The following is a 67405-nucleotide window of genomic DNA, read 5'->3' as shown; positions in this document are numbered from 1 at the left end:
AACACACCGCAAAAAGAGTTACATCGAATAGAACTCCAAGAAGATCGAGGAGAACTTTGTATTGAGATCCAAAGAGAGAGAAGAAGCCATCTAGCTAATAACTATGGACCCGAAGGTCTGTGGTAAACTACTCACACATCATCGGAGAGGCTATGGTGTTGATGTAGAAGCCCTTCATGATCGATTCCCCCTCCGGCGGAGCGCCGGAAAAGGCCCCAAGATGGGATCTCACGGGTACAGAAGGTTGCGGCGGTGGAAATAGGGTTTCATGGTGCTCTCGGATGGTTACGGGGTACGTAGGTATATATAGGAGGAAGAAGTAGGTCGGTGGAGCCACGAGGGGCCCACGAGGGTGGGGGCGCGCCCAGGGGGCAGGCGCGCCTCCCTGCCTCTTGGCCTCCTCGTTGATTGCTTGACGTCCACTCCAAGTCCTCTAGATCACGTTTGTTCCAAAAATCACGCTCCCGAAGGTTTTTTCCGTTTGCACTCCGTTTGATATTCCTTTTCTGCGAAACACTGAAATAGGCAAAAAAAACAACAATTTGCACTGGGCCTTGGGTATCTATAATTTTTGATTGCTCCATGCTATTATATATTCTATTTTGGATGTTTAATGGGCTTATTTATACACTTTTATATTATTTTTGGGACTAACCTATTAACCCAAGGCCCAGTGCAAATTGCTATTTATTTTTTGCCTATTTCATTGTTTCGCAGAAAAGGAATATCAAACGGAGTCCAAACGGAATGAAACCTTCGGGAGAGTTATTTTTGGAATAAATGTGATCCAAAGGACTTGGAGTGGACATCAAGAAATCAACGAGGAGGCCAAGAGGCAGGGAGGCGCGCCTGCCCCCTGGGCGCGCCCCCACCCTCGTGGGCCCCTCGTGGCTCCACCGACCTACTTCTTCCTCCTATATATACCTACGTACCCCGTAACCATCCGAGAGCACCATGAAACCCTATTTCCACCGCCGCAACCTTCTGTACCCGTGAGATCCCATCTTGGGGCCTTTTCCGGCGCTCCGCCGGAGGGGGAATCGATCATGAAGGGCTTCTACATCAACACCATAGCCTCTCCGATGATGTGTGAGTAGTTTACCACAGACCTTCGGGTCCATAGTTATTATCTAGATGGCTTCTTCTCTCTCTTTGGATCTCAATACAAAGTTCTCCTTGATCTTCTTGGAGATCTATTCGATGTAACTCTTTTTGCGGTGTGTTTGTCGAGATCCGATGAATTGTGGGTTTATGATCAAGATTATCTATGAACAATATTTGAATCTTCTCTGAATTCTTTTATGTATGATTGGTTATCTTTGCAAGTCTCTTCGAATTATCATTTTGGTTTGGCCTACTAGATTGATCTTTCTTGCAATGGGAGAAGTGCTTAGCTTTGGGTTCAATCATGCGGTGCTCGATCCCAGTGACAGTAGGGGAAACGACACGTATTGTATTATTGCCATCGAGGATAAAAAGATGGGGTTTATATCATATTGCTTGAGTTTATCCCTCTACATCATGTCATCTTACCTATATGTTACTTTGTTCTTATGAACTTAATACTCTAGATGCATGCTGGATAGTGGTCGATGTGTGGAGTAATAGTAGTAGATGCAGGCTGGAGTCGGTCTACTTGTCACGGACATGATGCCTATATACAGGATCATGCCTAGATATTCTCATAATTATGCACTTTTCTATCAATTGCTCGACAGTAATTTGTTCACCCACCGTAATACTTATGCTATCTTGAGAGAAGCCACTAGTGAAACCTATGGCCCCCGGGTCTATTTTCCATCATATTAATCCCCCGGTTCTTATTTGTTTGTGTAGGTACGAGGGACTTGCGTGTGGCCTCCTACTGGATTGATACCTTGATTCTCAAAAACTGAGGAAAATACTTACGCTACTTTGTTGCATCACCCTTTCCTCTTCAAGGGAAAACTAACGCATGCTCAAGAGGTAGCACGTCATATCCTCAAAATTGTTTTGGTACTATCATTACACTTAACAATCCCAAGATCCGGAAAACATGGTCACATACAACATTTGAGCTAGTCCTAGAGGTGAGACTAGGAATCAGGTTTTACCGTCTATCATTCTACATGTGCATATGAATTTTTCACCAAATCATATATTCTAGGAGCATAACAGTTATAGCATAGAATATAAAGTCTTAATTGTAAACATGAAAATAAAAAAATACAATATTATTATCACTAGGGAATATTTCCAACAGAGGATAAGAGGAGCGGAGGGCAGGCGGTGCTAGGGTTTGTCCCTCTCCCTCGGTTGCTCACGGGAGGGAGAATGGGGTAAGGCGGTGACCCACATTACACACTTGTAGATTACCCATATGTCATGGGTGTCGGTAGTTAAGACGGAGAACTTCACCGACATGCCATAATTTGGGCATCCAATGAAAGGCACTGCAATTGCCCGACGGCGGAGACCTGCCCAGACCAAGCTATTCGTTGATGTGGTGAGAACGGGCGCGGAGGTGGGCAATGGTGAGGATCAACGCATCGGTGGCCAACATACCACGATTTAGAGATTTGGGGGAAAAGAGGATCGAAGCGGTGGTGGTCGATGTGGTTTGGGTCTTAGTTCGACCGCACTAGCTAGGGTTTTGTTCATCGCACGTTTACATAAAGGCCCAATAACTTCTAGTGTATGTTCCAGCGACACCGCGCGCATATGGTCTCTGCAATGTTGTCCACCCAAGTGTCGCCCACCATACTTCGCAAAATACCATAGGCAAACGAGCAGAGTGACCGTAGTTAACAACTTAAACCCCCTACTGTGAACTTATTTACTTTCTAGAGATTCCATCAAGTGACTACATAGGAGCAAAATGAGTGAATCTACATTCTAAAATATGTCCACATACATTCGTATGTTGTATTCCATTTGAAATGTCTAAAGAGACTTATATTTAGGAACGGAGGGAGTAGTTACCTAAGTGAGACACAAATTCAAGTCCAATTGATGTAGATGATTTTTTCTCATGGGAGATAGGAAAAAAGAAAAAGCGACTCAAATGAGCAAGTCCGGCCTCGAAATCGATTCAAACACAAATAGCAGACACGGCCGCCGTGTCCACTTGTCACACCTACAGGCCCACGCCCGTCCTCCCCCAGCCCCGAAATCGGGAAGCCGACTCGGCACACTAAACCCTAGCCAGCCGCCTCCGCCCCCGGCCTCGCCCCGCCCCTGCCCCCGCCTGCCGGAGGCATGCCCCGCCGCAGGAAGCCGCGTGGTGCAGCCTCTCCACCCCATCCCGACCAGCATCTCCACCCCCCTCCCGACCAGCATCTCCACCCCCCTCCCGACGGCGGCGTCATGAATCCCGTGGCCGCGCCACTGGCAGCGGCGGTGGCAGACGAGTGGGACAAGACGGACACTATGAAGGTGCTCACTAATCGTGTCAAATCCCTGAAGAAGAAGCTGAACCTGATCTCTAGCAAGCCTATTAGTTCTGACCGTCAGGCAAAAGAAGCAACGATCCATTCCGTATTCGAACAGCTCGAGCCTCTGGTCGCTCGGCTCAAGGAGGCGTTTCAGAAGGACGTCGACTTTGCACTTCATAAGGTTTACTACATTCAACACTCATTTCCTTGAAATCTGGGTTATAGAATTGTTTGCCTCTTGTACTCTTGTTACACGAGCACGCTGAAAATCCCAAAGTGTGAAGGATTTCGTTATGGGTGTCTCATGTTTTAAATGTGAGGTATTGCTAGTGTGAGCTATATTCTGATTGGTCAAATATAATATAATAGTGTTGCCATGGGTGCTTCATGGAATTGCTGAACACTCCATTTTCCTATTTCTGAATAGATGATTATACTTAGAATGTGTCGGCTAAATATGTAAATCAGTGCGTAGCTTTATTTGTTTTTGGCAAAATATATATTCATACATTATGTTGTTTATTTACTGTTTTCAGAAAAAGCAGCGACATCAGAGCCACGCGTCTGGAGAAAACAAGGGTTTTGCTACAGAAACAAGTTGAAGATGAATTGCAGTTACCCAGCACTAGCAGTTCGTCTGGGACACCTCTCAGATCATGGCTTGGTGTTTCGTCTTCCATTAATGATGATGAGCTATGCACAAACTTTCTGCGTTTTTTTGGCCGGTACGAATGTTTTATCCACCCTCCACTCACAGCCTCTCTCTCTCGCTCGCTCTCTCTCTCTCTCTGTTATAACCCAATGAATTTTCATCAGATTCATAAATGAAGATGACATGGAGGAGTTCTACATTGAGGAATCAATTTCACTGGCCAACCGCCAGTCTAAGTTGTTATATGTACACTACCATCACATGGAGAGTTACAACCGGGATATGGCCATGAACATCTGTGCCAATCAGAAACGGTGCGCCACTATACTTTATAATTATAGTAGCCCCTTCTTTACATCTGGAAAAAGTATATATTGTCTAACCAAATCTGTCCTGCAGGTTGAAGGCAAGGTTGGAAGCTATAGCCCGTAAATTTGTGATGACGACTTTGAAAGGAATGCTGCCTAGGGAGGGTTATATCGCTATTGTTAATATCATGCAGAATCTGCGGTTCAAGTTCGTGCCGAATAGGTATGTATGTGTGAAGGAAGATGCCCACCCTGTATTATTGTTTTGTAGTTCCGATTCTACTTTGTGCAAAGACTAAACTTAAGTAGATAACTGATATGTGGAACTTGCTAAAGCATCCCCTGCCCCCCTTGAATCGCACCTTCCATTCTCCATCCCACACCATCCGTCTTTAAATATGTCATTATTTATGTTTGACTGCATCCATCAGTAGACTCTTTTCTTTTAGTTTGTTTTACTTTTTGTTCCCATGTGATGCTTAAATAATGGAATAGGGAATATTTGTTGGTATGAACTCTAAACATGCAATTATCTTTTGATAACTTCCATGATGAAATTTTAGCTACTCAGTTGGCTGATTAGCTTGCCCCGAGAACCTGAATACACCCAAATATAGGATTTCTAGGAAGAGATTAGTTCTCTTGGATTATTTTGAAGGAAAAGCTCCCTCTTAGATGGTTTCATTAGCACGATGAGTACTTGATATGATTTTAAATTCCTGTAAGATCCAACTATTTGTGAGTCTTAATTTCAGTTTACCTTCACAGGCATGAAAAGCTGGCTAATTTTCTTACCCGGACAATGGTGGGCTGGTATGCATATGAAGAACTGAGGTTCCTTAGCCCAAATGTTGATGGATTTTCGATGGTTCACGGCATTTTGGCGGACATCATACATAATCACAAGCAAGGGCGTTCATGGAATGGCCACTTCGCAAGTACTGACATTGAAGTTTACAATGGCAAGTTTTTCAAGATCACTAAAACTGCCATGTACCCCTTTACGCCATCCCCTAACATCTCAATAGAGGTTGCTGGTTGGTTGCGAAATGACTTTCGTGCCTGTGAGTTCTTACTTGACAAGTTCAACCAGAATGGCCACCTACCTGTATATTTTGTCTAGTTTAGAAGAGCTCTGATGAACACAACAGATGACACATTCCTTCAAGCCTTTGCCTCAGATCTGTATGATAAGTTTCTACATCATGCAGCAATTAAGCACCCTCTAGTGTGTGCCATATTTATATGCGGTGTTCAGCAAGCGTGCAGGGCGCACGACATCTATGACCCTGACGCAGGGTACAAGCAGGTCCTCAAAAGGTTAGCAATCCCTGGTTTCAACCTGGTAGATGCGATAGCCACCTCTGGGATAGATATTCTCCAAGAGGTTCTTGATTACCAGAAGCGGCAGGCATCCAGAAATGCTGATAAAGATGGAGCGCGTCAGGTCAGAATACTTCGCCCAGATGGCACGTTTTGGATTTGGGAGAACAAAGCTGCCTTCAGGCGCTACCTGCTGACGGATAATGTGAATGTTACTGCAAATAACTGTCTATCCTATATTGACACCGAGAGGCATCTTATTGTCCACGGCCCAGACTATTCAAAGGAGGATAAGGACTACAAAGAGGCGGCAGATAATGATGGGGTTCAATATTGGAAGGTGGAGGGTAACCAGTGGGACAGCAATAGGCCGAGAAAACAGAAGCTGGACACATTCGAGGTCATGGAGCTTATGGTTGCGTCTGTTTCAGAGGAGATCATGCCTCTGATGATCTCTGAGCTGCTTGATCAATCTGCTATGACTGGAAAGTAGGTACCGGTGTACTTCTGTTTGTACCTTATTGAAATCAATTTATGCTCTGTTGTACTAACTACGTTTGATGGTTGATGCTTTACAGGCTGAAGGCTGTCTGGGAATTGTACAAGAACAGTGGGTTTGAGCTCTCGAATATGGACGTGCAAAATATGCTGGCGCTGGTTGGCCTCAGTAGGGAAGCAGAGGAAGAAGACGACCATTGATAGGTTGCTGCTGCATGAACTTCCAAGTTGGTTCCACAATTGGATGATCGACATTCTGAATGAACCCGTCTTTCACAGCAGTCCACGAAATGACATTTTGAGGTCCAGTGAAAGCATTGGATCATGTAGCCACCTTAGTGCCTGTAGGAATTTATGTTAATTAACTGGTGAAACAAGCTGTTGTCTCTTGCCTGGGCTGATGCTGCTGTCTCTATAGAGGTTTTGGCTGTTCTTTTGTTGGGCTGACAGTGGCCACCTTATACTCTTACTGTAGGCAGTAATGATTGTGATAATATTGCTATCTGTTTGAACTGTTCTTGATGTGAACCTTTGGGGTCGTTTTTTAACTATTCTTGTGTTGCTAGTTGTATGCCCTAGTCGTTTGCATCCTGTATTCTAATCTAGCAGGGCTTCAAGTACACATGCATGACACCATGTCTTTGTTATCCTTAGTGAGATGTTCTTAACTGAGCGTGCATCTGATCCTGAAACAATGCAACTGTTGTTTTTATTAATCTAATACATTTTTGTTGAACTTCAGGTACTACATATGATGATCACTCTTGAGTTGTGATTTATTCTCCTTCCAACAGTTCATATTGTTTATTTTGTCTCACAGTGTAATAGTATTTTGTTGATCTTAATTTAACTTGTCATTTACCAACGAAATACATTTCCATTGCATTTATTGGAGTGATTGACCTTGGTGGTTAACTTAGAACTGTTTGTACTCCCTCCGTTTCTAAATAACGTTTTTTTAGAGATTTCAACATGGGCTATATATGGATGTATAGACACATTTTTTAGCGTAGATTCATTCATTTTGCTTTGTATGTAGTCCCTATTGGAATCTCTAAACGGACTTGTATTTAGGAATTGAGGGAGTATGCCTTTCTGCTTTGTGTGACCATTTATTGGCTGTGAATTTTCTTAGTTGGTATTTGTGGCTTAAAGGAAAGAGCGTGTGTTTGATAAGGGCAATGTGCATCCGCAGGAAAAGAATTAAGACATGAATTCGGAAAGAGGATCATCTCTGTTCAAAATTCAGATATCAGTTTCAGAGTTTTTGAAGCCGCCCATATTGTAACTTCTATATGTGTTCATTACTCTCCACACTAAGTACAGCATCATGATAGCACTCAGCTAAAAAAATACACAATACACCGTCTGGGGCAAAAAACGTTGCTCCAACAGACGGTTCATATGCAAAAAAAATTGAACCGCGGCCTCCTCGTGATGTAAAATACAACACCTCACGGTGCAAATTTACATCACGAGGTGCATCTGGTCCAAAACCAGCCGCCGCCCGCGAACGCCCAACCGCCACTTCATTTCCTTTCTCGCCCGCGCCCGTCCGCCCGCCCGAAGACCAGCCGACCGGAATCCGCCGCCGCGGCCGCCCAAAACCTCGTCGTCGGCGCCGCCACCACCCCACATCCCCGCCGTCGCCCCCGTCGCCTCCCTCGCCGCTAGCCGGCTCGCAGCCCCCCGGACGCCGCCGAATCGGGAGGCAGCCGGCGCGGGATTCGGCGCCTCCGGCGGTCCGGCTGCCGCGGTAGGCCTCCGCCGGGTCTTAAGCTGCCGCCAACCTTCTCCCCATCGTCCGTGAGCCTGTCCACGGCCGTTGCGCCGGCCGCACGACCGCCGCACCAAGCCCTTCGCCCGGCTGCCGAATTATTCTTCGCCGCCCGCCAAGCTCCTCTTGGCCGGCCTCCAAGCTCATTTCTTATCACCGCCGTCGCCGGAGCTGACCGCAGCAGCCAATCCAACCGGCGGCCATCGTCTTCCACCGCGCGCACAAGGTGTTCGACGGAATTCCCCAAGGCATCTCCAACGGGTTTTGGACCATCTATTGGAGTTGCTCTTTTGGATCATGAATTTGGACCATCTGTTGGAGTTGGCCTTTTTTCGGAGCTCCAAAACGCATTTTTTGGCGGTCCAAATTTTACATCTCCGGTTTTGGACTGTCAAAATTTGGACCATCTATTGGAAATGCTCTTAAGAGCCATCTATATGCCCAAATCTGATATTAGAAACTGTATTGATCAGTTTTAGATCTTACATATAAACCTAGATGTGCATCGCCGGAAATCCTGAAATAAATCCAGAAATAAAAGCGAGCACCAGGATTTGAACCCTGGTGGGCTGGGGATATCACAGTCCCTCTATCCATCCAATCACAGGTTGATTCGCTATTTTATCATGAATCTAATGCTACTAATTTGATGGCAGAAATGTTGGTGTACTATTATACAAATACGGTCAAACATAAAAGACTTTGACTTTCCAACAAAGTAGTACTAGTATAGAATCAAGATTAATTAAACTTAAACATAATTAATTTAATTTCCTAACAATCACCAAATTATTTCCACGGTGGAACAGTATGGTCCAAAACCGATCATTTTCGCAAAAAAAAATGCAACAAATCTTGTAACCTTCCAAAACCGGTTTGCTTGGTCTCGAAGCCAAGGATGCTATTGATGATCTCTATATCCCAACAAACACGCCCGGAAGCACGCACAAAGTTAGGGATTACAACTAATTAATTAATCATGATTCGGTGCTATATTAAATCAGACCCCACAGCTATAGTAGATCCATTGCTACGCACGAACAAAATTATAGTACGTTTCATCGGAGACGAAGGCGAATCCAAGAGCTTAGGATGATTAATCCCATGGAGACGAGGTGCGCCGTCTGTCATGGCGACATGGGCCGCGGCCACGCCACCTTCACGGCCGAGTGCTCCCACAGCTTCCACCTCCGCTGCGTCCACCACCAGATCGCCTGCCCGCTCTGCTTCACGCCGTGGCGCGACGTGCCGGGCGTGGCGCCCGCCCGGGACCTGCTCTTCCGCGACGACGAGCCGCTCGAGCCGCAGCCCGCAGCTGCCGCCACGGAGACGACGACTGCCGGCGGCGGAGTGATGTCCATCACGACGCACTGCGAATACCCTGCCATCGCCAAGGACGCCAGCCGCGACGGCTTCGCGGTGCTCGTGCACGCCAAGGCTCCCGCGCTAGCTCCGGCCGCGGCGAAGGCGGCGCGCGCGCCCCTTGATCTCGTGATGGTGCTCGACGTCAGCGGGAGCATGGGCGGCCGCAAGCTGGCGCTGCTTAAGCAGGCCGTGGGCTTCGTCGTCGACAAGCTCGGCCCCCACGACCGCCTCAGCCTCGTGTCCTTCTCGTGCGACGCCCGCCGCCTCACCCGCCTCACGCGCATGTCCGACGCCGGGCGGGCCTCGACCGAGCGCACCGTGGAGTCCCTGGCCGCGGGTGGCGGGACCAACATCAAGGAGGGCCTTCGCGAGGCGGCCAAGGTGATCGACGGCCGCCGCTACAGGAACGCCGTCACCGGCGTCATCCTGCTCTCCGACGGCCAAGACAACTACACGCTGTCTTCAAGGTTTTACAATCAAGACGTGGCCACCGACTACAGCGTGCTCGTGCCACCTTCCCTGATCCGCACGGGCGACGGGTCCTCGCCGCCGATCCACACGTTCGGCTTTGGGACCGACCACGACTCGGCGGCCATGCACACCATCGCGGAGGCCACCGGCGGCACGTTCGCCTTCATCGAGAACGAGGCCGTCATCCAGGACTCGTTCGCGCAGTGCATCGGCGGGCTTCTCTCGGTCGCGGCGCAGGAGGCGCGCGTCGCCGTCGAGTGCGTCTGCCCCGGCGTTCGCCTTCGGTCCATCAAGTCGGGGCGCTACAAGAGCCGCGTCGATGCCGACGGGGGCGCCGCCGCGGTGGAAGTCGGCGAGCTATACGCCGACGAGGAAAGGCGCTTCCTGCTGCTAGTGGACGTGCCGACGGCCGGCGCCACGGACGACGTGACATCGCTGATGAAGGTGAGCTGCACATACCGCGACGTGGCGACGGGGCAGTCGGTGGACGTGGCAGGCGAGGACGTGGCGGTGAAGAGGCCGGTCGAGGCGCCGGAGGCAGAGCCGGACGTGGAGGTCGAGCGGGAGCGCCTCCGCGTGCAGGCCGCCGAGGACATCGCGGCGGCGCGGGCGGCGGCCGAGCGCGGCGAGCACGCGGAGGCGTCGGAGATGCTCAGCCGCCGGCGCATGGCGCTGAGGCGGTCGCCGCTGGGCGCGAGCGGCGACGCCGGGTGCGCGGAGCTGGCGGCGGAGCTGGGCAAGCTGAGCGAGCGCGTGGGGGACCGGAGGGAGTACGACCTGTCGGGGCGCGCGTCGTTGCTGTGCGGCATGAGCGCGCACTCGCAGCAGCGCACGTCGGTCAAAGTTGGGAGGGCGAGGTACGCGACTCCCGCCATGCGTAAGATGGTGGCCCTGTCGGTGAAGACTCGTGAGCAACAGCAGCAGCAGCAACAGGCACAGGCACAGCCATCGCCGCCCTCGAGGACGACGATGCCGCCGCCACCACCACCTTCGACGGCGACGCCGGCTCTCGCTAAGAACCTGGTGAGAAGGTACCACCGATTTCTACGTCTCAAGTGAGCACGGGGCGATCAACTGAACTGCTACGAAAATGCTCGCGCGCGAGCACAGGAAATAATTAAGACCTGAACTTGCACGGTCTTTTTAGATTTTTTGTTTTGTTTCCTCTCTCTTTGCATTCACCAATCTTGTACGAGTAGGTTTCACAGTTTACACCCGCAAAAAAAAAGGTTTCACAGTTTGGTTCAAAAAGTTCCTAGCCGATAATAGGCTGGTTTGGCGAGAGTGGATTTTCTCCCGTGCACACCCGAGGTTGTGCATAGATTAGTGCAACTTTGGAATGGCCCTTGCATGCATCCTTTTGCAGCTCCACCCATCCCATCTCCCATCAATATATTTTGAACCACAAGTCCAATTTAATTTTTGTTTTCAGACTCATGTTGCTTGTGATGAAGGCTTTCAAATAAGATCAATTTTGAATATGTTTTTTTTAATTCACTAAGTTTCTCTCAAATTCAGCAACTGAAACTTAAAACTTGGTGTGCCCTTGTGCGGAATCCAACAACTTTACGAATCGTGAGCTAAATTGGGTAGTCGAGCAAGTTTCAACTACTAATTTAATAAAACAATCATAAATTTAGCAAGTTTCAAAACTAAAACTAAAACCCTGAACCCTAAAACCCTAAGCCCGGAAACCTAAAACCCTAAAAGCACATGAAATTTAGTAAAACTTGGTAAAACAATGTTATTATTATCGAGTTTTAGTATTTGAAACATATATTTTTTTAAAAGTTGTCAAAAATTATTTAAAATAGGTCTTGTTCGAAAGTTCTCTTCGCGACGAACGTAAATATGTAAACAAAACTTGATTTAGATTTTTGGTTCAAAAGTTACAGTAAAATTAAATTAGAAGATGAAATGAAAAAGTCATAGGGGGTGAGATGGATGGCGCATGTAACTCTATGACAAAAGCGTGCATGCATTATGCATGGGGCCCTCCATAGTTAATTACTCCTATGTCTTTTTTGTAGACAAAAAAAATAGGCATGAATGCAGATCTCCAACCAAATGAACGACTGAGACATGCACGGGATAATATCTTTTCTCCTAGTTTGGCTCACTATTTTCTCTTTTACATTCGTATGAATTACTGTATTTATGGATGCCAATAGTTGGGAAACGTCAGCCGGAGACGTCGTGTGAGTGAACACTTGGTTCGCTCGAAAAACACAGCCCGGGAAAACTATGATGTTCGCTGGGATTAATCCTCGTGAAACTGGGGGGGGGGGGGGGGGGGGGGGGGGGGGGGATTAGTTAGTTTGAAAAGATCCCGTCAACGTGTAAACACCTGTAAACCTTCATGTGTTTAGCATTATTGTTAATCTTCCCGAACGAAACCAACTCAGCGAGAGCCTCTCCAGGTCTTTTTGATGTTACAACATGGGCAAGGAAGAAAAGGCCAAAAAAAGACCCAGCTTTAGCACCACAAAACACATGCCTTTAAAACTAAAGTATATTTTTGTCATGTGTATAAATGAAAATTTGCCAAATACCAAGCAAACTTTTTGCGTAGCTGTAAAAATTTAATTTGCCAAATAACATATAAACTTCAATGTACAACGCAAAAATTCTATATTAAAAAGGAACATTTTCCATCAAACAAAAAAAGAAAGAAAAAGATTTTCCATCATATATAGGATGAATTTTCCAATTGCATGTAAGAACACATACTAAAAAATCCTTTAATTGCCATCATACTAATGTAATTGCCAAGGTCTACATAATAAAGGTGCAATGCTAGCTACAATAAAACTACTATTGTCTAAATAAACCAAAGCTAAGGTACCTATAGTATAACTGCACATGGTGAGTTACCAAACAATGTTCTCTAGAAAATTCAAAATTTCAATTATTGAAATTTTTCAAAATAAATTTGTTATTTTTGAAAAAAAGGATGGTAAAGTTAGAGATATATTTAAAAAAGTTACCATGATCGAGATAATAAAATTTCCATGATAATAAAAATAAAATAAAAAAGCCATGATCTTAAAAATAAAAATGGCATGATCTATTTTTTTCATAACATAAGATCACAAATAGAAAGTTGTCATGATCCAAATGATAAAATTACCATGCATTTAAAAATAAAATTGCCATGGTATAGATAAAAACATGTCATGCTCTATATACGAGAAGGTGCCAAGTAAAAGAAGCTTCGTAAAAATTCAAAAGACTTCTTTTAAGTTGACATAATTTTGTTTGCCATGTGAGTTCTTAATTGTTGTGTGATCATCTCAAAATATATATTTAATGCCATGTATTGTAGGTGTAAATAAAATAGCTATGGTATTTCCCCCCATGGTAGCCATAAGTAAAATGTCATTGTCAACACAATTGTCATGGTGTTTTAAATACATTTGCAGGTAGCCATAAATAAAAATGCCATGACCAATCCAATAAAAATGCCATGAGAACAGTTATTTAAAATGTAGTATAAACTTACAAAAGTTGTCCATTGCAAAAACATCCGAAAAAAGTTTGCCATGGATAATTTATAGTTTAAAAAGCAAAATAAATTTCCTTGAAATGAACATAGATTGAATACAAAATAAGATTGCCATGACACGTCTGTATATGTATTACGAAATTTAAGGTGGTTTGGAAAGAGGATCTTAAATTGTTGCCATGGTAACTATATAAAATCATGAAAATCGTTTGGGAGGGGTTAGGTTCAAGGGAGAGGTGGAAGCGAATGAACGAAATGCCCTACGTACTTAGAGATCCACATCTCTTAGCCTTATCTCTACCAAACAGATATCCCCTAAGTATGTGGTGATCGATTTGTTGCTAAGAAATCATCTCTTAATTAAGAAAGGGCAAATCTTTTTTTAGCTTTCTCTTTCCTCCACCTCAGCATGTTTCCTAGATGGCACTTCTAAGATAGCGTCATTGTGGATGCCCTAATTAGTTTTCTTATTAGTATGACCCAGTAGCAACCCTACCTCATACATCTACTGCTGAAAATACGGGATCTTTTTGACAAATTTAACACACATTTGTCTTTTGTGTGCCCATTTTTGTTTCTTTCAGTGTTATGGTAGCTAATTAAAAAAAGTTGTGTCACATCTTTTTATTGCATGGGTTTCTTTTCTCCAGAACCAGCCCAGTCGCTGCCTCGCTGGCGCGGGTTCATTTCTGGGCCTCGATTGCATGGGCCGAGCGGGCTAGCGCTACCACACACTAGCGGAGCTCCTCTTCACTCCCGTGGATGCTCTGCTCGAAGCCCCCACCACATCGGAGATCGGAGACACGTCGCCGGCCGGCCGGGATCCTCCGTCGCTAGTTGTCGTCGTCCTAGTTCCTCCCTCGAAGCCACCTATCCATCCCCGATCGGCCGCCGTCGGGCTACCGCGGTCGACGCTCGACAGACTAGTCTGCCTTTCTTGGATGGCGCCGGAGACGAGAGCCGGCGACCGGATAGGAGGAGGAGGGGGAGGGGCGCGCTTTGGGGACGGCGGTCTTCGGCATTCCGGAGCCGAAGAGAGGAAGTGGGGGGAGGCGCCGGCCGGTGGCCACTCCGTTAAGTGCGTGCGCGGCTGTGCTGGGTACCACCGCAACCTGTTTTTTAGTCCATAAAGGATTCTCGAAAAGAAAAGGAAAATTGCCATAAAGGGGATTTAAAGAGAAGGGGGGGGGGGGCAAAACTACTTTAAAGAAAATAAAAATTAGAAATTAACAGTCTCTTAAAAAATGAAAATAAATAGAAATAAAATCCTCTCCAATTTTTTTTGTTCGCGCAATAACAGCATCAAACTGGGATTAGTAACGATTCCACTGCACAGTGCATCATCCACAAACTAACCCTAAAGCAAATGTATGCCACTTATGCCTCCTTTTTTTTGGTCAGATGGTGTATTTGAAATGTCAGAAATTGGTGTGCAAGCTGTTCTGAATCTTACTGAGATGTTCTTAACTGAGCATGCCTCTGATTTCGAAATACTGGGCTGGGCTTGCTGTAGCCGTTGTTTCTTATGAATCCAAGACCTTTGCTAGTAAAGTTCAGGTACTACATATGATGATCATTCTCGAGTTGTGATTTATTTTCCTTCCAACACTTCATACTGTCTTTGTCTCATAGTGTAATAGTATCATGTTGAGCTTGATTTAACTTGTCATTTACCAATAAAATCCATCTTTGGTTGCATTTATCGGAGAGATTGACCTTGGCGATGAACTTAGAACTGTAAGTTTGTATGATTTTCTGCTTTGTGTGACCATGTATTGGCTGCGGATATTCTTAGTTGGTATTTGCGGATTAAAGGAAAGAGCTTGTGTTTGATAAGGGTAATATGCATTTAGAGGAAAAGAATAAAAACATGAATTTGGAAACAGGATAATCTCGGTTCAAAATTCAGATAAAAAATCAGCTTCAGAGTTAGTCAGTCCATTGCTAGTTTGTGAAGCTGCCCATATTGTAATTTCTGTATATGTTCATTACTCTCCACACAAAGTACAACATCACAATAGCACTCAGCTTAAAATATATACTGATATACACAATACACCCATCTTCTCTCTGTTAGCTCTGCTGTTAACAAGGGTATATATAACTCACTATGTACAGTACATCTAACCCAAAACTGAACAACAATAGCTGGTGTCTATCTTTGCTAACAGAAATGCTAACAGATGAAGGTGGCGCACACCTCTGACTCTGTGTGGGGCAAGGTATCTAGTACTGTGGCATCTCAGCAGGGACAGTTGGGCTAAGAAAGGATTCCCAAGGTATGTTGCACTTCCAGTCATCTGAAGAGTCTGCTCCTAAATCGAATGGGAAGTTGAGTCTCCCCGGAGCGTCCAACTCATTGTTCATACTGAAAGTATTGCCATGCTTCATTGTGGATGAATCTTGGTTCCTGCTGCTCATGCCGACATTTACATCTGCAGAAGAATCAGCCAGAAATCCAGTGATCTGCTGCTCAGGCTGCCCAAACTGCATGTTGAAGAGCGGCGGTGCAGTGTGCTCGGGCTTCTGTGATGGCTGTGTTTGGAATGGCAAGATGGTGGGACCTTCCAGTTCCAGAGATGGATTGCAGTTAAAGCTTATGACCTTGCATGAAGAGCCATCCTGTGTGTTGCTGGGTTTCTGAAGCTGCTGCTGTCCCTGGAACCCATGTTTGCTGTTGAACTGACTTGCTGGTGCCTCTGCAACTTGCGATGAGCAGAAGGAGCTCTGTGAAGCAAAATTTGAAGCTTGCATCGGTTGCATTGCGGAGGAGAGATCTTGCTCAGTTGTCTCAGGTAGTGGAGGCCCCCAAGTGTGGGACAGCGCCATTTGTTGTGCCATCGAACTGGTCTTCTTGAAGATCTTACATATGGTCCAAGAGTCCTGTTTTTGGCAACAGAAAAGTGACCTTAAGAATTTGACATAACATTTGAATTTAGCTCTGTAACTACATAATATGAAATGAAGTGCTTACGTTGAGCGGGATGTTCTTGTCGATCGGTCTCTTGGGAAGTGATGGATCGGTTAGTGAAGGAAGCCTGAACTCATGCATCATCCAGTCGGTTTTGATCCCTCTTGCTGCTCTGCCTCTGTAGAAGACAAGGGACTTCTTCAGGCCTATGCACCTGGTGCCCTCGGAGGAGTAGATCGGCCTGTCTGTCCCTGTGGCTTTCCAGAACCCAGCTGCTGTGACTCCGTTTGGCCTCGCGCTGTTGCGATATTTCCGGTCCCTTGGGCAGTAGAAGTACCAGTCCGTCTCACCGGTGCTCGCAAGCTCTGTCGTTGAGAAGGGACATGGAAGTTAGACTTTGCAGTAGTAAGGTGAGTAACCCATCTATGTACTGTAGGTTAGCTTGTGATGAGAAGATGGTCAATACTACTACTGATTTTGTTCAACTGAACCTCCAGTGAATGGATGAGCCCAAGACTTACTTAACTAAAGATTAAGGGTGAAACCAACTTATGTTGAATCAGCATCCTAATTCCTAGCCTCTCCTTGGAAGATACTAGTACAATCTTTGGAATTCTCAAAAGTCAATTGTGTTCCAATCTGTTAAAGAGAGAAAAAAAGATGTATAACAAGGAGATGTAAGAAGATGCAATCTTACTTGGGAGGTCCCACGGGTCAAACTTGTAGATGTCCAGCTGCCTGATGAGCTCAATAGAGATAGACTTTTGCTGGATCTTCTTCTTGAGGTAGAAACTAACGAGCTCTTCATCGGTAGGATGGAACCGGAACCCCGACATGATGATCTCATCTGATTTGTCCATGTTGACATCATTTATGCCCTCCATTGTAATCCTACAAAGGCTAGCTTGTGCAGTAGTGAATGGCTTCTTGGGATGAAGCTGCTGAGCTGAGGTGAAGACAATCACCGGCCGAGAGATGTACTTATATGCTACCTGGAGCGGCTGGATGAGGCCCACAGGTCTGAAGGGTCTTGTTCTTCCTTTAATAATCACTTTTAGTTCATTCTCTGTTTGAAAGCTGCCGCGATTAGTTTAATGCTGGATTAGTATCTCAACTAAGACAGGCCGAGCAGCATGAAGAGATGGATGCCAGTCACTTTCAGTTCACACTTAGAATATTCACACACGGCAGTAAAAACATTCTTAAACTGTAGTACAGCAACACTTGCCTTGTAGATTTAGTTTTGATTTTCTGTTTCATCTTTTTGATAAACGAAAAAGGCATGCAATTCTAGTACACGGCAATAACCGACCGAAACTATAAATGCAACTCTTTATTGAGCACCTTTAGCTTTATTAACATCAATGAATATATATGTTTTTGTTGTCAGTGAATATTTATGTTCTTTTGACACCTGAAACGAAAATTTTCCGATTCATGTGATAATTATACGCAGTTTCCTGATTAGTCTAGGTTTTGGGCATTGCATAATGAATGACAATAGTAATCTGTACTTAATTAGCATAACCTTCAATGTCCATGCGTGTGTGTGAGGGAGAGAGAGAGAGGGATAAGAGTCCTACTGACTGATTACCCAGAGACAGTGATAGCCTTACCAGTGTAATTTCCTAGCACTTTTTTTAATGAAGTAGCGTGAGTGACTCTGCTGATGAGTGTTGGAACAGAAGGTTCTTCTTATTCTAAGGGCAGTTTTGTAGACTAAATAAATTTTAGTAATCGCTTGAGTTGCCACGGTGGAAAGCCGGTCCAATTTGCTCCAACAGCGAGTCAGCTTTTTTTGCTGGTCACTCCACACGACACAGTTGTTTCTTGCCCCGTTGCACACTCCAGAAAGTAATGATGATCTGTCTATTCTGTTCTCAGCATCCACATGACGAACTGGATAAGGGCCATCTTTGACGACGTCAGATCCGCGGGGGTGTGGGCGCGATGGTCGGTAGGCGACGATTGTTCCGGTGCCGCCTAGCTAGCTCTTGCAAACCCGGGTCATCCTTGTTGGTGTGGAACAGAGTTTTTTGCTTCTTCTTCTATCGATGTATTGAGATCGCAAGACCTTCTCGTTTCCTCGAAAAAGAAAGAAGAGAAAACACCTTATCTGCTGTCAGAGCACCATGTTTTCTACATGCACATGAAACAGCGGATACCATCAGCAAACTCAAACAAACTTGACGCCAAGTTTTTGCAGCTGACAAACTGGAAGGATTATGATCAAGGTCCGTTTGTTATTGTTCTTGATAGATTGTTCAATTTTTGTCGAAAACTCATACATTGTCTTGTTTTTCGAAGATGAGAAGCACTGCGCACAAGCAAGTGGCCGTGAGCATGATTAGTCAATCGTCTCACTCTGCAACTACTAAGCAAACACTTGGATCTTCAGAGGTAACCCTGGCTTCCCAAATGAACTACTCACTGAAAACTAGCGTGATAATTCAGCAAATCAAAGTGCACCGGCTGAACAGAGGTAGTCGATTTTCCCACATTCGCAGCACATTCATCAGCAACCTGGTACCAAGTACCCAGGGTTCAAAAAGGCGGTCACAAATTCCCTTAAATTTAACCAACAAGAACTGTGCATGCAGCATTCATCCCAGACACTAAAGACTAATGGAAAGTTAACGAGAGACAGCATAACTAACTAGTATCAGTTCCAACAGCATTAAGAAGTCTCAGACACTTTAAACAGATTCTGGCCCACATGACAGATATCCACACAAGTTACTACGAAAACAAGCAAAACAGCAGCTAGTTTAGTGCTGAACTGAAAGCAATAAATTGCCTTGAGATAGCAGCACCACCAAAGCTCCCTGCCACTGCGGCCATCAACAGCCTGTATCAAGGAAAATTTGACAAATGTCAGCCTCCATTGCAGCATATTTACAACCTCCTACATGCCCAAGCCCAAAAGAATCAAAAAAATTGCCCTCACCATTTAATCCGCACGGAGGAACGCGACGGAGCATCCGAAATCCGAAGACCCCTAGCATTTCTTGCTGCCACCTATTGTCCATACAGAAGAAGATTAGATTTGTATACAGTGGCATCATCACTAGGCAAAAATCCAGACGTGCTATAGTGAGATGAACTCTCTGAGTTTGTCAGGGAGGGACAGACCTAGTGATGCAGCGTTCAGCAATGCCTCGTCTTGAGGGAACAGCTGCAGATTCTTCGACTTCAGCAGGTACTTAACAGCATCATCCTAGAAGTCCACCAGGCTGCCGACCTTCACGAGTTCAGCAAGCGAAGGGATGCGGTCCGGCGTCTCGAAGAGCAGTCCTCGGGCTACCTCGTCAGCAAAGTTTTTCGCAAACTCGATCTTCTCTTTGTAACCAGCTGCAGCACCAGCACCATTGCTTTGCTGAACATACAGCTTTGAGCTCTCCCTCTCCCACCTAATCATCTGGCTGGCCTCCACGTCCACAGCCTCTCCAGAGGACAGCTTCACGCGGTACCCCACCGTGATCGGCTTCGTTGTCTCCAGGACGCTCACATTCAGCAGGCGAGAGACCATGGTGTGCCGCTCTTTGGAAGCAATGTCAAGAGCCGGATCAGCAAGGAAAGCAAGGACTATCTGGACCAGACCGGCACTGATCACCTCACGCTGGCCAGCAGCCGTTTTGCAACTGCCATCCTGGCCCAAGGCGACAAAAGAATCGCTCTTCTCGGCGGCTTTGGATACTGCCTGAACACCGATGCTGCCATACACGTTGTTGAGCCTTGCTCGAGAGATGGAAGGAGGGTACCAGATAAAAATGGATTGTCAAGGAAGCTTGTCGAACAGATCCTTAAGCAGAAGATCATCAGGAATGAACACGTCCTCCTTCTGCGATAAGATGATCTTCCCATCAGTGCAAACCGGGACCTTCATGCAGCCAGAGAGAAGCTTCTCCGTGTTCTTGCTCCAGTTCCTTGCGGTGAATTGCCAGAAAGCAGAGCAATTGGTTACGGATATCTCACCGCCAGAGCTCTCCCATGCGCTCCAGAGCTTGCAGTGGTCTTCGGCATCGGGGCCATGCCTCACGCGGAGAACAGATGAGAAGAAGTCCAACAACTTCCTGTCATCATAGTATCTGCCCAACACATGCATCTGCTGGCTGAAGAGGTTGTTCTGATCATGAAGAACACAGCTTACCGGGCTCACCCATTCTCCACCTCCTTTTTCATTTGGTATCCAGATCCAGTCACTACCCTCTTTGTTCTTCCCAGGCCCCCAGCTGCACTCCTTGAGGTACAAGTAGATTCTGGAGATGTAGCAGTTTCTTTGTGGCTCCTCAAATGCTGAGCAACAAGGCCATGCCCACATCGAACATCCACAGTTACTCCGATTGCCGCCAGTGCATCCTTGAATGAGGCGATCTCTGAACCATAGAAAGATTCATCGATGAAAGGGCCATCTGTTATGCAGATGGAAGACTGCTTTGGGTCAAAGAGTATGCTTTCATCAGGAGATTGGTATCCAAGTGTTGTCTTCAACCACTTGCAGCTAGTGATTTCCTTCATAAATTCCTTGGGAAATGTTGCTGTACAGGCCAGCCAGCTCTTGACAGATCCAAGCAGTGACAACACGGTAGCAGCAGATATGGCTGCAGGGTCTGCGGGAATGTTGAGACCACTGATGACAAACCTAGCTGCAGAAATGTCTACAGGGTTATCACAAATGTTGAGACCAGTGACGGTACGCCTGGCAACATGAGCCTTCACTTCTGTTGTGACACCTAAATCTTTCAGCTCAGCTTTGTAACCATGTATCTCTTTGCCTAAACCACCATTAGAGTCACCATCATTGATGAAAGGCAAGCTTGCTATTGGCGACAGAGACTGCCAACCTTCATCAAATAAGATTGCCTCCGACGGTGACCTGAATCCCAGTGATGTGCACAACCATTTCTCACTCCGCATGCAGTTGAAAAGATCAACAGGAATTGGGTCGCGTGTTCTTAGCTTCCGATAACAAGCTAGAAGAGCCAGGACACTTGCCTTTGTAAGCGATGACTTCAGGACCATCTGCTTGATGTTTGCTACAGTCTTCGATGCCTGGTCAAATCCTGTGATCAACCCTGTCTTCTTCAACTCTTCTTTGTACGGGCTGATCTTACTCCCATAAAACCAAGAATCAACTACAGGAACTACGTCGAACACCTTTAGAAGGCACTCCCACTCCTGATCCAGAAGAAAAGATTCACCAGGAGCACGGAATCCTACATTGGTCTTCAGCCATTTCAAATCTCTGAGCTTCCTCAAGAAATCATCACATGGGCTAGCATACCGGATACACTTGAGGATTAGTGCAGTAGCATCTGAAGTAATGGATGAAGAACTGAACTTGAAATTATCAATTACAAGCTTGTAAATCTTTTCACTGTTTTCAAACCCAACTTGAACACCAAGCAACTTCAGCTCTTGTTTGTAGTCAAGGATGGACTCACCATAGAATCCAACATCAAGGAATGGCTGGGTACTGATACAAGATGCAGCTGCCCAGTCTGAATCATATATTATACAGCAAGAAGGAGACCTGTAGCCCAGAGTACTCTTCATCCATCGACCATCTTTCACGCTGTTGACTAGTTTACTTGGTGACAGAACCTTCTGTTGAAGAAACCGAATCAGCCGAAGCAGCTCATATACATGTTGTCTGGTCAGCATATTGCTTGCAGCCATCGACATGAGCCGTCTGCCGATGTAAGCGGATGCCTCCCCAAATTCAAATCTTACCCCGATCACCTGAAGTTCCTCCTTGTACGCATGCATTTTGTTTTGATAGAACTGTTGACCGATCATTGGTATATCAACACAGGAAGACCCATTTTGCAAGAGATTACCCCACTCAGAACTGGACATAAATGATTCAGCCGGGGGCAGGTATCCGACTGATGTCTTCAGCCAACTTCCTTCTTTCATAGAAGCCAAGAAACTAGCTGGTAGTTGTACACCTTTTGACTTCAAATTGCGTATCCATTGCAGTAGCAAGATTGCATTGTCCACAGTCAGATGTGACGATGCTGTAGGGAAACTTGCATTTGGGGGGTGTATGAACGGCACATCTGAGGCCTGCACCTTTGTCTTGAGAAAATCCAAGATCTGATCTTCAGGTGTGTAGTTCCCGGCGAAATGACCTGCTGACTTGTAATCTGCTGACAGTTCGATGTATTTCTCATTCCTCCATGGGTTTATGCCCATCAGTCCAACCCATTTGCTACCATTTGCAGGAACTAGAATGCTTTGTCGTTCCGTGACGGCATTGCCATAGTTGTCAATTACCGGCATGATACAACACATGTCTGCTAACTGGTAGCTCTCCATGTAATTCTTATTGGATGAATGGTACAGAAAGTGAGAAAAAGCAATGGCAGGCCTTCTATCACAGTTCAAGGATTTAACCACAATATTCCCGAAACTGTATACAGATACAACCTCCACTTTTGCATGGCTCTGAAGCCAGTATGTCACTTTTTCCTTCTACGCGAAACCTTGCAGAGCTGTTTGTGTACGGGGAGACACAAAAAGGCGGCTAGAAGATGGAAACTCCTGGTTCCAGCTGATAAGCCATGACATCCACTTCCCATCAGATGCAATGCACAGTCTATCACTCCACTGACTAGCTCTAGATATGCTCCAGACAGATACATTTTTTTCCTGTCAACATACTTCAGCAGAGGAATTTGCATCATCTTTGTACTGGAAATTTTTTGCCAACTGTCTGCGACAAAAGATAGAAGTTCAAGATAAAGCTGTTCATCTACATTGCTGACAAGGTTAGACCCCTTGATGCATTTTGCATACCATTCATGGCTCACACTTTTGACATCCAGAAATGTAAGAACACTATTGTATGCACTCTTGTCAAAATGGGAACTCAGAATGTAGGTTCCATGGGTTGACGGGTTCTTAAGGTCCACTCCAGATTCTCTCGCCTTGACAAGGATATCCCAAAATGTTGGTTTGAGCCGCGCAACCTCGCAAGGCTTGCAAAACATCTTCTGTGGAGTGTGAGACTCACATGGAACTATATCCTCGACGAGAACCTTCTCTTTGATGCCAGACCTAACAGGCTCAAGTAAAGGGATCAGCGAAGGACTGACTGGCAGGTAATGGAACATCGACGGAATCGACATTGCTGGCGCATCTGCTCTGGACTTGACAAGTACTACAAAAGCATTCATGAAAGCACTTGGGATGCACTCCAGAATTTCCTTGTTCCATGGACTATCGAACAGTATTGCCTCTCTTGATGATGCAAGGAGGAAGTCAGCCTGAATGATGAAGGGGAAGTTCGTTACCATCTCCGTGGGAAGGAAAGCATATACGCCAGGGGATAGCTGCTTCCCACGGGATAGTCGCTCCTTAAGAGGGAAGGCTAGGGTGATGACCCACTCATCGATTTCAGTACGCTTGTCCACCCTGTTCTCTGCCTTGACAGGGAACCTCTGCCTCCACATATGGTACCCGCACTCTGCTTCACTCTCATTCTCCTGAGCAGATAAAAAGACCGTGTAAGACTCCGCGTGCATGTTCTTCCTCACATCAAAGTTCTTCTCACTCGATATTGCAATCTCACTAACAGTGCTGCCTTTAGCGTTGTCGTTATCTTCACGGACAGAAAGCCGCCTGATCTTTGACAGAAACAGTAGCATTTCTGGATGCAGGCTTGACAGCTGCTGCTTCACCGCAGTGACCTTCTCATCCTTCAAAGGCAGGACGATACAGGTTGTTGGAAGGACTCTGGTAGACCCATATATCTGTTTGATATCTGAAAGGCTAGGCCTGGATTCAACCCACTCTGGGACAATGTATCCAATATTGCATTCTGGACACGGCTTCTCATTAAACTTGATTTGATACCCATTACTGAATATATGGGGTTGGCTTGATATAAGGAACACACTTTTGAATCCAATACCTATATAAAAAGAGACATTGATATTACAAATTTTGAGTTTCAATATAAGGGGAACATATACGTTAAGCATGTACATAACCACAGACTAACTCTTGAAGGGAAAAATTGTGAGTTTCAATATTACAAGCTATTGATGAAGAGTAATGTTTCTCAATCAGAAACATACTACAGGAGGGGGAAAATTGGTAATAAAGTTGATGTGCCATGTGCATGAATTTGCCATGCAAAGGCAGATTTTTAGGAGCCTGTCAAAAACTAAACTTTACCTAGAAAGGCTAAGAAAGAAATAGATCCACACACTTTCGAGACAATAGTGAAATACAGAAGTGACAACTTAACATCAAGAAGATTTGATGTAGTAATATATATGATAAATAACAAGTCTTACTTCTAGATACAATGGACCTTAAAAGGCCAATGGTAATATGTTGTACTCAGTGCTATTTTCTTACACTAATATTTCAAAACATGCACACATCTCTGTTTCTGAGTGTCAGGAAATGAACGCATGATATCTTGCACCACAAATCATCTCAAGCAATACTGTGCATGCTGCACCCAATTTGTTTTGCAAAATACATATACATTATGAGAATATTTGCTCCACCACCATTCTAACTAAGCACTAGATTAAGTGCTAAATAGAATTCTGCCCATCTTATATGTCATTTGATATATATCGGCTATCATAACGTTTGACAGGGAAAATTCCAACCGGTGACGCGCTAACAAAATTGAAGTTCTAACATTAAAAGGTAAAATGCTTCAAATTGGCCGAGTGAACACAAAAGGATTCATGAGCTGCAAAGATTCACCTTTCTCTCCAATGTAACCCATGTCCCTGTTTCCTTTTTTCGTTGATTTGCCCACGCCACAAATAGACTGAATATTCGATGGAGAGAAGCCCTTCTCATTGTTGAAAATGAGTAAAGTTGACGATGCACCAGATCCAGTGATGTCAGTTGATGTTACTAGAAACTCCAATGAAGGTGCTACTACATCAGGGTACTCATTGTCTTCAGCGTTCTAGTTATTCAGGAATAAAATGTTAACATGAATGTGATATTGAGCAAATACAGCTGAATCAAGTGCATTAATCTGAAATTCTATATATATACCGAAACATTAATGAGATTTGAGAAAAACAAGCCCATGTAGCAACACACAAGTTTGTCAGAGTCACAGTTATTTCAACAGTCTTGACGGCAAAATTGTATCAAGTTTTCAAATCAAATAGGTCGCAAAATAGCGTGGAGGCAACAGGCAAACTGAAAATGTTCTCAAGGCTAAAGCTACAATGGTTACATCGGATCTGCAATAGTTTCTTAATGTGGAAAAGAAATAAAGGAGATCTCTGTTTTCCGTAAAACAGAAAATGGTTACACTGGATCTGAATTTGGTCTTTTATTTTTTCTTTTCTTTACCGTAGTAGTGTTCCTAAAACAGTTACTTCATAAATACAAATAAGAGATCATTTAGCCCTCCATTTTTTGGAGAACATGGCCACCAGCCACCATAAATCCAAATACGAGTCCCCCCGCCAAAAAAGAAGAAGCCAAATGCTTGTTGAATAAATGTACTGTGGTGTGAAAACTGAAAATGCAAAGTAAACACAGAAAATGCGAGTTTATATGTTCAGAGTTAATGTGACTTTTGTGCTGCCACAGTGCCTAATCCCAAGGAAAACATCTTTATCAATTGATCCTAGCTATACTATGCAACTGAAGGGTAGGCCCTACTTGACATCAAATGAGCTCACAGGAAACTGCGGTGAGCAGAAAAACCAACAGTCACTTTACTAAACAGTGCTTAGAAAAGTAAAGGAAATTACCCTGCATTAATAAAATATTGCTGCCTTTCGAACTGAAAAAAAAGAATTTGTTGCTTCGTATTTTTTTGCAGGAAAAAATAACCGGGTTTCTGCGCAAATAATAAAACATAAAGTTATAAATGAAAAAAGGCCAGAAAGTTCAGTTTGGGGGTGGGGGTGGGGGGGTATGTATAATAACGAATTAATCAGAACTGTAGATTTTATGCAACGAGCACAAGATGAACCAAATGCACATAAAAATAATTTATGAAAGCATTTTTAGGAAAAAACAAATAGATCCGTAGGCTTTCTTGAAAATGCATAGAAACAAAATCCACACTCATCTGAGCGCACATAATAGAATCCACACTCTGAGAATTTTTTGTACTAGGTAGTATAGTAAGCCAATTTGTACAGTAGTACAAAAACAGAGTGCCGAAGGAAGAAGAAAGCAAGAAAGCAGGGTCACCTGGACGAGCTCCATGAGGAAGTGGACGTCCTTGGAGTAGAGCTCCTGGCTCAAGTAGTTCACCGCCTGGTGCATGTCCTCCACCAGCGGGTTCTGCTCGCCGCGCCCGATGTAGTACCGCTCCCGCCGGAGCCTCTCCATGTGCGCCCGTGCAGCCGCCATCGTCGCCGGAGACGACGACGACCAGCTTTTGCGCCGTTACCGGAGCTCGTCGACCGGGCTCCGAAGGGGAGGAAGATGGTTGGGTGGTTTCGGAGGTGGGAAGTGGGAAGTGGAGGAGTGGGCGGCTGTTCCTGGGCTTCCTCGCCGGCTTTAAGGAGTTGGGTGTGCGTCTATTGGGTACCCCTTGCGGTCGCAGAGGACGCTTTATTTTCCCAATGGATCTTTTTTTGATGCTCTTTTCCTTTCTCTTTCTTTCTTTTTTGGCATTTGAGAGGAGTGTTAGATGATGGTTTTCTGGTTGAAGTGGTTTAGTAATTTCTAAGGCCATTTGCATGAATTTGACAAGATTCATGTAGTATATACTAATTTTCTTATAATTTTTACAAGTAATAGTTTTTGGGTAAAAAGAATGGGCGCCACCCAAATCACTACACATCGGTTTGTTGCATGCCTTGCATATATAAGGATCCAATATTTAGTACTCACTCTCTAAACAAATATAAGACGTTTTAGGTAACTGTACTAAACAAATATAAGACATTTAAGGTCTCTATTATTTTTGTGTCTCTCAATTCTGCGGTTCACTGGGATCATTGTCTTGTTTGAGTGTAATAAAGCTACTTTTTATTCATAATTTTAGTTTTTAAACACAAATAATTAACATTTCAGCACTCCTACAAAAGGAGCTATATGTCTCGGATAGGTCCATGCTAGGAAAAACCGTCTCGGATAGGTCCTACCCGAGGCGGGTTATTTCAGCAGACATCCGAAGCATGCCTCTTTTTTACCGCCACGAATATCCAAGCATCTGACACATGTCTTTTTTTTTAACTCCACCAATATACAAACATCTGAGACATTCCATAATTAAAAACGTTTGAGACGGGCCTTATCTTATAATTGCCTCGTAGCTAATATGGCCCACTAGGCTCAACAACATTCTCAAATATATATCTCTTCTCCTCCTCCCACTAATTTTCTACCCCCCCTCCTCTCACTCATGCTCTACCTCAGACTCGATCCACCCAACATCCCGTTACCGAGTGCCGCCTTCACCCATCCTTGCCAATCCTACTTCGTTGCCCTCTCTTTCTCCTCCTATTATCGGCCACCCCACCTTGTCGTGTGTGACCGTCGCCTCTCAGATCTTAGCACGGTGACGCCGGATCCATCACGTTCTATTGCCAACCACCTTCATCTTCATCTTACCAGCCAACCCGACTTGCATCGTTCAACCGCCACACGTATTTACACTCAATGATGGTTTCTTGTGTAGAAATATACAATCTCGACCCAATAGAGGAAGATGACCCTTTTTTCAGTTAATCCACACTCATTTTTGTATGATAAGAAACATTTATAAATGAAAAATATATATGAATTTTTTTATCTTGATTATCCCCTCCCCCCCCCCCCCCCCCCACACACACACACATTTTCCTGTTTAATTGATATGTCTAACCAATTAGAAAGGTTCACCAAGTCGTGATATGAAAAATATCTTCATGCCCTTAGTGTGTGTGTGTCCCCCCCCCCCCCCCCCCCCCACACACACACACACACAGACATAGCAACATTACTTGATTATAACATAGTAAAAAATTAACCTATTTCTGCGAACACAGGGAAAAAATCATAGAAAGGGGGGCTAAGAGAAAAATGCATGCTATTCTGTACGAGTGTGATGGACACGTCGAAATTTTGATCGATGGCCATTGGAGCATCGTTTTTTTTTTGCGAGGAGGAGCATCGCTCACTCGTGGTACTAGTACTCGCAAATTAAATCAGTTTACTAGCTGATTGCTGGGTTTTCAGTGACAGTGGGAGAATGCTTGTGTGAACGATTATGAGGGAACCAAACTTTCGATAGAAGAAATGGCTTTGAAAGGAGCACGACTGACTTGGAAAGGAACACAGTACCACGACGATGGCTTTGGAATCTGCAGTACGATGACCGAACCTGTGCAGACGGGAAAGAAGTCTTCCACTAGTGCTGTCGCTACCATAAAAGGGGCATTGCCTCTCATGCTAAGCAAAGGGTTCCACAGCGTGCTGCAGTGCGTTTGGTTATCCGGCAAGCGTTGGCTTAGCCTGGCTCGGCAAGGAAGCAAGGGATTTGGTTCTCGAGCGAGCCTGCCTCGTATCCTGCGGTTTCCAGCTTTTTCTTGGTTTGACTGAGCTAGTCAAATCGGCTCGCCTCCTTCGGCAAGGATTGCCTTGCCTAGCGAGGTAAGCTGGCGAGCGATCCAAACGCTCCCATTCTCATATCACATTCACATACAGTACTCATGAAACGACAAATATTTTTGCCACACGGTTCTTTATAACTTCAGTTATTGTATATTTCGTTCTGAACAGCGATTTTCAATTTGTACTGTAACACTATTCCGAGTTCATGCATAACTTTTAACTACTATAAACATATCCGCGCAAAGGAAAAAAAAGACTTAAACCACTAAACATCATCACTATACAAGTAATTGAAATTCTCAGCCTCAAAAAAATAAAAAATAAAATCACAGCCTCTCTTAGGATGCGTTTGGTAGACTACATTAGTCAGGGCCGATGGACGCAATTTTGGCCTGTTTGGTTGCTTGAGTTGCACCTAAATCTTGGCCCACACGAACCTTAAAGCATATTTGGGCTTGGCTCTGGAGGAACTCTCAAATTGGCCGTATTCCTGAGTCAGGCCCCGACGATGAAACTCTAGGCACGTGTGTGGATGTGGTTGCACCGCGCGGGGGGGGGGGGGGGGGTGCCTTGTTTCATGAAGTGGCGCCATAAATTCCCTCACCCTACTCTCCCCGCTCACTCTCCCCTCTCACTCCCCCCTCTCTCACCGGTGCTGGCGAGCACAAGATCTGATTGGCGAGCAGTGGCGGCAAGTATCGTAGCCAAGATCTAGACGGCGAGCACCGACGTCAAGCACCGGCTTCATCACTCCTCAGGCATGCGTTCGTCAATGGAGGTGTGCCCTCTGTCCCAAATGGCATCGAGTTACGCATCGATCATACCATTCGCGCCTTGATTCAGGCATCGAATCTACTTGTATGCTTCAATTTGGGACCAAACAAAGCATATCTGATCAGGGATTTGAGCGGTTTGAATGCGATTGTGTAGGATTTTCACTAACGCGTGAGGGGGGAGGTTGTTAATCCACTGTCATATATTCAAATCCAATGCAAACCAACAAGTAACATAGAGAGCCTAGCCGCGGCAAGCTTGGAGGCGCTTGGAGTGATGGTAGCTTTGAGGATCACCGACCTCCAAGGCAATTGTATGGCAGTCTGGTTCAGGATCCCTGACCACCATGTCGATTGCTTCGTCATTGCCAACATCCACCATCTTCTCATGGTCATCATCCTCCAAAACGATGGTGACCGCCGCATTTCCCAACACCATTGACACAATTCACTGCTGTCGTGGGCATAAAGAAGACGCCAACAAAGCGTCACTGAATATGGTGTCCACGCCACTAACGCAGTCAAAATTATTTATATTTTGCCATCAATTTAAATGAAAACCAAAAAAACATGATTCATATCCAAGTTAGAAAGTGTCAATGTTGTCAACATTGAACTTTGGTAACATGTGAAGTTAACGCATAACTTGAGTTACTCAACCACCAGATTTAATGCAAAATACATCATATGTCATTTTAAGAACGTATGTGGGATGATACGTCTCCAACGTATCTATAATTTTTGATTGCTCCATGCTATATTATCTACTGTTTTGGACAAATTTGGGCTTTATTATCCACTTTTATATTATTTTTGGGACTAACCTATTAACCGGAGGCCCAGCCCAGAATTGCTGTTTTTTGTCTATTTCAGTGTTTCGAAGAAAAGGAATATCAAACGGAGTCCAATTGACCTGAAACTCCACAGAACTTATTTTTGACCAGAAGAAGCCCACGGAGTACCGGGAGTGCACCAGGGGAGTCCCGGGCTGCCACGAGGGGTGGGGGCGCGCCCACCCCCTAGGGCGCGCCCCCTGCCTCGTGGACAGCCCGGAGGTCCACCGACGTACTTCTTTCACCCATATATACCCACGTACCCTAAAAACATCGAAGAACATAATAGATCGGGAGTTCCGCCGCCGCAAGCCTCTGTAGCCACCAAAAGTCAATCGGGACCCTGTTCCGGCACCCTGCCGGAGGGGGGAACCCTCAATGGTGGCCATCTTCATCATCCCGGCGCTCTCCATGACGAGGAGGGAGTAGTTCACCCTCGGGGCTGAGGGTATGTACCAGTAGCTATGTGTTTGATCTCTCTCTCTCTCTCTCGTGTTCTTGATTTGGCACGATCTTGATGTATCGCAAGCTTTGCTATTATAGTTGGATCTTATGTTTCTTCTCCCCCTCTTCTCTCTTGTAATGGATTGAGTTTTCCCTTTGAAGTTATCTTATCGGATTGAGTCTTTAATGATTTGAGAACACTTGATGTATGTCTTGCCGCGTGTATCTGTGGTGACAATGGGATATCACGTGATTCACTTGATGTATGTTTTGGTGATCAACTTGTGGGTTTCGCCCATGAACTTATGCATAGGGGTTGGCACACGTTTTGGTCGTGATTCTCCGGTAGAAACTTTGGGGCACTTTTTGAGGTTCTATGTGTTGGTTGAATAGATGAATCTGAGATTGTGTGACGCATATCGTATAATCATACCCACGGATACTTGAGGTGACATTAGGGTTTTAGGTTTTGATTTGTGTCTTAAGGTGTTATTCCAGTACGAACTCTAGGGCTGTTTGTGACACTTATAGGAATAGCCCAACGGATTGATTGGAAAGAATAACTTTGAGGTGGTTTTGTACCCTACCATAATCTCTTCGTTTGTTCTCCACTATTAGTGACTTTGGAGTGACTCTTTGTTGCATGTTGAGGGATAGTTATATGATCCAATTATGTTATTATTGTTGAGAGAACTTGCACTAGTGAAAGTATGAACCCTAGGCCTTATTTCTTAGCATTGCAATACCGTTTACGCTCACTTTTATCATTAGTTACCTTGCTGTTTTTGTATTTTCAGATTACAAAAACCTATATCTACCATCCATATTGCACTTGTATCACCATCTCTTCGCCGAACTAGTGCACCTATACAATTTACCATTGTATTGGGTGTGTTGGGGACACAAGAGACTCTTTGTTATTTGGTTGTAGGGTTGTTTGAGAGAGACCATCTTCATCCTACGCCTCCCACGGATTGATAAACCTTAGGTCATCCACTTGAGGGAAATTTGCTACTGTCCTACAAACCTCTGCACTTGGAGGCCCAACAACGTCTACAAGAAGAAGGTTGCGTAGTAGACATCAGGGAACTTGTGTGCAACACTCTAATAGTTTAACTATATCCTTTAAAAGTCAGATCAACACACCATAAAAAAATCGAAATGTTTAGACTTCATTAACACATTTTAAAAATTATGTCTCTTTCTCACAATATAGAAAAATATTACGACCGGCATTTGCCATGCTAGCCAACGTCACTCGCAAACGATACTAGTGGCGTGGCTTCCTGAGCCAACGCCACAAATTTGGCCCGGCCCAAAGTAGGGAGAGTGGCGCCCTTAAAATCCCCTCGTTCTTATCCACTCCCTCCACACAAATTCTATGCTTCTCACGCCGCCGCCCTCCCCCATTTCATCTCCCCCCTCTCTCTCCCGGCGTCGTCGATCACCCATGGTTCGTCGGCTTCTGACCGTCCTGGCCATGCTGTCACGGCATGAACTTGTGGCCAGTGTGGACAACGCCGGTGTGATGCAGAGCTCGGTCGGGATTGCAACATTGCTACAACTACGAGAACATTTTTGATGTTGCAGACAAGCCATTGATGCAAGTCGGAGGTTTAGAATGTCGCCCATGTTTCAGAAACATCATCAGTGTTTGCGGACCAGGGGACGCAGCAGGACGTATGATGGGAGTTGATCAGCAGTGGGGACGCAGTCGGATAAAGTAGCGCCATCCTTAATTTAGTGGCGGGCTTGGGCTTGTTATTTATTTTAGGGTAAGAATTTGCTGGCCCTGAAGGGAAGCCCAGCCGTGGTCGGTTTGGAGCCCGTCCAGAAGGTGGTAGAAGCCCAACCCAAAACGTGACCTACTGTGACAAACACGTATCATCACGGAAGTGTATTTTTTGTAGTGCTTCATGGTTCCTTAAATTCCAGGAGATCCGTAACTCCGATTGCGCTGAAATTTTTACACGATTTTTTTCCATAAATTATCTTTCTTGCGCCAGAAGAAGGGCTCCAACCGACGTTCGAGGAGGGCACAAGACACCAGGGCGCGCCTGGGCCCTGGTGGGTTGTGGGCACTGTGGGCCCCCGTTTGCGTTCATTCCACCTCCTAAAAATCACATATATTTCAAAATAATTCTCCGTAAATTTTTATCGCGTTTGGACTTCGTTTGATATGGATTTTCTGCGAAATAAAAACATGCAACAAATAGGAACTGGCATTGGGCACTGGATAAGTAAGTTTGTCCAAATAAATCATATAAAAAGTTGCCAAAAGTATGTAAAAGTTGAATAATATTGGCATGAAACAATCAACAATTATAGATACGACGGAGACGTATCACTAGCTAACTAACCAACCAAGATCACTAGCTAACTAGCTACATAGTACAGGGTCGACCAAGCACGGAGAAAGAGATGTCACTTCTCTTTATATGTAGTAGCTAGCTAACACAATATGAAACCCCTAAACCCTCCAAACCCTAAACCCCCTTAAAAAAGAACCCTTTTGGTCCCGGTTGGTGTTACCAACCGAGACTAAAGGTCCTCCTACGTGAGTGCTGCGCAGCAGCCACGTGGAGCCCCTTTTGTCCCGGTTCGTAGACCAACCGGGACTAAAATATTTGGGCTTTAGTCCCGTTCTTTTTGCCTCTGTTGCTGAACCGAGACTAATGGGCCTCTGGAACCGGGACTAATGGGCCGTTTTCTACTAGTGTATCCCTTAAAGGTCAGATCAGCACACCATAAAAAAATCAAAATGTTTATACTTGATTAACATATTTGAAAATTTATGTCTCCCACTCACACTATAGAAAAATATTACCACCTGTAATCCCCGTGCTGGCCAACATCACTCACAAACCGTACTAGTGGCGTGGCTTCCTGAGAGTGGCACCCTTAAAATCCCTTCATTCTTATCCACTCCCGCCACACAAATCCTCCGCTTCTCACGCCGCGACCCTCCCTCATTCCATCTTCCCCTTCCCTCACCCGACGTCGTCGATCACCCATGGTTTGTCGGCTTCTGACCGTCCTGGCCATGCTGCCGCGGCATGAACTTGTGACCAGTGCGGACAACGCCGGTGATGCAGAGCTCGGACGGGATTGTAACATTGCTACAACTACGGGAACATTTTCGATGTTGCATATAAGCCGTTGATGCAAGTCGGCGGTTGGAACGTCGCCCATGTTTCAGAAACATCATCAGTGTTTGCGGACCAGGGGACGCAGCGGGACGTATGGTGGGAGTTGATCAGAAGTGGGGACGCAGTCGGATAACGCGTAGCGCCATCCTTAATTTAGCGGTGGGCTTGGGCTTGTTCTTTTTTTAGGGTAAGAATTTGCTGGCCGCGAAGGGAAGCCCAGCCGTGGTTGGTTTGGAGCCCGTCCAGAAGGTGGTAGAAGCCCAGCCCAACAAAGACAGGAGGAGGAGGTTGCCGACGCTCGCACGCCATTGAATCCCCCCGCCGCCGCCGCCGCGGCCCCCCACCCCCACCCCCACCGGCGGATTTCCTCCATGACTCCGACTGAGGGATCCTCCATGGCCAATCGTACTGCAGTCGGTGACGACCAAGAGGAGAAGATACGGACCTCCCGCCCCATGTCCTGGTTCCCTCCGCACGCCCCCCACGACTGCGGCGATCCTCCCCCAAAGTCGGTCGTCCTCGACACCCTGGTCTACGCCGACGACCGCACCAACGCCTCCACCGCCGAGGGCTTCACCAGCAACGGCGACGCCATCCGCCTCACCTTCTGGCCCGCGCATCCGCCGCTCATCTCCTACTTCACCGTCCACCTACCCACCCTCCTCCAGGACGGATCCGCCACCTCGCTCACCCTTCTGCCACGCCTTGTCCGCACCGACGGCGACCTCGCCCTCTTCCGCGTCATGATCGGCTCTTCATACATCGACCAGGACCACAACAACTACATCATCTACCGTGCCGGCATCAACAAGCTTGAGGTGCTCCCCACCCACCCCACCCGCTTGTTCGCCGACTGGTCAGTTGCCCTCCTGCGCTGCCCCGACGACGACAGGTTCTTGGTCGCAAATCTCCGTTCAACTTACGACCTTGGGCAGTACGCCCTCGACCTGTTTGACTCCCGGTCAGGCACATGGATCACCAGGTCCATGCGTACAGAACCTCCACACGAGGACTGCTACTACGGCACTCCGACCAAGGTGATCGCCCTCGGTGGCGATCACGGTTCAGTCGGCTGGGTCGACCTATGGAATGGCATCCTCATCGGTGATCTGCTCCCCGGCGGCGACGCGATGACAACAACGTCCTCCGCCTCATCCGTTTGCCCGTGCTTTTGGCGCCCAACAAGATGACCCCGGGCTGTTTGTCCTGTGACCGGGACGTCTCTATCAGCAGAGACAGCTCCATCAAATACTCAGAGGTGTGGGCTCATCCTGTCCCTGGCTCACCGACCTACATCTCCGAGGACTAGGGTGCTGCCATACTGACATGGCTGGAGTCCAAGAAGAAGTGGCACATCGACCTCAAGCTCAAAGCCTCGGACATCATCGTGGACGAGACTCACTCCCAGTTGCTTCCTCAGCATGATGTCAAGGCCACAACGAAGAATGCAACCTTGAGCAGACTTCACACAGGGCATCCTGCTCTCAGCTTGCATGATGATGATGTTGTTTACATCATGGCCAAGGTTGACCACATGGACGACGACTCGTGGATGCTTGCTGTTGACATGAGGAACAAGACTCTAAAAGGAGTGGCTGCTCTCACCAGTAAAAGAAGCTTGGGTTTTAGATTCATGTACCTGCAAAGTGACCTCTCCAACCATCTGGTGGCCACAAGCGAAAACACCGAGGTCTTCAACCTTCCGCCCAAAAGCAAAAGGTCCTCACGCAAGTCCTACTACATATATTTCCGTCTATCTAGTATTTCTGAAATAGTATTGCACTTGGTCGACATTAGGGGACTAAAGCAGGCAGTAGTTCACTAACCCTGGATAGCGGGGGCAACCTGCCCTTGGATCGAGTAGATTAGTAGTAACTATTTGGTCACAGTAAGGTTTATGTCCTTCATTGCAAGGTATGTCTTTGTTTTGGCCCCTCAAGTATAGTTGCGTAAACCTGTGGTATTTGCAAATATGGCAGGGAAACGGGGGGTGATTCTAGGTCTCGTCAAAATAAAATGAAGCAGAAATTTGAAGGTGGAAACACAAATGGTAACCCAATAATTGTTTTAATCAGAGTGATGTCGTCCTTTGGACCTGCTATTTCCTTGCCAATATACATGTGACATCTTATCAACTAGTGTAAGCAGGTTACCACCTGAGGTTGTCTTTTTACGCTAAAAGATTTGCACCTTCTTTATCTCTTCACAGAAAGAAGAATCCTTCTAAAACTGCCAAGCAACAACCTGGGAAGACTCTTGCTAACAGCTGTCGTGTGGAACAAGAAGAACAGGAGCTGAGGATACTCGAGCCTCGAGTTATTACTATTCAGCCCCCCTCTGTACCTAAGGAGGACTCTGTTGGCATATTACCTCCAGGACAGGGGTCTGATGTGCCAGAAGGCATTGGTGCTGCTTCCGCAAATGTGAGTGCACCAAGATCATTTACCCTGGAGGTCAAGAATGACGGCGCTGGAGATGCCAACGAGCAAACTAAGGAGACAAGTGCAAGCAATGCCACTGGCCTAGCATCTCTAGGACCATTATCCCCGTCTGATGAAGGCGCGGTCTTGAATAATGACTTGATAGAGAAAACAGATGGCTATCTCTCTGATGAACATTCATTTGAACACAACCAAAGTAAGTTATGAAAGATGTCATTTACCTCTTTTTATCTGTACTTTCATTTGTGCCTATGTGAAGATCTGTTATGCTAGGACATGTTGGAGTTACTATTTCTGTATGACCCTGAGCTGTTTTTATTTTTTGATGCATGTTTATTGCCTATTATCAGCTCACCCACTGGCAAACAAGCATGCCTTACCTACCAAACACAAGGTTCAGTGTGATGTGGTACATCAAACCCTGATTTTTGTGCCTCTTTTCTGAATTCTTTTTACCTTGGGTCTCCCGGACTGTAGAGCTTATGCATACCTCTTTTTGTATTTCATGTTGCATGCTCCCTCCTTGTCTAACTGACCAGAATTCCCTGTCTTTCTAGTCACTTTCTCTTTTGTTAATTATATAGATCGTCTTTCTCAATTTTAATGATTTCATCCTTCTAGATGCAGATTCAAATGGTGATATGTCTACTACAGCGTATCAGTTGGAAGACTTGACCATACATGAGGAAAACAGACCAAAACCATCTGATGATAACCCAGCTGTAATAATCCCAGGCCACCTTCAGGTTTCCAATGCTGATTTTGCGCACTTGACATTCGGTAGTTTTGTGTCTGGGACACTCGATGCATCATGCTCCATGATGCCTGCCAATGCACCAGCAATGCCGCCTTTCCGTGAGTTGGATCCAGCATTCTCACTGCTGCTTACTAACCCTCCATTGGCTACAATGGTTCATGGTACACCACAATCGTCCATGAACAATGCAACTGTTTCTTCACAGCCACAAGAGGTATGAACACTTCACTGAATCATGGACTAGACGACAACTCTTTTGAGAGTAGCCATGTGTTACAAATTCTATATGTACGAATTCTGGTAAAAGGGTACAATATATTTGTTTGGTGAGGAACATGGGTTAGTTGTATACAGTTTTACTTGCTGCACTCTAAAATGTGTCTGGAAGTTGCAGCCTGCAACCAGGATAACTCTTGCTTACTGCTCTTAGTGCAGCTATGCTGCATGTTAATTGTTAACTATGCCCAGAGTGTTAGCAATCAATTTTTTGGTCATGTTTGGTCAAATCCTGTTGTAGTTACATCTGCCTCGTGCTTTATTTTGTTCAGTTCTGTGTCTTGTGGCTAGCAACACTTACATTTGTGTCTAATTCTGCGTGGGCATTTTTGCTCTAGAGAGCTAAATTATAGCTGTATTACTCATTAGGATTTTATTATGCTGTTATTTTTGTTACTGAAAAAGCTGCAATTCTGCTGTTCTCTTGTTACATTAGATGTCAGTTTTCTTAGTTATTTCTGCAGCACCATTCTAATATGGTTTGTTCTTGTAGAATGTTAATCAAGGTGGTTTATCCAACCCACAGTTGACCCACTCTCAGGGAAGCACCGGCATTGCCCCAGGTCCTCCTCTGCCTCACCATCTTGCTGCCCTTCATCCTTATGCTCAAGGAGGGCTTCCCCTTGGATATGAAAACATGATCGGATACCCATCTTTGCCGCAAAGCTATGTGTATCTCCCGCCTGCTGCCTATCAGCAAGCATACATGAACAGTGGTCTATTCCACCAAGGCGCAGCTGCAGCTCCCAACTCGGGCGTAAAATACCCAATGCCACAATACAAGAGCAATGTTCCTCTTGGGAGCCTTCCACAGCCAGCCTCGATGCTCTCCAACTACGTTGGAGGTTTCGGAACTGCAAATGGCATGCCTCAAAACTTTGCCCTGAACCAAAGCAATCCGTCGGCAACCACAGCTCCTGGGTTTGATGGAGCAATGCCCTCCCAATACAAGGATGGAAACCCCTACATGTCTCTACAGCAGGTAAGAGATTCATGCAAGAGTGGGGGAACTAGATTTATATTAGGAAAATTGCTAACCTCCATGTTTGTCTGTGCAGGGCGAGAACCCTGCAATGTGGATGCATGGAGCTGGTTCGCGAGGAATGCCGCCTCTTGCTGCCAACCCCTTGTATGGCTATCAAGGGCAGCAGGGCTACCAGGGGCAGCAGGGCCACCAGGGCGGCCTTAGGCAGGGGCAGATGCCGTCGCAGTACGGCACAACGCTCGGGCAGTCGCAGCCAGGCCTAGGACCCGAACACCGAAGCCCCAGCGACGGAAACTGAGTGCTGCCGCCGCCGCCGCCCAGGCTAACCAAATGTGGCTGAATGGCTACTGATTCAGCCCCCCCTTGTCAGTTGTCCTGAATAGAGATATAGAGTTGGTAGCTACTGTGAAATTTTGAAGAGAGGCCCGTGAGATGTGTTCCAGCATGTTCAACCTGTAGTTTCTCCTAGGGACCTCGGCTGCAGCTCAACTTGTTTATTTTCAGATTAGATAGAAAAGAACGGTTTATTGTCTGTCTGTCTGTTTGTTCTTCTTTCTTTTTTCTGTTGTTTATTATATATATTGTGTAACAAAGTAGCACCATTAACTTTTGAGGAGGCGGAACATCAGCTCCTGTTTTCTGCTCGAAGTTGGCAAAAAAGTTTACAAAGCGAATAGTAGTAGTGATGGCTGTAAATGGATAAAATGTTTGCGCAATGTTCCTATTCTGTCGGCTATGGTAACTGACTAGAGGGATACGAGCGCTTGCGCCGCGCCCGTTTTTCATACAACAACACATCAAAACACTGGCTTACTCGTCTCATACAACAACACTCCAAAACACAGGCTTACCTGAAATCTTTTTTAACCATCGCATAGACCACACCACCACGGATGCAACAGATACTGTTTACAGAGGCTAAGACACTAAGCACCGCCACTACATAAATCCTATTCTCACATATAAGCATGCCTAGCCTAGGGAACACGAAATCCTGACAAAGTGCCTAAGAAAACAGCCTGCTTCCATCACTTGTCGTCCACCTTGCAAACCACCTGCTCCCATCACTTATCGTCCACCCTAAAAATATAGTGAAAGGTGAATCATTACATAAGTAGTGTTTTCTAAAGCTTACTCTTTTCACAAGAATTTCACAAGAAAACAGTAAGAAAGATAGCAGATGCTGAAGCATACCTATGTCCAGCTGTGTCGCTCCCATCAACGAACAAGTTTTTAGATGCAATCGACTTTGCATTACTCCAACGTGACCTGCGCGTATACCATAACATCACCTGTATTACAGGATGCTCACTCAAAAAGAAAATCATATGCAATAGTAGCCAAACCTTTTATTCTTGGTCTCCTTCACCTTAGTCTTGTCCGGCACATCAGCAGTGCATACGTTATGGGACTGTGTTTGCTAAAAAACGAATAAAAGCCTCAGGAACGCAATCTATACAAAGTTCTCAAAGAAAGGCATACGATCATATGGTGACATGAAGAACACAACATATGAAAGATAGACAATATTTAGAAGAACTAAAGATCCAACAACACCGAACAACAAAAGCAAATAGGAATAAAGTAACCAGTATGGCTCCTGGAGGCGTATGAATGCCTTGAGGAAAGTCAGCAAGACCCCACATTTTGAGGTTGTGCCTCCTCAACAAGAACAAGAATACATTGTAAGCAAGAAATAGTTTAGAAAAAAAAACAGTAGCATATAGTTAACAAAAGAACATCATATGGTTACCAGCATGTCTTCTCGGCGCATGGACATGAGCTGAGCAACATTAGTAAGATTTGGATTCTGCATTTCAGTCCCCTGAAAAATAATAAAAAACGAATTATAACTAAAATAAACAGCTAGTAGATGAAATTAAAGGCCACAAGCACCATAAAGCAAAGGAAATTATGTTCAAACTCACCAACATGTCCCCTGGAAGTGAGGAAGTGCCTTGAGGAAACTCAGTATTACTGGTGCGCACGTTAGGAAGTGAGGAAGTGTCCTGAGGAAGCTCAGCATGACTGGTGTGCACGCTAGAAACTGTATTCTGCATTTTTCCGCCCCGTAGAAAAGATCAATATATGGACTATCAGAAAAATAAACAGATAGGGAGAAGAAATAAAGGACCAGCAGTATCATGAAGCAAAGGAAAGTTTGCTTAGCTCACCATCATGGCCACTGGAAGCGAGCAGGTACCCTGAGGAAGCTCTGCATGGCTGGTATGTACACCTCCTGCGCAAATCTTACGGATGAATGAATACAGCTGAATACTAATTAGAAAAAATTCAAGCTTGACAAAAAACACTAACCAGAAAATGGAACTTGCTGCATTGGAGCGCTACTGGAAGAACCCACACCCACAACAAAATCGTGGTACATAAAACCAGCCTCCGTGAAAAATTTGAGCACTGGAAAGCTCAGCCCATCCTTGTCTCTCCTACAAGAATACTTTGACACCGTGACCTCTACAATATATTTCCTTCCAACCAGAGTCATTATCTTTGCTGGCATGACGGAGCTATTTGCTAGAAAACTCTCCAGCACCTGATCAGCTGGCCTGCCCACAACATCCCTATCAACATCACCAAAGAAAACCATTTCCACTGTAGCGTTTCCATCAGCTGCGATTATAGGAAGCTTGTACCTACAGCAGCAAAGATATCAGTACAAAACCTCATTACAACCAAATCAAAACACGTAACAAATAATTAAAGAGACCTAGGGCTAGCAGTCCTGTTAACACAATTCAGATTAGTACAATGATATGCATCACCATCCTCCATAGCCTTCCAAGTGTGGTTGAGCGCAATACCCTGGACGGTGATCTTGCACCTAAAGACCTTGTTCTGCAAAAATACCAACAATAAGAACAAACATAGTATAAATTTAGCCGAGGAGTAAATCGAGCATTACCATGATAACATGTAGCACTTGCTAGATAAGCAACAATTGTCTGCTCAATCTCACTAGTGCCAAGGCGGCAAGCTCTTTCAGCAATTAGCTCAATATAATGATCCATACCAGTAATCCTATAACGAATAGCAAGATTTAATCTCATAAAGCCGAAGTAATCAGCTAATGTAAATCTACGGAACACAGAAACATATAAGATATTACCTATTGCGAAAAGAAGATACGTCAGGATTAGCAAGGTTCAGACAGATCTTAGAGCCACAATTCCCAGTAAGCGTAAGCATTGCTACAAAACAACAGGAAAACAAATCCCCATGCATACATAATGCTTAGCAGATAGTAAACCCTTTACTGATATAAAAATCTAAGGAAAACTCAACTCATAATAGCACTTACAGTTCTGCATCTTAAAAGTACAACCCATAGCAAGAACAATGATAGGTTCGTGATGGCCTCTCCTTATAAGCTCATCAGCATCTATTTGTAAAGCTTTCTCGCTCTACAAAGCCAAAATAGTAGTATTTCTACAAATAAGATCCACATATGAAAACACATCAACCAGACCAATGAATACATTCACAATAATATATTTTGGCATTTCGATAATAATTTGTTTGAGATGTGTCTTACTGAGAAGCACGATTAACAAACCAACAATCAGTGGATGCATTAACTCTGAGCCGGAAACTAACCTCCCCTCTCTTATACGTAAATTCCTCTTAGCAATCCGTCTGCCTTTAACGTCTATGTATGTAAGAGCTAATACTCCATTGATGAGGCCGACAACATCTGCATGCATTCACATAAGCAACACCATTAAAAACACAACACAAAGGAAACTACATAACAATCTAATCAAGTGGACAATATAAATGACAAACGCAATTAATATTCACCTGCAAGATAGGTCTTGTCAGTCACTGTAGCCGTTATATCCTTAATAGAGCGAAGTCTATATGCATACAGTGGAAAAGCATCCGAAACAGGATCTATCCTAGCAACATTGGTCCATACTGTAAACCTGAACTCAAATCTATGACATGTCGTGTGATAAGGTCTACACACAACATCTTCTACATGCTGCACATAATACACCTGACCCTCCTGCAAAAGAGGCTGAAATTTCACAATCTATCCCTTTGGAATAAGACCATGAATACCATCACCCTGCAAATTAGCCACATCATCTACTGCATCAGCACTGACGTAACAAAACCATTAACCAAACCAGAAGAATTAGCATACAGAAGAACACATACTAAACACACTTACCACTTCATCCACCACCACCATATGCAACCGAAGAAGTTCATATTGGCCGGATCACAGTGCTCCTAAAGGCGACCAATCCTAATACAAACACGCCAGTCCTGTGCAGTGTCATTGAAAAGGCGTCTAATCCAAACCCCCTCCCCCCAAAAATTCACATCCACAGCCCCCCCCCCCCCCCCCCAAAGCACACAACATTATTACACAAGCAATGGAATAATCAGCATACAAAGGAACTGAAAGGGGAAAAGAAGAAATCGATACCTTGAACGTGGCACAGGAAGCCAAAGAAGCAGAGCAAACCCCATGACCAGCTGCCGCCCTCCATGCCTCCACCCACCCAATAGATCAGAGAGGCCGACGCGAAGAAGATCCCGGCGATAGAAGCAGCTCACCCTCTAGAAAGAATAGCACACACAACAGCCAACAAGAACAGCGCCACCCTCCTCTGCGAATCAATGAAAAGGGCAAGATCCCCAGCCGCCACCGCCTATGGTATTGCGAGAGAGAACGCCAGACCAGAAGGAACCAGCGACACCTAGGGTAAAAAGGCCTCGCACGCCACAGTCAAAAGCCCATTTACAACCGACTATAGCTTCACTAGTAAAAAAGGGGCTTTTACCCCGGTTCATAAGGGCCTTTAGTCCCGGTTCAGGAACCGGGACTAAAGGGTCGTTACTAATGCCCTAGCCCTTTAGTCCCGGTTCTTACACGAACCGGGACTAAAGGCCGTCCACGTGGCCGGTGCGGGGAGCCCAGGAGGGCCTTTGGTCCCGGTTGGTGCCACCAACCGGGACCAATAGGCATCCACGCGTCAGCACCTGGCAGGAGCTGAGGTTTTTGTTTTTTTTAAAAGGGGGGGGGGGGGTTGGGGGTTTTGGGGGGTTAATTTAGGTTGTTATTAGGTAGCTATTAGAGAGAAGTGTCCTCTCTTATATCTCCGTGCTTGGTTTACCAACGCTACGTACTGCTATGCCTAAACATGGCTTAGATTGAAGTGAAGGCAACATGTGGTGCATGTCGAAAGTAATACTAATCCAGACTTGATCAAGTTTGGATTGTACTACTTTCGACACGCACCACATGCATGTTGCCTTCACTTCAATCCAATCCATGTTCATTTCACCCGCTGATATATAATAACTCTTCATGCACGCATCATGCATCATCATATATAATAACAAGTCCTACTAATCATCATCATACAACTTTTACTCGTTATTAATAACAAGTCATACGATCATCATCCTCACAGTCATCGAACCAACCCTACTTAATTGTTCTTAGCACATGATCATCAGTATTAGGTAGGACCGAAATACCCTCTTTAAGGTAAAATAGCATAAAACAATATAGACCCTGACTCTCCATTATGGAGAATGGAGATCATCCTGTCTCCAATTCTTGCGCCTCGCTTCCTTTTGCTTCCAAGAAGCTCCTTGCGACTGTCCATACATTTTTTCCATTCTTTGATTTGCATGTCTCCACTTCTTTTAGAAATCCGGTATGGACAGTTGAGATTCGTAGGATGACCTGGTTGTATATTCAAAACATCAAGCCTACCATTCTGATACATCAAATGAGGCACACAATCCTCTGGGATTATCTGTTGAAAAACATAGTAATAACTTCATAGTTAGCAATGATAATGCACTAGTTTTAGAACTACGCAAAATAGGCACGGATGTCGTAATAGTAAGAAATCTTACCAGGGTATCTCCATAGTAGTTACCTAGTTCAACACGTGCACTAGTGGCACGTATGGAGGACCATAATCATGAGGAGTTTGATTGCAGATATTGTAATTCTCAATATCAGTACAAAATCCGACCAGATGAGTTTTCTCCTTATAAGTTAACTCAGAGCCATCGGTGTAGTAGGTTCTGTCTACCATGTTCCGCACATTGTTTGAACAATCAAAATAAGCTGTCAATGAAAATAAGCTGTCAACTATTTTGAAATGAACAATATAAATTAGCTAATAACTATGTTTGAGAAACTCACATAGCGGTAGAATTGGAGGCGTATCAACAAGGACCCAAATGTCCATATTGTTGGTGACAAGCATACCCTCATCAAAACCATACATCTTGCAAAATGCTTCCCAATTTTTGCAACCAAAATGGGTTATGCTCTCAGAATTATACAGCTTTACTTCAAAATCTATATCATGATGGGTCCTTAGGTGAATTTTCTTTGTTTCCATACTTTCATGGTCTTCAAAACCCATCCTCTCCAAGACGTAGCGTCTTGCATGGCATGGGATAAGCTAGCCGAATTGTAAAAGATGAAAAGTACACGTTGAAATAGTTGAAGTCGTGCTTAATTACGAAAAAATAACACTTGTCGTCGTTGCGTACCGTTTCAACATCGAACGTCTCCTCCAGCTTAATACTGAAGCGCCGATCTTCGTCCAGGTGAGGCCTGTCGCACTGACCTCGGTCGTCGTGGCACCAGTCGCACTCCCCTAGGAGACTTTCGTCGTCCGAGTACGACATTTCCTATGTTCATTTATAATTCAAATATTAAACATCTACAATTAAATATATGTACTAAAAAACCTAAGTTAGATCATTATTATTCATCACGGGTTGACTATCGGTTTGTCGAGTCTTTTCTTGAAAACTCTCAGCTCACGTGGTGTATACATTCGACCGTTGGTGATGGTCGCTCCTCCCTTTGTCCCCGTGTGCATTACACCAAAATGTCTAGCTAGCACACGGGAACAAAGAAGAAGCGACCCCCACGACAACAGTCGGGATTCTTCGTCCTCTCATATATATATGGTGGAACTCTCCCTCACTGATTCCTCTCTGACATTTGCGACCGTCGGTGATGGTAGCTCCTCCTTTCGTTCTCGAGTGCATTACACCAAATTGTCTAGCACACGGGAACGAAGGAGAAGCTACCCCCACGACAACAGTCGGGATTTTCGTCCTCTCATATATGGTGGAGACTCGACAGACTTACAGTCAACCCGAAATATCGTTTAATTATCTTTCTAAAAGAGGATTTGGCTGGTCTCACCTCGATGTCGGAGGGGGCGGTGACGGGGACGACGGCGGGGATGATGGAGGGGCCGGGGGGGGGGGCTCCTAGATTTCTGCGAAAACAAAAACCCTATAAGCTATCAACTAATCATAGTGCTCTCCAATTTTAGCATTCAAAGTAGGATCGGAGTAGTTTTCCACTTTGAGCATTCAATAAGCAAAATCAAATCACAAAATAAAGTAGTATTCAAATTAGGATGCATTCAATTATAAGCAAAACTACATCATCTCCATGCGTCCGTACATCGCCGAATATTATCACTAATACACCTCGAATACTATCATACATATAGCATCGCTAGTACAACTAGAACAGTAGCACCCGACGGGTATCGGCGCGGGCGGTGGACACCCAAAGGGACGGAACCATCACAGGATCATAGCTCCAGTGAGATCCCTGAAGAACCTGCCAGGTATTGTCGAACCTGCCCTCCAACGCAACCATGTAGCGACGGACGTGCTGGTCCTCCTCGCTGACACGGTGACGTACCACCTCCGCGGTGTCCGGAAGCCTCGGCACCGTCACTGGCCCACGCGAGCGCCACCAAACAAGGATCGGGTCAATGACGGGCTGGTTCCTCACCAACCTACGCCCACCGGAAGGTAGCACCTCCCAAAACCAGCCCGGCGGAGCCCAGTCCCGGACATGGCCCCTCTGATCAAGCCGGCCTCCTCCGCCGAGTCGACGACGAGGATGCGGGATAGGCATCGTCGACGTCGATGCGGGAATAATTGCTTTAACTAAAAAAACAAACTAGTTCTATTAATTTCCTTACTATAAATAGAATAAAGTAGTACTTACTACAAATAAACTAGCTAGTTTAACTAGTTCTATTATTTTTCTAACTAATTCTATTAAACACTTTCTAAGTAGTACTTACTAAAAGTTATCGGGGAGGGGGGTACATATATCGACAACGACATACCCGATAAAAAATAAGAAGAGGAAGAAGACGAAAAAAAGAGGAGAAGAAGAAAGGAATAGAGGAGGAAATCGAAGAAAAAAAAGAAAAAAAGAGGAGAAGAAGAAGGAATAGAGGAGAAGAAGAAAAAATAGAATAATATATTATTCTATTTCTTCTTCTTCTCCTCTATTTCTTCTTCTTCTACTCTTTTCTTCTTCTTTTTCATCTTCTTATTTATTTCTCCTCTACTTCCTCTCCTCTTCTTCTTCTTCTTCTCCTTCTTCCTCTTCTTATTTTCCTTTTTTCTCTCCTTCTTTTTCTTCTAAATATGAACATACATAAATGACTTCTAAATATGAAAAATCTAAACTACACATCTAAATTAATACATCTAAATTACAACAACTAAATTAACTACACATCTAACTACACATCCAAATTAATACAACTAAATTACAAATCTAAATTAAACTACGTACAGTACTATAGCTAGGGGGCGCGGCGGCAGCAGCGGCGGCCATTACAGGGAGGAGGAGGGGGGGATCGGGGCGGCGCTCACAGGGTGGCGGAGGGCGGCGACGGTGACGTATACGGGGCGACGGCTCGGGGGCGCGCGGCGGAGGCCGACGGCGACGACGGCGGGGGGGCGGAGGACGACGGCGACGGGCGATGGCGTGGGCTCGGGGGCACGGGCGACGGCGACGACGACGGGGCAGCCTGGCGGCGTAGATCGAGCTCGCGGCGTCGTCGGGCGGGGGGACACTGGCGATGGAAATCAGAAAATTTCCAAAGTGCTACTTATATAGCAAAGGCTTTGGTCCCGGTTGGTGGCTCCAACAGGAACCAATACCCACCCTTTGGTCCCGGTTGGTGCCACCAACCGGGACTAAAGGCCTCTTTTCACCAGCGCAAAGGGCGGGAAGCAGAGGGCTTTGGTCCCGGTTGGTGGCACCAACCGGGACCAAAGGGGAGCATTGGTTCCGGTTGGAGCCACCAACCGGGACTAATGTGCTGGCGCGGTGCGGTGGGAAGTTTAGTCCCACCTCGCTAGCTGAGAGAGCTCAGCACCTGTTTATAAGCTGCGCTGCAGCTCAGGTGCTGAGCTCCTCTCTAATATGCAGGCATTATACATGCCTACCTTTGTCATTGCCATGTTGGGCCTATTGGGCCTGCGGGCCTGCATCCTGGCCCATGTGTAGATGGGTTTCTAGTCGTATGCAGGCTGTGTGGCCCATTAGGCGGCATTTTTTTTTATTTTTTCCAGTATTTTTTTTGTTTTTTGAATTATTTATTTTCTTTTGATTTTTGCTTTATTTTTTATTCTTTTTGCTTTTAGCTCAGAATAATTATAAACTTTCTGTTAATCCATTAGTTTCCAAATTTGAATAGTTTAAATTTCATCCGGAAACTCGTGTGTTACAAAGGGATTTCATTTTTTAAACCTAATTTGAACTCCCGACTTTTTGTGTGTTCAAAATGCACCATTCAAAGCCACATCATCATTTTTCAATCCTTTCTGACTTCATTTGTTATTTTTCATGCATTTACTAATTATTTTGAACTATAAGACCCTAAAATTGAAAAGCATTTCAAATGAACTCTGAAAAGGTTGAAAGTTGGCATGATATCATCATTTCATCCACATAGCATGTGCAAGAAAGTTGAGAGGGTTACGGCAAAAACTGGATGCACTTCGTGTACAAAACGGACAATCTCTTTCAAAGTATAAGGATTTCATCCGGAAACTCGTCTGTTACAAAGGGATTTCATTTTTTAAACCTTATTTGAACTCGTGACTTTTTGTGTGTTCAAAATGCACCATTCAAAGCCACATCATCATTTTTCAATCCTTTCTGACTTCATTTGTTATTTTTCATGCATTTACTAATTATTTTGAGCTATAAGACCCTAAAATTGAAAAGCATTTCAAATGAACTCTGAAAAGGTTGAAAGTTGGCATGATATCATCATTTCATCCACATAGCATGTGCAAGACAGTTGAGAGTGTTACGGCAAAAACTGGATGCACTTCGTGTACAAAACGGACAATCTCTTTCAAAGTATCAGGATTTCATCCGGAAACTCGTGTGTTACAAAGGGATTTCATTTTTTAAACCTTATTTGAACTCCTGACTTTTTGTGTGTTCAAAATGCACCATTCAAAGCCACATCATCATTTTTCAATCCTTTCTGACTTCATTTGTTATTTTTCATGCATTTACTAATTATTTTGAGCTATAAGACCCTAAAATTGAAAAGCATTTCAAATGAACTCTGAAAAGGTTGAAAGTTGGCATGATATCATCATTTCATCCACATAGCATGTGCAAGAAAGTTGAGAGGGTTACGGCAAAAACTGGATGCACTTCGTGTACAAAACGGACAATCCCTTTCAAAGTATCAGGATTTCATCCGGAAACTCGTCTGTTACAAAGGGATTTCATTTTTTAAACTTATTTGAACTCCTGACTTTTTGTGTGTTCAAAATGCACCATTCAAAGCCACATCATCATTTTTCAATCCTTTCTGACTTCATTTGTTATTTCTCATGCATTTACTAATTATTTTGAGCTATAAGACCCTAAAATTGAAAAGCATTTCAAATGAACTCTGAAAAGGTTGAAAGTTGGCATGATATCATCATTTCATCCACATAGCATGTGCAAGAAAGTTGAGAGGGTTACGGCAAAAACTGGATGCACTTCGTGTACAAAACGGACAATCTCTTTCAAAGTATCAGGATTTCATCCGGAAACTCGTGTGTTACAAAGGGATTTCATTTTTTAAACCTTATTTGAACTCCTGACTTTTTATGTGTTCAAAATGCACCATTCAAAGCCACATCATCATTTTTCAATCCTTTCTGACTTCATTTGTTATTTTTCATGCATTTACTAATTATTTTGAGCTATAAGACCCTAAAATTGAAAAGCATTTCAAATGAACTCTGAAAAGGTTGAAAGTTGGCATGATATCATCATTTCATCCACATAGCATGTGCAAGAAAGTTGAGAGGGTTACGGCAAAAACTGGATGCACTTCGTGTACAAAACGGACAATCTCTTTCAAAGTATCAGGATTTCATCCGGAAACTCGTCTGTTACAAAGGGATTTCATTTTTTTAAACTTATTTGAACTCCTGACTTTTTGTGTGTTCAAAATGCACCATTCAAAGCCACATCATCATTTTTCAATCCTTTCTGACTTCATTTGTTATTTCTCATGCATTTACTAATTATTTTGAGCAATAAGACCCTAAAATTGAAAAGCATTTCAAATGAACTCTGAAAAGGTTGAAAGTTGGCATGATATCATCATTTCATCCACATAGCATGTGCAAGAAAGTTGAGAGGGTTACGGCAAAAACTGGATGCACTTCGTGTACAAAACGGACAATCTCTTTCAAAGTATCAGGATTTCATCCGGAAACTCGTCTGTTACAAAGGGATTTCATTTTTTAAAACTTATTTGAATTCTTGACTTTTTGTGTGTTCAAAATGCACCATTCAAAGCCACATCATCATTTGTCAATCCTTTGTGACTTCATTTGTTATTTTTAATGCATTTACTAATTATTTTGAGCTATAAGACCCTAAAATTGAAAAGCATTTCAAATGAACTCTGAAAAGGTTTTCTTTCTACTTACAACAAAAAACTATTTATTTTATTTCTAATTACTTATGTCTTTTACTTTAATTATTTTATTTTTATTTATTTTACTGCTGCTATTTTTATTTATTTTACTTGCTGCTATTTTTGCTTAATTAATTAAGGTTTATTTATTGTAGTTACTATAGTTTATTTTATTTTATTTTATTAAGGTTTATTTATTTTATTAAGGTTTATTTATTTTATAAATATAAAAAATGAACATAGATGCACTTATAGAGAAAATTCAACCTAAATTCATACTAAATTTCTATGAAATTTACTATGAATTTAAGTCAAATTTCCTGTATAAGGGCATCTATTTTCACTTTAATAGAAGCTCAACAAGGCATAGAGGGACGGGCTTATAAACTGGTGTGAGCGCCCTTCGGTTGGCGAGGTGGGACTAAACACTGGCCGCAACTAGGACCAGCCCTTTAGTCCTGGTTTGTGGTATGAACCGGGACTAAAGGGTGGTGGGCGAGGAGCGTGGCCCATTGGTCCCGGTTTGTACCACCAACCGGGACCAAAGGGTCCATACGAACCGGGACCAATGCCCACGAGGCCCCGGCCGGCCCCCTGGGCTCACGAACCGGGACCAATGCTCACATTAGTCCCGGTTCGTGACTGAACCAGGGCTAATATGAAAACTGCCCTGTGACCTAAGCCCTGTTTTCTACTAGTGCCTAAACAAGGCCCACATACCGTCTAAAACACCCCCGATCAACCAGAGGCTCCGATTTCGTGGGAGCTTAGTAACTCTATCGATTAGGCGTCAAGGGAGCATTTGCTGCATGGTTCTAAGGTTGATGAAAATGAGATATTTAAGTATAAATGCATGAATAATTTAAACAGTACTCTGTCTCTTCCTTCACCGACCAAATGTAATTTGCTTTGTTGCCTCCCGTGTTTTGCAGTTTATCACTACCTAGTACTCCCTCCGTTCGGAATTACTTGTCACAAAAATGGATATATCTACAACTAAAATACATCTAGATACATTCATTTGTTGGACGAGTAATTCTGAACGGAGGGGAGGGAGTACTTGTGACAATGTAAAGTGGGCGATTTGCATGTTACATATTTATCCTGTCATTTGATTTATCTTCTACTCTATGATGTCTGATCTCTTTGCTTCTAGCTGTCGAGATGTCTTCTTATGCCTCTTGTGTAAAACTGCGTGGTCACAATATTTAGGTTGATCCTACACGTGAACGTATTCATGTTGAGTGACATAGTCCGGAACAGAAGGCATCTTCTTATACTCCCTCCATTCTTAAGTATTTGTCTTTAGAGATTTTAACAAGTGACTACATACAAAGTAAAATGAGTGAATCTACACTCTAAAACATGTCTACATACATCTGTATATTGTAGACCATTTGAAATATCTCGAAAGACAAATATTTGAGAATGGAGAGTAGTAAATTGAAAAATTCAAACTTTTTGATCTGAAGAATGCATCTGTTTTATCTGAAGAATTTAGAGATTTCCGAACTAGGATGACTTGTAGAAACCTATTTGTTTTCCGAAGAGTGGTCATGTTCTCCATGACAGGGATAATCTATTTGTTTGAAATAGAAATCGAGAGAGATGTAGTTAATATATACCCTCTGTTCCTAAATTTCTGTCTTTTTTTCAAATTGTATTTTTTTATAATTTGCAAACAGTTCGAAAAATCACCAACATTTTTTGAATCCGCAAATTTCTTATGATTTCTCAAATATTTTCTGAATTCACAAACATTTTCTGATTTCTTAAAAAAATTCTAAAAACTTGCAATTTTTAAATTTAAAAAATTCCGAATTAATTTAAAGAAGGAAAAAATAAAAACAGAATGAGAAAAGAAAAGATAAAAATTAAAAAAAGGGATGTCAAGGCCAGCCCATGAACGCATAAGCGCGTGAGAAAAGGAAGGAAAAAAATCGTGAAAAGGGGGTATTGAACCATGGTCTCTAGGCTAACACAGCAAAGCGCCAACCACTGGAGCACTTGTGTGTCTTTGGTTTGTCAGGGAATTGCCTCTATAAAATAGTGACTATTGAAAATATAATCGAATCGTTTTCTTTACTTATGGATGGCATAGTGGGTAATTTATATCAACTTCGAGGGTATTTGATAGAGGCAAGGTGTCCCGATCTTTCGATTAGATGATAACTATCGATTTGGTGGAGATGACTTTGACGATCCGACTACAAACGTGCACGACGTTGCGCCTTAGCAATCGCTAAACCAACTCCGAGAGGTTATTGACCACGCCGGAGCATGATCAACCTGACCACGAAGGTCTATTCCTGCAAGCAATCAAAGAAAAAGCAAGAATATGATAAAGCAATCTGAATATTGCGAATATATATGAAGTATTGATAAAGGTGGGGATCTGAAAGCGGTCTTGGTCTGGTCGTTGGACAGAAACGAAGTACACGAAGTTGCAATGGCTAACTTTTTAACTAAACAAATTCCAAGGAAAAAGCTACTAGATGGATCTACTTATATAGGAGTAAGGGGTGCCGGCCAAGGAGGTGGGAGGACGTCCCAAGGCATCCTAAAACCAACCCTAGGTCGTACAAGGCTCATGGGCCCAAGTGGAGGTGATGCAACACCTTTGGACTTGTAGTTTGCCTCGGATTCTGCTGCAACATCATATTGTTTCGTCCATAACTCAACGCTCCGGACGAATTTGAAGGTGATTCCAATTGTGTTGGAAAGTGCATGAAATCTACTTTCCAACAAAAGAAGAATCACCCAATTTGAAGTCCGTATGAAAGAATTATTGACGTTTTGAGTCAGGTATGTCTGTGCAGTCCGAATCTGAATCCAGAACGTGAGAGACTTGGACTCTATCTTCTCTTGGTTCAAAAGTGACATGAGAAGACTTTTTGAACATCACATAAACTTCTCTTTTTCCTTTATCTTCATATGTGGATTGCACAAATTTCCCATACACCTGCAATTAGACATGGCACAAAAGTCTGTGAAGTATTTTTGTCCTGGATGACATAAATAAACTATTGCATAGTTTGCATTAGAAATCACCTCACAAATATGCATGTATGCAATATTTTTGGTCGTATCCAAGGTAGTCATGTCCTCATCATCCTCCCCTTCTTGAAAAAAAGCCGTCCTCGGCGTTGCTTAATCTGAAATGTAGGTAACAAAAGAGACAAGGTGTACATGTTGTATATGTATACGTCATCCATTTTTACTTCACTTAATTTTTGCACATATGACACATGTATACATGAGTATCTTTCATAGTTCATAAAATGTAAAGCCAAAATATTATCACAAGTATTAGAAGGCATGAAAACATTGCAACTCAATTTGCACATATAAGTGAAGCTCTTATTCATATCAAAGGATTGACAATGTTCATCATTAAACCATCCCAACATTGGTGAATAAACCTTACTTGCATCAAATTAAATGCTATAACATGCTTAAATAAGCAAACATGCAGTAAGTCATTGGACACAGAATCGTCACCAAGATTAGAGGTCATATCAAAATGATTAAAAATTGGTTCTTTTGCATCAACAGTTAATTCAATGGGTGCACTCAAAATTGTTGGTATTTCAGTTGTTTGATCACATGACGCATTCATGATTGTAACAAGATTCTCTAAAATAGGTGGTGTGCTCAAATCAATAGGTAACTCAACACTATGCATTCAAGTTAACTAGGTATGCATCATTCTCATGTGAAGTTATAACATCAATACCTTTACTGTTACCTTGTCGCAAAGACGTAGATGATGTAGGTACGGACGTTGACAATGTACCATACTCTTGAGATGATGTCGCGCTCACAATACGAGGTGGGGCTGCTCTAGTAGGTGCAACGGTGGAGGAACCAACCAGCGGTGGTGAGCATGAACTGGAATAGTAGTTGTTGTAGTCACCCAATGCATCCTCCTGTATCTGTTTCTCAAAGGTACAAGCGCGAACATACATGCCAGTAATGCAAAGAGGAATATACTGAAATCTTGCACGGATATCATGGTTGAAACCACCAACAAATCTATTCATTGTATCATCCTCAGATTCTTCTATGTCACAATGATGCATATAAGATTTGAACTCTTGGTAGTAAGCATGAACAGTGTTACTGCCTTGTTTTATTTGTTCCAATTTGCGAAGCAATTCATGACGATAGTAAGGAGGAAAAAAATTGTTGTCTCATTACAACTTTCAAAACTTTCCAAGTTGTGGGTTGGTTATCAATGTTTTTCTTACAATGTACACTCCACCAAACAGAAGCAAAACCAGTAAATGCTCTAGTGGTAGCTCGTACTCTCTCAAGTTCAGAAAAATTATGGTGACTAAAAACTTGTTCTACCTCAAGCTCCCAAGCTAGATAAATAGCAGGACTAAATCTACCCTCAAATGATGGTAAAGAGATAACATGACCATATGCTTGTGTGTGTTGTCCCACCTCTCGTGATGGTGAAGATGTATCCGTCGTCCAAGAATTTCTATCTTCGGACCCTATCATGATTAGTAGAAACAAGAAACAAAATTCAAGAATAATGTTCTATGAACTACTAGGGTGTGGTAGTAAAGCGCTCACAGTAAAGAAAATATCAATATCTTACAAGTTATTACGAAGCAGCAGGTGGTGGCAGGCAACCAGCGGTGTCAAATAACTCCGAAGATTGAGTAAAGCGATTGCCAGGGGAACATATGTATACACGGTGTAGAAATATGTGGATCTTGTAAGGCTTAAATATATGATAGCAAAAGATTAGCAATAATCAATTCAGAGATGCAATGTTGAATAAACACTCAACGACGTTACTGTGCTGGTCCTAGGCTAGATCGGACTAGAGACGCGAGCCTACAACACTAATGAGGTCACACCGTAGCACAACTAGCATCAATAAAGGACATGAAGTAGCTCTGAACAGCAAGATATAAGTGAAGATCACAATAGCAGTAAAGATAATGATGTGAAACAACAGCCAAGCAGGATATATCAACAACTTTCTCTCCAACTTTCTCTGAAAAAGTTTGTGCCAATTTTCTAATAATTTTTCTCAAGAATGGCACCGACTCAAGCTTTCAAGCGCACAAAGAATCACTCAATTTCGAGTTGATATGAGGAGTAAAAAAATTCTAAAACTGGCCTGAAAAACTGGAATAAGTTGTGTTCGTGAACTTCGGAGGGCAAAAAGACCTATTTAGAAGCAGATTTTGAGGTGCCAAATATTGAACTATCTTCTACAGCTATTTAGATGCGGCTCGTCGTTAGCTTTCATTTGAGTACTCGTGGAGTCAAAACAGACTTCATATGAGGAAGTTATGCCTGTTTTACTGAACAGTGCACAAAACAGATTCCAATCCGAATTCAACTACGAGATTGAGTATAGATAGATCCGAATTTTGTTTTTTTCTCTTTTTTTATTCCTCACACTTTTTACTTTTTCTTTCTCTCTCTTTTTTTCTCTCTCTTTTTTTACTTTTTTTCTCTGTTTTTTTTCTCTCCGTCTTTCCAAAACAAACTAGATAAGATGCAGATTGGATCAAGCGAGGATGTGAACGACCTCCACTATGATTGTGACAATGAACGATGGTAGCATGTGGTGGAAATTGATGGATGGGGTGGTGGACATCGGAAGGGATAACGATGCAGCGACGACGTGACTAATGTGAACAGAACTCGAAACTCTAAACGAACTAGACACTAAGACCAGCAACTCGACACGACGATGCAACCGATAATTCAATAATTCAAACAATGAAAAGAAAATTGCAAAGGCACAGATTGGCTAGGACAAAAGATGAATATATCTAACTTTTTTTGTGTGGCTTTTTCTTTGGACAATAGGTAAGAAAATAGATCTAATCTAGGGATAACTGAAAATTCTCACCGAGCAACCTGAAAACTGATACCACTTGATAGAGGCAAGGTGTCCCGATCTTTTGATGAGATGATAACTATCAATTTGGTGGAGATGACTTTGACGACCCGACTACAAACGTGCACGACGTTGCACCTTAGCAATCGCTAAACCAACTCTGAGAGGTTATTGACCACGCCGGAGCATGATCAACCTGACCATGAAGGTCTATTCCTGCAAGCAATCGAAGAACAAGCAAGAATATGATAAAGCAATCTGAATATTGCGAATATATATGAAGTATTGATAAAGGTGGGGATCCAGAAGCGGTCTTTGTTTGGTCGTTGGACACAAACGAAGTACACGAAGTTGCAATGGCTAACTTTTAACTAAACAAATCCTAAGGAAAAAGCTACTAGATGGGTCTACTTATATAGGAGCATGGGGTGGCGGCCAAGGAGGTGGGAGGACGTCCCAAGGCATCCTAAAACCAACCCTAGGTCGTACAAGGCTCATGGGCCCAAGTGGAGGTGATGCAACACCTTTGGACTTGTAGTTTGACTCGGATTCTGCTGTAACATCAAATTGTTTCGTCCATAACTCAATGCTCCGGACGAATTTGAAGGTGATTCCAATTGTGTTGGAAGGTGCATGGAATATACTTTCCAACAAAAAAAATCACCTAATTCGGAGTCCGTATGAAAGAGTTATTGACGTTTTGAGTTAGGTATGTCTGTGTAGTCCGAATCTGAATCCGGAACATGAGAGATTGGACTCTATCTTCTCTTGGCTCAAAAGAGACGTGAGAGGACTTTTTGAACAACACATAAACTTCTCTTTTTCCCTTATCTTCATATGTGGATTGCACAAATGTCCCATACACCTGCAATTAGACATGGCACAAAAGTCTGTGAAGTATTTTTGTCCTGGATGACATAAATAAATTATTGCATAGTTTGCATTAGAAATCACCTCACAAATATACATGTATGCAATATTTTTGGTCGTATCCAAGGTACATAGTCATGTCCTCATCAGTATTTTTTTACGGACAAAAAGAAGCATTGTTTGCTTTATTATTAGGGAGAGATATACCCCTGTTCCTAAATTTCTGTCTTTTAGAGATTTCAACACGGAGTACGTACGAAGCAAAATAAAATAGTGACTTAATAGGGACATGAGGGCTTTCAACCAGGCTTTGTTGGCCAAACAAGCCTGGCGATTGCTGGACACGCCAGGAAGTCTATGTGCACAGTTACTGAAGGATAAATATTATCCTTCAAGTCATATTCTGGACACTGTTCTTTTAGGCAATGGCTCCGCGGTGTGGAAAGGTATATTGCATGGTCTCGGGCTATTGAAGAAGGGCGTTATTTGGCGGGTGGGGAACGGATCCACAATCTGTACGTGGCGGGATCCCTGGATACCTCGCCCCTTTTCATTTCGGCCAATCACTCCTAAAGGCACTTGTCGTCTTAACCGCGTGTCTGATCTCATCGATGCCAATGGTGCATGGAGAGTTGACCGCCTGAGCCAATTCTTTTGACCGATGGATGTTGACCATATTCTGAAAATCAGAACATCCCCTCATCAGCGTACTGATTTTCTCTCGTGGTTCCCGGAGAAGAGTGGTGTTTTCATAGTGAAAAGTGCATATAAGCTAGCCATGCATGCTCATAATATTAACTTCGCAGTTGGTGCTTCAAGTACTAACTCAGATGGCGCTTGGACCCTTTGGAACTGTGTGTGGAACTCTGGCGTACCTCAGAAAATGAAGATCACATAATCGAAGGCTGTGACAGGAACCTTACCCACGCAGCAATGCAAAAGATACATGCATTTATCTACTCGCTCGACTTACCCTTTATGCGGTGTGGAAGAAGAAGGTACATTCCATGCGTTGACTTCCTATACGCATGCACGAAGTCTCTGGGTGCATATGCGGAAGAGATGGCCGATTCCAGGTGATGACCTACTGATTGACAATGGAAAGGAATGGTTTATGCACTTGCTATATGGGTGTTCCGAAGATGTTCGAGACATGTTAATAATGATGATATGGCAGATTTGGCAATTACGCAACGACATAACACATGTAAGGATCCACCCCTATCCTTACTACAACGAAAGTTTTGGATAGCTACTTCAAGTCCATCAAGCTAGCTGGGAAGTTTTCATCAGAGGAAATCTTGAAAGGGAAAATGACCTCCACGCCAACCGCTGTTCCTATACAGAGGGAGGCGAGCCCTCCTATTCCCTGGCCGGCCCGAAGCCAGGCAATGTCGCCCTGCCCGTTGATGGCTCTTTCTTGGGTGCTGACGGATCGGTGCTCTAGGACAGCGATGGTTTGATTGTCTTTGCGGCATATCGTTGTATTTTTCACTGCAATGACCCATTGAAAGCGGAACTACATGCGATCATGCAAGGAATGGCTTTGGCTATCCAACACTCCAACCGTCCAGTGGTCTTGCAGTCGGATTCTTCTGAAGCTCTGTCCAGTTTGTCCAATGATGCTCTGGTTCACTCGGCGTATGGCCAGTTAGTCTTAGAAATTAAGGAGTTGATGAGTGGGAGGGAGTTTTTACCTCAGAAATTTAGTCGTAGTCAAAATAGAGTTGCCGATGGTTGGCCACCTATAGCCGGTCCGAACGTGCTACAACCGTTTGGCGGGGCTCGATTCCACCTTGTATCGAGGACATGTGGCCTCTTGACTCTAACTCTATGAACTTGCAATAAAACTCCCTTCACCCCGCAAAAAAAAGAAATGGGGGGGGGGGAGTATATATTCTTCACCCCGGTTGAATGATCGAGCGAGAGAATTGGGTTGTCACGAATCGCACCCCACCCCATCGATGGATGCTGTGCCGTAAGATTTGTCATTCCCGAAGTAAATTTACTGGTCCTGGCACCTGAATAAGTTATTCATACGGTTTGTTGGTACAGTACTACAGTAACCATCGGTGGGTACAAGCCGCCAAATTACGTTGTAAAATCACCTAGGTATCGAGGTAATTTTATTTGCTAACCGTTTAGGAAATAATCTCTTCTCGACGGCGAAGAGCACGAGGTGAAAGGTGGCGTGGGTGACGGGGGCCTTTGCTTGGCGGCAAGTCATCGGCGGTGCTGGCCGTTAGTCGGGCGGTGAGTGGTTTCGGAGGTGAACGACCAGAGACTCCGGCGCTGAGCGCGCAGCAGCTGTGGCCTGTGGGGTTCTGCGGCCTGCATGGCGGCCTCGGTGTGGGGTTCTTCACACCTAGAGTTGCAGATCAGAAGTGTTGATCCGGTTCTAAGACAGTCCATAGAAATTATTATTTGTCAAATGATTGAATAAAGCGCCTGCTGGGATAAGTTAGCAATCCGACCATGATGAAAATCTACTTTTCATCCCCCAACTCTTTAGGAAGTCTATATTTTATCCCTCAACTCATAAACCAGTCAACTTGCACCCCCAATTCTTAAAACCAGACAAGTTTAGTCCCCTGTCTTGGCTGAACCGGTATCGCCGCTGACTCAGAGCCTTGTTGACCGGTCTTCATCCACGTGGCGGTATTTCTCTCCCCTTTCTTCTTCCTTCTCACATTAGCTGACTGAGGCATTTCATCAAACAAGTGGAATGCACTGCCGCATGTCGTCCATGGCTGAGTAGCGAGCAGTGGCATCTTCTGCTATATGGTGTCTTTTGCCCTGGAAAAAATCAGAGAGATGTTTTCGGGACGAAGCACCGCCGTCTCGAGGCGGAACCTAGGCAGGACCAATCTAGGGCTCCGACGGAGCTGTTCTGCCGGGGAAATATCCCTCCGGGAGGGGGAAATCACCGCCATCATCATCACCATCGATCATCTCGTCGAGAGGGGGTTAATCTCCATCAACATCTTCACCAGCACCATCTCCTCTCAAACCCTAGTTCACCTCTTGTATCCGATATTTGTCTCAAAACCTCAGATTTTGGTACCTGTGGGTTGCTAGTAGTGTTGATTACTCCTTGTAGTTGATGCTAGTTGGTTTATTCGGTGGAAGATCATATGTTCAGATCCTTAATGCTTATTAATACTCCTCTGATTATGAACATGAATATATGCTCCTCTGTATTGTAATACTCAACTCTATACCTTGTAACTATGGGGCCACACCTCCCCTAATCCTGGTGTTGCATTAATTTAAAAGTCAGTAGGAGCCTCTCCTACTGTCAGTGAGCTTTCAAAAAAAGTAGTTACGTTTGTTCCTGAGGACATGGGAGAAGTCTTGTTATAAGTAGTCATGTGAATTTGATATTCGTTCGATATTTTGATGAGATGTATGTTGTCTCTCCTCTAGTGGTGTTATGTGTGTTGGGGATCGTTGCAGAATTTTAAAATTTTCTACGCATCACCAAGATCCATCTATGGAGTTTACTAGCAACGAGAAGGAAGGAGTGCATCTACATACCCTTGTAGATCGCGAGCGGAAGCGTTCAAGTGAACGGGGTTGATGGAGTCGTACTCGTCGTGATCCAAATCACTGATGACCGAGCGCCGAACGGACGGTAGCTCCGCGTTCAACACACGTATGGAGCAGCGACGTCTCCTCCTTCTTGATCCAGCAAGGGGGAAGGAGAAGTTGATGGAGATCCAGCAGCACGACGGCGTGTTGGTGGAAGTAGCGGGGATCCCGGCAGGGCTTCGCCAAGCGCAAGTGGGAAGGAGAGGTGTCACGGGAGGGAGAGGGAGGCGCCAGGGGCTGTGGTGCGGCTGCCCTCCCTCCCCCCACTATTTATAGGGGCCCGGGGGGGGGGGGGGCGCCTGCCCCCTGGAGATCCCATCTGGGGGGGGGGGAGGCGGCGGCCAAGGGGGTGGCTTGCCCCCCAAGCCAAGTGGGGCGCCCCCCACCCCCAGGGTTTCCATCCCTAGGTGCAGGGGAGGCCCAAGGGGGGCGCACCAGCCCACCAGTGGCTGGTTCCCCTCCCCACTTCAGCCCATGGGGCCCTCCGGGACAGGTGGCCCCACCCGGTGGACCCCCGGGACCCTTACGGTGGTCCCGGTACAATACCGATAACCCCCGAAACTTTCCCGGTGGCCGAAACTGGACTTCCTATATGTAATTCTTCACCTCCGGACCATTCCGGAACTCCTCGTGACGTCCCAGATCTCATCCGGGACTCCGAACAACTTTCGGGTTTCCGCATACTAATATCTCTACAACCCTAGCGTCACCGAACCTTAAGTGTGTAGACCCTATGGGTTCGGGAGACATGCAGACATGACCGAGACGACTCTCCGGTCAATAACCAACAACGGGATCTGGATACCCATGTTGGCTCCCACATGTTCCACGATGATCTCATCGGATGAACCACGATGTCGAGGATTCAATCAATCCCGTATACAATTCCCTTTGTCAATCGGTACGTTACTTGCCCGAGATTCGATCGTCGGTATCCCAATACCTTGTTCAATCTCGTTACCGGCAAGTCACTTTACTCGTACCGTAATGCATGATCCCGTGACCAACCACTTGGTCACTTTGAGCTCATTATGATGATGCATTACCGAGTGGGCCCAGAGATACCTCTCCGTCATACGGAGTGACAAATCCCAGTCTCAATTCGTGCCAACCCAACAGACACTTTCGGAGATACCCGTAGTGCATCTTTATAGCCACCCAGTTACGTTGTGATGTTTGGCACACCCAAAGCACTCCTACGGTATTCGGGAGTTGCACAATCTCATGGTCTAAGGAAATGATACTTGACAATTGGAAAAGCTCTAGCAAACGAACTACACGATCTTTGTGCTATGCTTAGGATTGGGTCTTGTCCATCACATCATTCTCCTAATGATGTGATCCCGTTATCAATGTCATCCAATGTCCATAGTCAGGAAACCATGACTATCTGTTGATCAACGAGCTAGTCAACTAGAGGCTTACTAGGGACACGTTGTGGTCTATGTATTCACACATGTATTATGATTTCCGGATAACACAATTATAGCATGAACAATAGACAATTATCATGAACGAGGAAATATAATAATAACCTTTTTATTATTGCCTCTAGGGCATATTTCCAACAGTCTCCCACTTGCACTAGAGTCAGTAATCTAGTTACATTGTGATGAATCGAACACCCATAGAGTTCTGGTGTTGATCATGTTTTGCTCTAGGGAGAGGTTTAGTCAACGGATCTGCTACATTCAGGTCCGTATGTACTTTACAAATATCTATGTCTCCATTTTGAACACTTTCACGAATGGAGTTGAAGCGACGCTTGATATGCCTGGTCTTCCTGTGAAACCTGGGCTCCTTGGCAAGGGCAATAGCTCCAGTGTTGTCACAGAAGAGTCATCGGGCCCGACGCATTAGGAATCACCCCTAGGTCGGTAATGAACTCCTTCATCCAGATTGCTTCTTGTGCTGCCTCTGAGGCCGCCATGTACTCTGCTTCACATGTAGATCCCGCCACGACGCTTTGCTTGCAACTGCACCAGCTTACTGCCCCTCCATTCAAAATATACATGTATCCGGTTTGTGACTTAGAGTCATCCAGATCTGTGTCGAAGCTAGCATCGACGTAACCCTTTACGACGAGCTCTTCGTCACCTCCATAAACGAGAAACATATCCTTAGTCCTCTTCAGGTACTTCAGGATATTCTTGACCGTTGTCCAGTGTTCCATGCCGGGATTACTTTGGTACCTACCTACCAAACTTACAGCAAGGTTTACATCAGGCCTGGTACACAGCATGGCATACATAATAGACCCTATGGCCGAGGCATAGGGGATGACACTCATCTTTTCTCTATCTTCTGCCGTGGTCGGGCATTGAGCCGTGCTCAATTGCACACCTTGCAATACAGGCAAGAACCCCTTCTTGGACTGATCCATATTGAACTTCTTCAATATCTTGTCAAGGTACGTACTCTGTGAAAGACCAATGAGGCGTCTTGATCTATCTCTATAGATCTTGATGCCTAATATATAAGCAGCTTCTCCAAGGTCCTTCATTGAAAAACACTTATTCAAGTAGGCCTTTATACTTTCCAAGAATTCTATATCATTTCCCATCAATAGTATGTCATCCACATATAATAAGAGAAATGCTACAAAGCTCCCACTCACTTTCTTGTAAACACAGGCTTCTCCATAAGTCTGTGTAAACCCAAACGCTTTGATCATCTCATCAAATCGAATGTTCCAACTCCGAGATGCTTGCACCAGCCCATAGATGGAGCGCTGGAGCTTGCATACCTTGTTAGCATTCTTAGGATCGACAAAACCTTCCGGCTGCATCATATACAATTCTTCCTTAAGAAAGCCGTTAAGGAATGCCGTTTTGACGTCCATTTGCCATATCTCATAATCATAGAATGCGGCAATTGCTAACATGATTCGGACAGACTTCAGCTTCGCTACGGGTGAGAAAGTCTCATCGTAGTCAACCCCTTGAACTTGTCGATAACCCTTAGCGACAAGTCGAGCCTTATAGATGGTTACATTACCATCCGCGTCCGCCTTCTTCTTAAAGATCCATTTATTTTCTATGGCTCGCCGATCATCAGGCAAGTCAGTCAAAGTCCATACTTCGTTTTCATACATGGATCCTATCTTGGATTTCATGGCTTCTAGCCATTTGTCGGAATCTGGGCCCGCCATTGCTTCTTCATAGTTCGAAGGTTCACCGTTGTCTAACAACATGATTTACAGGATAGGGTTGCCGTACCACTCTGGTGCGGAACGTGTCCTTGTAGACCTACGAAGTTCAGCAGTAACTTGATCCGAAGCTTCATGATCATCATCATTAACTTGCTCCCTAGTCGGTGTAGGCACCACAGGAACATCTTCCCACGCTGCGCTACTTTCCGGTTCGGAAGGGGTGACTATCACCTCATCAAGTTTCACTTTCCTCCCACTTATTTCTTTCGAGAGAAACTCTTTCTCCAGAAAGGACCCGTTCTTGGCAACAAAGATTTTGCCTTCGGATCTGAGGTAGAAGGTATACCCAATGGTTTCCTTAGGTTATCCTATGAAGACGCATTTCTCCGACTTGGGTTCGAGCTTTTCAGGTTGAAGTTTCTTGACATAAGCATCGCATCCCCAAACTTTTAGAAACGACAGCTTAGGTTTCTTCCCAAACCATAATTCATATGGTGTCGTCTCAACGGATTTCGACGGAGCCCTATTTAAAGTGAATGCGGCAGTCTCTAAAGCATAGCCCCAAAATGAGAGCGGTAGATCGGTAAGAGACATCATAGATCGCACCATATCCAATAGAGTGCGATTACGACGTTCGGACACACCATTTCGCTGAGGTGTTCCAGGCGGCGTGAGTTGTGAAACTATTCCACATTTCCTTAAGTGTGTACCAAATTCATGACTTAAATATTCTCCCCCACGATCTGATCGTAAGAACTTTATTTTCCTGTCACGTTGATTCTCAACCTCACTCTGAAATTCCTTGAACTTTTCAAAGGTCTCAGACTTGTGTTTCATTAGGTAGACATACCCATATCTACTTAAGTCATCAGTGAGAGTGAGAACATAACGATAGCCACCGCGAGCCTCAACACTCATTGGATCGCACACATCGGTATGTATGATTTCCAATAAGTTGGTTGCTCGCTCCATTGTTCCGGAGAACGGAGTCTTGGTCATCTTACCCATGAGGCATGGTTTGCACGTGTCAAATGATTCGTAATCAAGAGACTCCAAAAGTCCATCTGCATGGAGCTTCTTCATGCGCTTGACACCAATGTGACCAAGGCGGCAGTGCCACAAGTATGTGGGACTATCGTTATCAACTTTACATCTTTTGGTATTCACACTATGAATATGTGTAACATCACGTTCGAGATTCATCAAGAATAAACCATTGACCAGCGGGGCATGACCATAAAACATATCTCTCATATAAATAGAACAACCATTATTCTCGGATTTAAATGAGTAGCCATCTCGAATTAAACGAGATCCTGATACAATGTTCATGCTCAAAGCTGGCACTAAATAACAATTATTGAGGTTTAAAACTAATCCCGTAGGTAAATGCAGAGGTAGCGTGCCGACGGCGATCACATCGACCTTGGAACCATTCCCGACGCGCATCGTCACCTCGTCCTTCGCCAGTCTCCGCTTATTCCGCAGCTCCTGTTTTGAGTTACAAATATGAGCAACCGCACCGGTATCAAATACCCAGGAGCTACTACGAGTACTGGTAAGGTACACATCAATTACATGTATATCACATATACCTTTGGTGTTGCCGGCCTTCTTGTCCGCTAAGTATTTGGGGCAGTTCCGCTTCCAGTGACCACTTCCCTTGCAATAAAAGCACTCAGTCTCAGGCTTGGGTCCATTCTTTGGCTTCTTCCCGGCAACTGGCTTACCGGGCGCGGCAACTCCCTTGCCGTCTTTCTTGAAGTTCTTCTTACCCTTGCCTTTCTTGAACTTAGTGGTTTTATTCACCATCAACACTTGATGTTCCTTTTTGATCTCCACCTCCGCTGATTTCAGCATTGAATATACCTCAGGAATGGTCTTTTCCATCCCCTGCATATTGAAGTTCATCACAAAGCTCTTGTAGCTCGGTGGAAGCGACTGAAGGATTCTGTCAATGACCGCGTCATCCGGGAGATTAACTCCCAGCTGAGACAAGCGGTTGTGTAACCCAGACATTTTGAGTATGTGCTCACTGACAGAACTATTTTCCTCCATTTTACAACTGAAGAACTTGTCGGAGACTTCATATCTCTCGACCCGGGCATGAGCTTGGAAAACCATTTTCAGCTCTTCGAACATCTCATATGCTCCGTGTTTCTCAAAACGCTTTTGGAGCCCCGGTTCTAAGCTGTAAAGCATGCCGCACTGAACGAGGGAGTAATCATCAGCACGTGACTGCCAAGCGTTCATAACGTCTTGGTTCTCTGGGATGGGTGCTTCACCTAGCGGTGCTTCTAGGACATAATCTTTCTTGGCAGCTATGAGGATGATCCTCAGGTTCCGGACCCAGTCCGTATAGTTGCTGCCATCATCTTTCAGCTTGGTTTTCTCTAGGAACGCGTTGAAGTTGAGGGCAACGTGGGCCATTTGATCTACAAGACATATTGTAAAGATTTTAGACTAAGTTCATGATAATTAAGTTCATCTAATCAAATTATTCAATGAACTCCCACTCAGATAGACATCCCTCTAGTCATCTAAGTGAAACATGATCCGAGTCAACTAGGCCGTGTCCGATCATCACGTGAGACGGACTAGTCAATATCGGTGAACCATCTTCATGTTGATCGTATCTTCTATACGACTCATGCTCGACCTTTCGGTCTTCCGTGTTCTGAGGCCATGTCTGTACATGCTAGGCTCGTCAAGTCAACCTAAGTGTATTGCGTGTGTTCCGAGGCCATGTCTGTACATGCTAGGCTCGTCAACACCCGTTGTATGCGAACGTTAGAATCTATCACACCCGATCATCACGTGGTGCTTCGAAACAACGAACCTTCGCAACGGTGCACAGTTAGGGGGAACACTTTCTTGAAATTATTATAAGGGATCATCTTACTTACTACCGTCGTTCTAAGCAAATAAGATGTAAAACATGATAAACATCACATGCAATCAAATAGTGACATGATATGGCCAATATCATTTTGCTCCTTTGATCTCCATCTTCGGGGCGCCATGATCATCTTCGTCACCGGCATGACACCATGATCTCCATCATCATGATCTCCATCATCGTGTCTTCATGAAGTTGTCACGCCAACGATTACTTCTACTTCTATGGCTAACGTGTTTAGCAATAAAGTAAAGTAATTTACATGGCGTTATTCAATGACACGCAGGTCATACAAAAAATAAAGACAACTCCTATGGCTCCTGCCGGTTGTCATACTCATCGACATGCAAGTCGTGATTCCTATTACAAGAACATGATCAATCTCATACATCACATATATCTCATTCATCACATCCTTTTGGCCATATCACATCACAAGGCACATGCTGCAAAAACAAGTTAGACGTCCTCTAATTGTTGTTGCAAGTTTTTACGTGGCTTCTATAGGTTTCTAGCAAGAATGTTTCTTACCTACGTAAAACCACAACGTGATATGCCAATTTCTATTTACCCTTCATAAGGACCCTTTTCATCGAATCCGTTCCGACTAAAGTGGGAGAGACAGACACCCGCTAGCCACCTTATGCAACTAGTGCATGTCAGTCGGTGGAACCTGTCTCACGTAAGCGTACGTGTAAGGTCGGTCCGGGCCGCTTCATCCCACAATACCGCCGAAACAAGATAAGACTAGTAGTGGCAAGAAAAATTGACAACATCTACGCCCACAACTGCTTTGTGTTCTACTCGTGCATAGT

At 44.4% G+C, this 67405-nt stretch overlaps 3 protein-coding genes, 1 long non-coding RNA gene and 1 pseudogene across 4 annotated transcripts; 2 read left to right on the top strand and 3 right to left on the bottom strand.

Moving 5' to 3' along the window:
- The first annotated feature begins 8917 nt into the window (after nucleotides 1–8917).
- Nucleotides 8918–11238, top strand: LOC123125881 (E3 ubiquitin-protein ligase WAV3-like). Its single transcript, XM_044546326.1, has one exon. It carries the CDS (start codon nucleotides 9064–9066, stop codon nucleotides 10864–10866), a length of 1803 nt encoding a protein of 600 aa, XP_044402261.1. The 5' UTR covers nucleotides 8918–9063; the 3' UTR covers nucleotides 10867–11238.
- Nucleotides 11239–15538: 4300 nt separating this feature from the next.
- On the bottom strand, nucleotides 15539–17107 carry LOC123125880 (protein FEZ-like). The gene is made up of 4 exons (XM_044546323.1): nucleotides 16921–17107; nucleotides 16287–16588; nucleotides 15877–16195; nucleotides 15539–15747 (listed from the first exon to the last, which is right to left on the bottom strand). The coding sequence occupies exons 1-4, from the start codon at nucleotides 17105–17107 to the stop codon at nucleotides 15539–15541; spliced, it is 1017 nt and encodes a 338-aa protein (XP_044402258.1).
- Nucleotides 17108–35472: 18365 nt separating this feature from the next.
- Nucleotides 35473–39040, top strand: LOC123123379 (uncharacterized; annotated as a pseudogene).
- A 181-nt stretch (nucleotides 39041–39221) lies between these two features.
- Nucleotides 39222–42756, bottom strand: LOC123125879 (uncharacterized). The gene is made up of 14 exons (XM_044546322.1): nucleotides 42623–42756; nucleotides 42247–42517; nucleotides 42043–42139; nucleotides 41747–41874; nucleotides 41555–41636; nucleotides 41351–41466; nucleotides 41156–41283; nucleotides 40747–41081; nucleotides 40605–40669; nucleotides 40359–40484; nucleotides 40184–40255; nucleotides 39777–39850; nucleotides 39625–39699; nucleotides 39222–39510 (listed from the first exon to the last, which is right to left on the bottom strand). The coding sequence occupies exons 6-14, from the start codon at nucleotides 41351–41353 to the stop codon at nucleotides 39495–39497; spliced, it is 894 nt and encodes a 297-aa protein (XP_044402257.1). The 5' UTR covers nucleotides 41354–41466; nucleotides 41555–41636; nucleotides 41747–41874; nucleotides 42043–42139; nucleotides 42247–42517; nucleotides 42623–42756; the 3' UTR covers nucleotides 39222–39494.
- A 1367-nt stretch (nucleotides 42757–44123) lies between these two features.
- LOC123125878 (uncharacterized) lies at nucleotides 44124–44674 on the bottom strand. The gene is made up of 3 exons (XR_006461508.1): nucleotides 44624–44674; nucleotides 44329–44545; nucleotides 44124–44225 (listed from the first exon to the last, which is right to left on the bottom strand). It is a non-coding gene; the product is annotated as an uncharacterized lncRNA (long non-coding RNA).
- Nucleotides 44675–67405: the final 22731 nt, after the last annotated feature.

This window comes from Triticum aestivum, chromosome 5D, assembly GCF_018294505.1.
Source record: "Triticum aestivum cultivar Chinese Spring chromosome 5D, IWGSC CS RefSeq v2.1, whole genome shotgun sequence".
In the NCBI taxonomy this organism is placed as follows: Eukaryota; Viridiplantae; Streptophyta; class Magnoliopsida; order Poales; family Poaceae; genus Triticum; species Triticum aestivum.
The sequence above is the reverse complement of the archived record's forward strand: the minus strand, read 5'-3'. Positions and strand labels throughout refer to the sequence as shown.

Bases quoted from the DNA above. Each gene is read 5' to 3' on its own strand.
- LOC123125881 (XM_044546326.1), top strand. From the start codon at position 9,064: ATGATTAATCCCATGGAGACGAGGTGCGCCGTCTGTCATGGCGACATG.
- LOC123125879 (XM_044546322.1), bottom strand. The intron at 40,670-40,746 runs GTTAGTGTTTTT...AGATTTGCGCAG, and splicing joins GCAGCAAGTTCCATTTTCTG to GAGGTGTACATACCAGCCAT. The intron at 40,485-40,604 runs GTGAGCTAAGCA...GGAAAAATGCAG, and splicing joins CGCTTCCAGTGGCCATGATG to AATACAGTTTCTAGCGTGCA.
- LOC123125880 (XM_044546323.1), bottom strand. From the start codon at position 17,107: ATGGAGGGCATAAATGATGTCAACATGGACAAATCAGATGAGATCATC. The intron at 16,196-16,286 runs GTAAGCACTTCA...TGCCAAAAACAG, and splicing joins ACAAGAACATCCCGCTCAAC to GACTCTTGGACCATATGTAA. The intron at 15,748-15,876 runs GTCCCACCATCT...ATTCTTCTGCAG, and splicing joins TCCATCTCTGGAACTGGAAG to ATGTAAATGTCGGCATGAGC.